Source organism: Maniola jurtina, chromosome 6, assembly GCF_905333055.1.
Source record: "Maniola jurtina chromosome 6, ilManJurt1.1, whole genome shotgun sequence".
In the NCBI taxonomy this organism is placed as follows: domain Eukaryota; kingdom Metazoa; phylum Arthropoda; class Insecta; order Lepidoptera; family Nymphalidae; genus Maniola; species Maniola jurtina.
In genome coordinates, this window is record NC_060034.1 from 12,671,172 (window position 1) to 12,742,411 (window position 71,240).

General features: G+C 36.5%; 2 protein-coding genes across 2 annotated transcripts in view; one reads left to right on the forward strand and one right to left on the reverse strand.

Annotated features, from left to right (window-relative positions):
• LOC123866063 (membrane-associated progesterone receptor component 1-like) overlaps positions 1-11,447 on the reverse strand; it is a 15,049-nt gene extending 3,602 nt beyond the window's left edge. Inside the window, exons 1-2 of the mRNA XM_045907386.1 lie at positions 11,106-11,447; positions 1,011-1,160 (exon numbers count right to left, since the gene is read on the reverse strand). Of these exons, the coding sequence (XP_045763342.1) occupies positions 1,011-1,160; positions 11,106-11,388 (433 nt within the window). The 5' untranslated portion in view covers positions 11,389-11,447. The remainder of the gene's footprint in view (positions 1-1,010; positions 1,161-11,105) is intronic.
• A 24,529-nt stretch (positions 11,448-35,976) lies between these two features.
• On the forward strand, positions 35,977-40,032 carry LOC123865934 (phenoloxidase subunit 1). The gene is made up of 2 exons (XM_045907154.1): positions 35,977-36,098; positions 37,374-40,032. Exon 2 carries the CDS (start codon positions 37,383-37,385, stop codon positions 39,435-39,437), a length of 2,055 nt encoding a protein of 684 aa, XP_045763110.1. The 5' UTR covers positions 35,977-36,098; positions 37,374-37,382; the 3' UTR covers positions 39,438-40,032.
• The last annotated feature ends 31,208 nt before the right edge of the window (positions 40,033-71,240 follow it).

The window sequence follows — 71,240 nt, forward strand, 5'->3', positions numbered from 1 at the left end:
TTTTGTTTGAGAATCGCTGAATACAGGCATTCACGGATTTATTTGCCGAGCGATGTGGAATATGAATAGATGGTACCTACTCCTATATCTATCGCCAGAATCTATTGAATATGGGTTTTTAGAAACCTTTACTAACATATTCTAAAGTAAAAGTTCTTTAGACGGGTACAGAGATAGCTAGAGACGGGCATATACGTTTTTTATGTTGGAAAATCAAAAAGTTCCCACGGGATTTTCAAGAACTCACGTCCACCCGGAATAAGTCCAGTAACCAATCTGATTAAGGCATAATCAAAAAGTGATTTCCTGTTTTCATTTATCATCAGTCAATTATAAGTTTTTCATCTGTACTAAATTCTAGATAAGGGATTAGCGCAATAAAGTTAACAACAATGATAATAATATTATTATGCTCTAGTAAGTAAGAACATATACCTAGGTACATATAGTCACATAACTAATAAAATGTATACTAAGTATATACTATATTTTGTGTGTATTGTTGTATGTATGTGTACTTTATAGATTTCTAAATAAATAAAATAAATGTAAAAGCACACCTGTTGATACCTCCGATCACGAAGGTTGATACTACATAGGAAACTTGTAGACGTATCCACGATGATATGAATGAATTACTATGCTAATAATACGCTAATGTTATAACCTTCCTCGCTATAAACATAATAACATAATATGGCCTTGAACTAGACATTAATTGTATTTATACACATAGTACGATTCAAATTATTGAGTATGAGTCAAAGATATTATAAAACTACAAATAGGCAAAGCGAATACAATTATGGTATTTTAAAAAGTAAAGACAAATTAAAATAATCCGGTGTTTGTTAACTAGTCAAATCAGTACATTTTTATTAAACGTCGAAACGCGCGCTTACTATGCGAGTATGCGAGCTCCTATGAAATACTGGCATGTGACGTCACAAATCAAACGTGAAAGACATCTATTATCTTTACGTAGCTTTATTTGCGTAGTAAAACTGTACCTTTAAATTGGTCTTCCCATTCTTTGGCCGACGCAACTTCATCTGGACTGAGATCGCTGACGTCATCGTACTCAGTGTCTGAAGCGGCTACTTGTCCTGTAGCGAGCCCTCGCGTGGCGTCTTTGCCCGCAAACGCTGAATACGGACCTCCTGGAAATTATATAATACTCTTTTAGACAAAGTTTATGGGATTCATAGACAAAAAGTACCTATAGATAGTTGGACCCACTATTGAACATGGATCTCTTCTCAGAATGAGAAGGGGTTAGGGCCATAGTCCGTCATGCTGGTCAAGTGTGGGTTCAAGATCAAGAATTTTTGAATGGAATTTCAATTTTTTTTAAAGAAGACCTTCATAAAGTAAAGAAACCATCGTGTGCGAGTGACGTCTTGAATGTTTTTTTAGTTTAGTATTTGTATAAAATCATCATCATCATCATCATGATCAACCCATCACCGCGCCGGCCCACTACAGAGCACGGGTCTTCTTCTACCACGCTGGCCCAGTGCGGATAATACAAAATGAAGATCAATAGTTATCAGGAAGTTATGCCTAACTGAAGCCCAATTAGGCAAACCTAGCTAATAAGCACGTGCAACCGCAAATGTACAATAGATTCGAAATCACGATTAGGTCAGCTCAATTGTGGTCTGCGTAGGCAGACTAAATAATAATGGACTTCCTTTAACTACATAGTGCAGGCATATAATAATAGTATTTCCACACATTCTCTTAAATTCATACTAATATTATAAATGCGAAAGTATGTCTGTCTGTCTGTCTGTCTGCTACGTTTTCACGGCCCAACTGCTGAACCGATTTTAATTAAAGGTACAGACTTGGGATACCTCCCGGGGAAGGACAAAGGCCACTTTTTATCCCGGAAAATCAAAGAGTTCCTACGGGATTTTAAAAAAAAACGAAATCCACGCGGGCGAAGCCGCGTTCATCCCCTGGTTAATAATAAACGGCAAACATACCTATAGTAGGTACACGACAAGTTGAAATAACAATCGGGGAGAGAACGCCCCACACACCCGCACCTCCCCCGCGCTAACCCAATGCTGGCAAGCGCGGGTGACGTGCGGGTGTGCGCAGCGTCCCCCGCCTCATACTTCGATTGCCATCTTAACCTGTCGCGGACTATACATAACAATAAAACTTGAATCTTAAATATAATATCTACCTAGGTAAATAAATAAATGAATTTTATTTAAGGCAATAAAATTATTAGGTACTCATAACAATATAATATTGTGACAAAAAGTTAAAGGAAGTGATATTTAATTACTTAAAACACACATAATTCCGAAAAGTAAGAGGTGCCCGGAATCGAACCCCCGACCTCCGATAAGGAAGCGGACGTCCTAACCACTAGGTATTCACAGCTTTGTATCACAGCATAATAGGCATATAATGTTTTAGGTATAAACAGCTTTGATTTCTTACAAAATTTCTATCAACAAGTCGCGTGTATTACATTTAATTATTTGTTACAGCTATTAGGTACACAGATTGACGTTTATTTCTATTGCTAATAGGTAGTTACTAGTTGTCGTTGATAACGAAAATCAATCAACATAAAAAACAGGAATTGAGCAAAACAGAAAAATATACCAGTGTAACTATGAAACTGTTTTACTTTTTAAACTATGTAATGTATATTTTGTTTATCTCTTGAAGTTAAAAATATTACAGTCGACCGGGTTTACGAATGTTTGTCCGACTCGTACCCACTATCAGTCGTATTTAGATAACAAAGTTTATTTTGCTATCAATCGATGTCGTAAATATGATTATTCATTTATCATTGATAGAGACTCACAAGTTTCTGGCATATTCCTACATTTATGAATAGTTAATATATGTCAAGAAAAAACTTAAATGAAATCCTAAATAGCGAGAAGTAAAATAAATTGTACAAGACAAAGTCCAATTGCGTAAAGCCGGATACTCACGTTAGGTCTTAATTCAATATTTAATTCTTGAACCTGTCGTTACTTGTAAGAGGGCAATGTCAATATTCAATCTATCATAAGTCTATCGATAACTTACTTTGCAACGTTGTTATTTGGCAAAAATATTAAACAAGTTCGGATACAAGTTTGTTAAGTAAACTTATCGACAGATTAGAGATAAACTGAATATAGAAACTGGACGTTAAAGTGAAACATCTTAAGTATTATAAATCATAATGTATGTATTATGAAGCAAGGATATTATTTATGTCAAGTGAATTATACGTTGACAGTTTTCCACTATCCACCATCCATCACCATCCACCATCCATCGCCATCCACTATTCATCATGTCTATGTGTTCGATCCACCAACGCGAGATCGGAGTCGGGAGTCAGTAGTTTTCTTGCGAGAGCATAAAGGTCCTCACATTGTAAATTCGGAGGCTCATAACAGCTGGATATGCGGTGACATGGGGCGAGGTGTACCTTTTTACCCAACTGTGGCAAAGCCAAAAGGAAAGGTTATGATTTTACTTGACTATATATGTATGTATGTATGCACGTATGTATGTTTGTATCCAAATTGTGTGTGTTCCACCGTAGTGCCTAAACTACTGGGCGATTTTGATTAATGAGGTGTCAATCGATTTATTGTAAAGGTCCGGGTGACATAGGCTATACATATTTTATACGAAAAAAATTGAACACAGACAGAAAAACAATTTTACTCTAATATTTCAGCGTTTATCAAGACGATCACAGTCGGGTTTTAGTTTTTAACTTGTCACTTGTAGGTTTTTACTGTACCAGATACCACACGCTTCACCTCCAAGTGAGTACCTGGCTTTAAAAAATCGTTTCAAGGCGACGAACGAGTCGATTCATCTCAGTCATTATTATGTCTCGTATGTCTCAAGATATGATTTGTCTGTAAACAAAGATTTATATAATAAAAGACAGTAAAAATAATATCGGTAAAAAAGTAATTTCAAAGAAGAATGAATATTTTTGTAAATTTTCTTTAATAGGTAGAAAATCTCACGGTTCTACCACAGGTTGTATTTTTTGTATTTTTTTTTTTTTTTTTTTTATTTTTTTTACAAAATATATACAAATAAAAGCTTAACTAAAACACCGAAAAAACCACAGAGGTTTGTCCTCGGTGCCTAGCTGCAACGAAGGTACATAAGGGTCAATAGGATTAGCACTAATATAAATAATTATAATATAATCTACATAGACATAAAAGACTCAGCCATCTAACTTTGCTAAAAAATATTCTTTTAATTTATTTTTATTACATCGATTCGTTCGAAGGTGAGTTAGGAGTAATTTAAAAAGGTACGATAGTGTGTGTGACGTACATCCATAGTTATGTCGTACATCACACTAATATTATAAAGGCGAAAGTTTGTATGTGTGTGTATGTTTGTTACTCCTTCACGCAAAAACTACTGGACGGATTTGGCTGTTTGGAATGGAGATAGATAATATCCTGGATTAGCACATAGGCTACTTTTTATCCCGGAAAATCGAAGAGATCCTACGGGGTTTCGAAAAACCTAAATCCACGCGGGCGAAGTCGCGGGCATCGGCTAGTCTACTATAATACCTACATCAAGAGGCAGTGACCCATTTGTGACTCGATCGTTTAATTTAATTAATGAGTTATTAATATGTTTTGATTCTTTTTTGATTATGATGGTCTAGTTTTCTTACATGGCATCTAAGGCTCAAGCCTCAAGACAATCACACTAATATTATATAGGTGAAAGTTTGTATGTGTGTGTGTGTGTGTGTATGTTTGTTACTCCTTCACGCAAAAACTACGGAACGGATTTGGCTGGAGGTAGACATTATTCTGGATTAGCACATAGGCTACTTTTTATCCCGGAAAATCAAAGAGTTCCCACGGCATTTTGGAAAACTTAAATCCACGCGGACGAAGTCGCGGGCATAAGCTAGTTTAAACTGAATTTTATTTGAATAATGTAATTTTAATATTAATATTATGCCTCTGTGCAGGTCAACTTTACGGTTACCGTTTCTATTTTTAAAATAGCTGTGACACACAGATAGACGGACAGAAGGACAAACCGATAGACGGTTAGATGGACGGATTGATAGATGGACAGACGGGCTGTACAAAATTATAAGAGTTCCTTGTTTCACTAACTACAGAACGCTTCAAAAGACGCATCGCATCGCTTTGCTTCTACTTTGTGCAAATATACCTACTTACTTCAATCTAATATAACTCCCATAATTGTTATTGTTCATTTATTTAATTACATATTTGATCAATAATTAATGTCTATTTTTAACCCCCGACCCAAAAAGAGGGGTGTTATAAGTTTGACGTGTGTATCTGTGTATCTGTGTGTCTGTGTATCTGTGTATCTGTGTATCTGTCTGTGGCATCGTAGCGCCTAAACGAATGAACCGATTTTAATTTAGTTTTTTTTGTTTGAAAGGTGGCTTGATCGAGAGTGTTCTTAGCTATAATATAAAAAAATTGGTTCAGCCGTTTAAGAGTTATCAGCTCTTTTCTAGTTTTCTTGTAGAAAAGAAGGTTAGATAACCGTTAGGTTCATAATATTATGTCAATAGACAAATATCAAGCTGTCAAGATAGACGTTGCCTAAATACATAATTATTTATTTAAATATGATGTTTTGGAAAACTCAGATACTTTGGATCGTCGGGGGTGTTATAAATTTTTAATTTACACTTGTTCTTACATAGACTAGGTACAGCCACGCGCAGTCGTTCGATCGTTTAGTTGGGTACCCCATTTAGATCAAGGGTTCTCCACCAATGAAATCGTTTGACATTCGCAGTTGAAACTGGAACGCAGACCCCTTAATGGGTCAGCCCGTAAAGTATTTATCCAACGATCCCTATGTACTCTACTAAGCACTAGATAGGCCATTCTGAACAAGAATTTTTCGATGTCAGCTTCTGTTGTAACATTTGCTTATAATAATAAATAATTTAATGGCCGATGTCTGTATCTCTGCATTTAATTTGACAGTTTGTGAAACACGATTTTTATTCGGAAAATTAAGTAGGACCAGGTGATGCCCGTAACTTCGTCCGCGTGGATTTAGTTTTTTAAAAATCCCACGGGTGCCTACTCTCTGATTTTCCGGTATAAAATGCAGCCTATGTGTTAATTCAGGGTATAAGTTATTTCCATTTCCAGCCAAATAGGTTCAGTCATTGTGACGTGAAGGAGTTATCTGTAATACACATCCAAACATTCAAACTATCATATGTATTTATAAAAAAAGATGACATTTATTTTAATGATGATAATTGAAACGGCAGGGTGGACGCATCAGAATGTGGAGCATATTGTCAACTCACGTACAAATCTTATCAGTTTGATTGACATAATAACAAGCATTCCATAAATAGGTTCTTAAATCCTATTTAAGCCTATAAAATCGTGTCCAAATAACTTTGCGTGGTTTTAAAGAAGTTACTAAAGTTACTCATAACATGTAAACAAATATTATGGCGACGTTTCAAAACAAGTTTTGATACTTAATTGTTTTACATAATTATGACAGAATTTTATATACCAGTAAGTGAGTCATGAAACCAATCGAATAAATTTTTATGAATTTTGCTGGCATGCTTAGATAGAGAAAGAAAGAAAAGAAAAGAAAAGAAACAAAAAAACTATTAAGTTCCATCATCAACCCATCGCCGCGAAGGGATTCCTCTCAGAATGAGAAGGGTTTGGCCATAGCCACGCTGGAAAAGTGCGGATTGGCAGACTCCACATTCCTTTGAGAATATTATGGAGAACTCTCAGGTATGCAGGTTTCCTCACGATGTTTTCCTTCAGCATTAAACCCAAGTGATATTTATTTCCTTAAAGCGAACATAACTTCGAAATGTTCTTAACCACTAGCCACTTGGGTCTCTAGGATATCAAGGTAGAGGTATTATCAAAGAATTCTCAAAAGTAGATAACTATACTTACCTATTATATTATTATATTCGAAGAATAATGATATAATATTTGTTCGTCATTATTCTAGTAGGTATTTGCAAACACATGCATTGAAACGTTTCAAACGCCTAATGTGAGAAAATGGTATTTATTCCGGCAAGCAAATTAACATACAAAAGGGGCCTTCAAAATATTCAGGGTATTGTTGTATTATTTAGAATTACAACGATATTTGTATTTAATCAAGTAATAAATGAACTTGGAATAAACGTAATTACGTTAATTAAGAATGCTTTTTAAATACTTGTAAACAAATAGGATTTCTATTTTTTTTTTATTTACTGATTAATCCGTCCTGAATTTGAAAGAAAGAAAAAATTGGTTGTCTGTAAAGTCGGTTTACTGACGATAGTTGAACGTGACAACAAAGGCCGATTGTGCTTCTTTGTCGCTCGTTCCGCGCTCTCGCTTGCACTTCAAGCCTTACATGGAACGCCTCAGAGCGAGGTAACGCCGCATGAGTCATGTTTTTTCGTGCGTGCAGCCGGCTCTATCGAATTATAAGACGTTTTCACGTCAAAAATCGTCTAAGTATAATAGTGTTCATTTATATATAGGTGGAATATAGGTGTACATGCATGGGTATAGACATTGGTCTTAAAGATGGGGTAAAATCGCATATCCTGCCAAGCATGGCGTGCAAGTTTTTTGAATCCAGTTCAGCATCTCATCTCACCTTCATAACATAAGTCACCATGCAAAAATTATTAACTATTTATGCATTATTTACAATTTGTCATTAGGCAATCACATCCTGCCAAGCATGGCGTGCATTGAACCCAGCATCTCAAGTTATATTACATTGATCGCCATTGACTTGCTGTTTGTTACCCGTTGACGAGAAGAAAGTATTGTCAAAATCTGTTAAAATTTAATGGAATTATGGAGTTACAAACGTAATAGGACTCCATGAAATTCATGTACCTACTTAAATATGATAAATACATTTTCATTTCATTTCAATAGAAAATAACATTTTCACTATGATACGGCTACTGTTACCAAATCAGATCTATTTATGATGCATAAATAACTAGATTCTAAAATATTACAAAAAAGATCACCGATCTGCTACGATAACGGACTGGACAATTGATATTTTAAAATTGTACTCTTTGAATAATAAAAGGCAAAAGAAATTACTTATATGAAACAGGTGGATCGTTATACAAAAGGAATACGCAATATAAACAGATTAGGTACTAATTAGCTCACAGCTCTGTTGTTTAGATAAATAGACGCACCGCAGCATCCTCATTTCCCCTCACAGACCTCCGGCGAGGGCTACCTCAGGTACAGTTATATTATACCCCTAATAACGATCATACATTAGCTTTTATTCCTATTATATCGTAGTTATGAGTTCTGATTACATTAATATGCCTAATATTCTACAAATGTATAAAAAAAAATTGTTTATTTGTTTATCTCTTACACGTTCCTATACAATTCATCCAATTGCGATTAAACTTTGTACAGTTGTTGTTGAGAGTCGCGGAAAGGTTTCTTTTACTTACCATTAATGTAAAATAGATAGCGTGCGAGGATTTCCTGTGCGAAAAAATCATGTCGATCCATTGTTACGTTGCGATCAAACAGACATACTTTCCCATTCTTTTCATATGTACCAACCTAACTACGATTTATTTCGAAGAAACAAAGGGTTTCTAATGTAGTTTAACAATAAAAGTTAAAATATTTGGTTTCAAAGTTACGTGGTCCTTAAAATTTCCATACAAATCTTTGAGCCCCTATAATTTTAAAACTACATATTTTATAAAAATCTAAAACACCACAGGCGTAGATATTAGTTTCTAGAATATGTCTACAAAATTTCATGGACTTTGGTTGCTTAATATTCAAATGAAATTGGAACTACGATTGTATGGAGTAAGTGACGGAGAGAGCCCTATTAATGCGAAATATAGGAAAAAGCTAGTGATTATGCAAGTGTGCAAACATTTTTGCATTCTTTATGTTACGAGTAAGTATGGGTAAAAATAAAAACTTCATTAAACATATTACTGTACAACACTATCGCGATAATTACAATATTATTACCTACTCATAAAAAATGAACGTCGTATAATAAAACAACAAACCTGAGCCAAGGTTGGAGGTCTAACTAACATGACCTTTATTTCAACTATGAGAACATAAGAACTAAAGTTGCAACTATATAATATCGTTAGTAATGAATATAACTGGTTATTTTAATAATTGCAATCAAGATCGTCACAGTGTTTAGCTACGTATATTTTGTATGTACTTGTAAAGTATCTACAGTACAACCAAATTAATAATGCGCATAGAAATCTTCGTCACTGTTCGGCAACGGTCGTATGATACACATGATATTGACTCCTATTTGTTCATAGCAAGGTGCAAAATGCAAGTGCATTGTTTAGGGCTCTTACGATTCAATGATTCGGAATATCTGATCGGATCGGATCTGCATGCGCATTATTAATTTGGTTGTACTGTACATGTAATTTTTTAGTGGACTGCAATAACGCTGCAATGAAGTTGCAACATTGTGTATTAATTAAGTAAAATAATGGAATTTTTCGCATTAATTGTGGTTAACGCTTGATCAGACTTAGAATCGACAAAGAAAACATTTTTTGAACAAAAAACTGTATAAAAACTTACCTATGTCGAGGCTATACAATAATTTGATGAAATCCCAAAGTTGCTTGAAAGCAACGGGTTTCGATTCAACTGTCCACGTGATAATTTAACGAATGTTAGTAAAACTTTGAAGATATTGTTGTAAGTTTTTATAATTTGAAAAGAACAACTGCTAAGTTTCTTGCCGGCTCTTCTCAGAAGAATCTGCTTTCTGAACGGGTGGTAGAGTCGTAACTCACAGCGGTACCTAGCGTAAGAGACATTACATTTTGTACGAAAAACTCTTTTTTTGTTTTGATTTTAAAAATGGAAGTCTAGCAGATAACAAGATCCCGTCTATAGAGGCAAAGAGGTTGGTGCTAAGCTCTGGTCAAAATAACGCGCGACGATAGTGACGTGCGATGGTAGTATTGATATTGAACATGTGTATCACAACAAGTGTAAATTAAAAATTTTCAACACCCCCGACCAGTGAAGGTTACAGTAACTAGAAAAGAGCTGATAACTTTCAAATGGCTGAACCGATTTTCTTTGACTATTCCGCGCCTACGATCCAAAGTATCTGAGTTTTCCAAAACATTATTTTCAAATAAATTATTATGTATATCTAGGCAACGTCCATCTTGACAGCTTGACATTTGTCAATTGACACTTGAATATTATGACCCTAAGGGTTATCTAACCTTCTTTTCTACAAGAAAACTAGAAAAGAGCTGATAACTCTTAAACGGCTGAACCAATTTTTTTGGATTATAGCTAAGAACACTCTCGATCAAGCCACCTTTCAAACAAAAAAAACTAAATTAAAATCGGTTCATTCGTTTAGGCGCTACGATGCCACAGACAGATACACAGATACACAGATACACAGATACACAGATACACAGACACACAGATACACAGATACACACGTCAAACTTATAACACCCCTCTTTTTGGGTCGGGGGTTAAAAAGTAGGTAAGTGCCGAAATCTCTGTGGTAGCATAGAGAAAATTAACTTAATAGAAGTGATAAGTATAACAAAATGTAAAATGTAGAAGATAAATGAGAGAAGAAATATAATCAAAACTGTAGAATAATTAAAAGAAAAGGAAAGATACTAGATCATGTACTGGAGCATGACGAATCTATCAAAAATATTAATGAAAGATGGAAAGTGTAGAAAGAGAAAACCAAGGATCATGGAGCAGGTCAATAAAAAAGTTGGAGTTGGATCATATAAATACTAACGTGAAAGATAAATCAAAGATAATAATCAATAGATTGACAGTTACAATGTAACGATTGCATTTCGTTATTGGTCAAAATATATTGTCACAGCAACAATAACACAAATTCAGCCAATCATATAATTGAGATTATAGCAATGATTTACAGCTTTTCTGCAATCGATCAGTGAAAATTTTCATGTCTGATATTGTACTTTGACCACAGAAAACAGTACTTAGGTAAGTATGTGGCTACATTGGTCAACTCACCCGGTCCATAGAACCTCTTCCCTCTCGTCACATCGAATATGATACCATTGACAGCAAGTAACACCCTTCCTTCCGCATCAGTTCCGTCGTACTTTTTCAATTCTGCAACCGTCATATCCTTCCTGAGTTTAGGCATCGGCGGCGGAGGAGGCGCCGCGGGTTCGACACTTTCAAAATGCGACTTTACAATCTTATAAACAAGGTACAAAATAAAAAACACCAGGACTAAATTGATGGGACTAGTCAGTTCATCCCAAAAACTAACGGCGTCAGTTTCCGCCATTTTATAACGCGTCTATATACCGTGAGTAGTTGAATTGGACTGAACACTTGAACGTTATCAAGTACGTCGCATTTTTAAGGTCATGTATCGTATCGTGCATCGCATCGCTGGTAGTTTAGCATAAACTAGTGTTGGTGAATAATTCATCGATGTTTTTATCGATTTCATATTGTTATCGATTTATCACAGTTGTTTGGTAGAACTTCTAATCGGTTCAGATCATAATATTTTTATTTTATTAAATAATCTCGATGGCAATCCAGAAAATACAGTTTCAACTGCATATTTTGTATCTGGAGATATTTTTACCACTGCTGTTTTTCCCATAGTGCATTTTTATTCCTTTCCCGATTCCTGTTTATTAATTTAAAATTTTGCCTCAAATTATTATGAATATCTATCAGTCGAACCTGTAGATCAATATCAATTATATTATCATCAAAGCATTCAGAGTTGCGCAGGCAAAGGGAATTATGAACTCGTTTTCGTGATATTGGAATTCCCAAAATTTTCGTCTAAAAATAGAATAGGACAGATAGTGTCAAAAATAAAACATCGATTATTTTATCGATATTATCGGTAACTCGATAGTCGATTATTATTTTGAAATCCAGAGCGTGTCAACACCGTTTGTGCGAGCTGCGAAGACGGAAATTAGCATTTTGTCGGAAAACATTGCAATAAACATGAGTGAAGTTTGATAAACTTGAACTCGAAAACAGACAGACTGGATTCATGTTATACGTATTTTTGTTACATTTAAACTCGGTATAAATTTTACATTGCAGTTTAAGTATGCATAGCTATGTTTTTCTGGAGATTTTCGGTTGCTTATGTTGAAGTATGAGAGTTTACTATATGACCTAGTTTCGAATGCGCATATCATAGCTAGCTATATGATAGCGCTGGTTAAGCAACGTTAAGCCGAGTCGGTAACTGGATGGGTGAACAACTATCTGAAATTGCCCTTAACCGTTTTGATGTGGCTTGTAGAGCATGTTAGCCATCGTGGGCTTAACTTGCTTTACCACTCATTATATCACACTAATAGGCGATAACACATAACACGTTATAAAGGCGAAAGTTTGTATTTGTGTGTGTGTGTGTGTGTGTTTGTTACTCCTTCACGCAAAAACTACTGGACGGATTTGGCTGAAATTTGAAATGGAGATAGATAATATCCAGGATTAGCACATAGGCTACTTTTTATCCCGGAAAATCAAAGAGTTCCCACAGGATTTAGAAAAACCTAAATCCACGCGGGTGAAGTCGCGGGCATCGGCTAGTATCCAATATGCGGAACAGATATCTAATGCGTTTGCATTGCGATAATGGATTGTATGTATTTACGTACTGTGTGTTTAATGGGTATGCTATACAATATATTCCTTCATAACTAGTAGGTACCACCTATATCCATTTTGATAGTGTTTTGACATTTCATAATGTCATTATTTAAAAACTACTTCAGATGAAGTTCCTAGACGGGTTGCAGTGCGTTTTTGGTGAAAACGACGCCCATTTCAAACGAAAGAACTGGATCGATTATGATGTGGTTATTTTAGTTACTTAATTAGTTAATAGTTTTGTACGTCACCAGAGGGCGCTGCAATCGACAGGTATTGCAAAAATCTAGTTTTTAGGGTTCCTTGCCAGAAAGGTGCCACCGGGACCCTAAATAGGTACTAAGACTCCGCTGTCCACCCGTCCGTCCGTTCGTCCGTCTGTCTGTCCACAGGCAGACAGACGGACGAACGGACGGACGGACGGACGGACTATTATATAGTAGGTAGAGACATGAAATTTTCACAAGATATGTATTTCTATTGCCACTATAACAACAAACGCAAAAAAAATTCAAAATTCTACCATGAAAATAAAAAATAAAATAAAAAGTGTTATTTCTTGTACGATGGTACGGAACCCTTCCTCCAAATCGCACTTGACCGAGTTTTTTAACGCTAGTTTATTTTGCTTTCAGTAATGAGAGAAGTTTCAACGATTATAACTAGACAGTTAGATAAGTTTGAACGATTACAACTAGGTACTTATACCTATTTGTCAGTACCAAAGGACTCTCATACAGCATACCTACTACATATTAAAAAGGTCAAAGAGATCGCTCGCATGAATGTTAAAGTAGGCAGTGACGTCTGTTCTACTAACATAATCGGCTGCTAAAAGTTTAAATACATTTTGAAAGACTAGAGTCTGACATTGTAAGTTGTATGAATGAATAGAATAGAATGGATTTTTTTATTCGTGTTTTCGAATCATCAAGAGAATCCACTCTACACTGGTTAGAACTTTTAATTGACTACACAAAAACAAGATGGCAAAGCGTTTTCACTCACACCACTCAAGTTAACGATTAGTGAAAAACTTTCAGCACAAAACATTTAACAAGTCACAGAAAAGCGACAGACCTGACGACACGCAATTTGAAATTACTGAGATATTAAAGTATCAAGTTCCTGAATTGAAAAGGATTCCTTTGCTTTCGGGTGCCATTTAAAAAATCGCTCGAAATTGCCCGTTAATTACACAGCTGAGACTCCCCGGGTATTAATTAGTCGAGCTGATGTTCCTCTGTAACATTATACTTCAACTTTTGTTCGTTTTCCTGTATAAAACGGTCCTTAGTGCTCGGAGTTTTAAAAATGATTTAGTAGGTACTCGACTCCTCTAGTTTTTCTCGCATCTTCAATAGATTTTATAATTTTTAATGGGTCTCATAAAACCTTCACAAACTTTATTGCATCATAGAAGTAACTAAATAAGTTGTGCTAGTACGCACAACAGACGGAAACGTTTAAGTGCGGAAACCAGCCCAGAAGAGAAGAAGAAGAAGTTGTGCTAGTTAAAGTTTAATACTATACGATGCATGCGACTTTGCTCGTGTGGATTTAAGAATTCAGGATAGAAAGTAGCCTATACCACTCTTGCAGTCGACACATCCTTCTTCAATGCTATGCCTATCCGCTTTCTTATTTCACTATTCTATATTTACATGCAAAAAAATTACGTTGCTCTGTTGCGGCGTAATTGAAGGACAAATCAACAAATTTCATGTAGGTAATGAGTTAGTAGGTTTTAAATATGGTTAAGTACCTGCAAGTCAAATTCAAATTCAAATTATTTTTATTCAATAAATTATTTTTATTTTTAGTCAAGAGTGAATAGGCATCTTCTAGGCAAGCGTCTTCCATCTTAGGCTGCATCATCACTTGCCAGCAGGTCTGATTGCAGCCAAGCGCTAGTCTATTAAAAAAAACTTTAATCCTAACATCAGTCTAAATAAAATATGGAATAGGCAGTGCGGCTTGCAAAACTATTATACAGGACAAAAACCAATCGTATTGATTTTCTGGCGTAAATGCTTTTAATCTAAATCTGGACATGAGTTTTCAATAGCGCTTCTACTAACCTTTTAGTCAATCCTTTGAAGCTCTATGTGGCCTGCTATTACTGATATTAAAAGTCCACGGCCTAAACGATTTCGTGTCAGTATTTGGGTTCCGTACCCGAAGGATGCTAACGGAACCTGATACTGACCCTCCACTGTTCGTCAGTCTGTCTGTCTGCCTGTTTGTCAGCGGGCTGTATCTTGTGAATCGTAATAGGTAGAGAGTTGAAATTTTTATTGCCGCTATAACAATACGGCCGCAGTGCAAATGAAAATAAAAAGAAAAATTGGAATTCCTGTAGGACCACAATATGGAAGTCGGAACCCTTCGTGTTCCAGTCTGACTCGCACTTGCCCGGTTTTTTAGGGCTTCCAAATGAAATGCCAAGTCAATAGATAGATTGCTTTTTCGTGAAACTCTAACACTATTGTACGAATCTAGGTTTAGTAGTTCAGGAAATTATGGTTCTCGTTTAAAAAGTGGTTTCTGTTCTGAATATTACTGACTTCGACCTATGCTTGTTACCTTGAAGTAATTAAATATCACTTGTTTTAACGGTGACGGAAAACATCGTGAGAAAACCTGCTTGCCTGAGAGTCTGATGTTCTCAAAGATGCGTGAAGTATTCCAGGCCAGCGTGGTAGATTATGACCTGACGGAAAATTCCTCACTGGATTTTTAAAAACATAAATCCACTTGGATGAAGGTCGTGAGTATCATTTATTTCGCACAGAGATAGCTTGCACCCTGGAGACGGATACAGTTTACTTTTTATCCCGGAAAATCAAAGAATTCCCACGGGATTGTCAAAAAACCTAAACCCACGCGGACTAAGGTTGAAATCTATAGAGTGCACTTTGACTTTGCTTAGACTTAAGTTTCAGTTAAAACGAGACATATTTATGCCAGCGGTATAACGCTGTCTCGTTTTAACAGTGTCTTAAGTCTGACAAAGTCAAAGTGCGCTCTATAAATCTCAGCCTAAGTCACGGGAATCCTTTAGTTAGTACTTACATAATGATAGCACGATGTACCTACTCCTTTGCGCTGCTAACCACAGATGGTAAAATAGCAAAAAAATCGTAGTGTATTTACACATGTGTAGTAGATTATGTTCTCATTCAAATAACTGCCGAGTAATCGTGCAAGTCTGAAAATTGTTTGCATGCGAGATAGCGCAGGATGTGACGACATCTCGACTCATCTTTAGTCATACGCTCGGTAGTCCTCAACATTACAAACATTGCTCTGATCTAAATGCATTCCGTAATAGTAGGTTTGCGGAGTAATCGCGCAAGTTTGAAAACTATTTGCATGCGAGATAGTGCGACACGTGGCTGTATTTCGATTTTTGACACGTCTCTTGTCATACACGCCGTGATGTTTGTTCAGAAGTGCAAACATTTTTCTGATCTAATTGCATTCCACAATCCGTAGTAGAAGACAAAAAATACTGTTTGCATGCGAGATATGATGCGGTGTTATGATTGCGATTGGATTTCTTTCTCTTCATAATCATATGTTGATAATAAACGCATTCCATAGTAAATACTCTGCGAAGTAATCGCGCAAGTTTGAAGACTATTTGCAAGCGACATAGTGCGAGGCGTGGCTATATCTCGTTTCTCGACACGTTTCTCGTCATACGCACCATGATGTTTGTTCAGCACTGCAAATATTGCTCTGATCTAATTGCATTCCGTAATCCTTAGTAGGAGACAAAGAAGACTGTTTGCATGCGAGATATGATGCGGTGTTATCATAGCGCTTCCATTTCTTTAATTATTACGTTTCGTAGTATACAGAACAGCAAACATGACTCCGATTTAAATGCATTCCATAGTACATCTGCAGAGTAATCGCGCAAGTTTGAAGACTATTTGCATGCGAGATATAGCGTAGTGTGTTATGATTGCGTCCCGATTCGTCTCTCCTCCTGCAAGGATTGGTTTGATCTTAAATGCATGTCGGAGTAAATACGTCTACAGTATAGTGGTGCAAGTTTGAAGACTGCATGTGAGATAGTGCAGGGTGCATGTTGACTCAGCTCTCATTATAATCATACTAGATGATAACCGCGACTTTGTCCGCGTGGAAACCTAAAGCTTTATAAAATTCCGTGGGAACTCTTAGATTTTACGGGATTAATCGGTATTGTATCCGATTTTCAACGGGAACAAATCTCTTTATAGGATAGTAGCCCATAGTCAATTTAGAGTTGGAGCCTAGGATAAATATTTGACAGGCAGTAGGGTTTTTGGTTTACGCCTACAGTTATTATAATATTACACAAACTATTAATATTGCTCTTAATGTAATGCTTTGAAAGGGAAACGTTAGAAGTAGGTATTGTTGTATCAGATTGTAACTTATAAGAAGAGGTGCGACAATATTAAAGCCAGATCTGTTCTCAGTTTTTACGGGGCATCATACCTTAATGTCTAATCGCATGGCGGCACGTTTTAGCTCGTAAAGTAGCTACAGCCGAAACCTCCCACGAGAACAGACTGGAGACCATCTAGATATTATAAAATTCCAAAATATAAAAAAATAAATCACCTAATCAATTCAAAATCTTTCAAAATGTGGTAACTACTTTTGTACACTTTTCGAAAGTTAAATGTGTGAAATTATGCAAGTGAGGTAAGTAATGGTGATATTTTAAGGTCAATTTAAAACTAAAGCAACGAGGGTTCCAAACGCGCCCTGGCCTGTGAAGAAGCCTATAATAAACTCAGCTGGATTTTTTTTATCACCCCTAACCTGCCGAGAATCGAACCAGCAAACTTTCAATATACTCGTAAGTTCACGGCGCTCATCACTATGCCAGCGAAGTCTTAAAATAATAATGTGAAATTGAGCCAAATACAATTTTACCTGCAGAAGAAGCTCATTTAATTAAAAACTCGGAAGGAAGCCGCGGAGTCCCGAAGTAACACTGAAAAGGAATTAATTAAGTGTATTAAATGAACTGGAGAGAATGTTAAAATATATAGAACCTAGCATCGAATAACTTTGCAAATTAAATCTTGCAGGTAGGTACCTACTACAATTTAGCATTTAATAATTATTACGAGTACTTTCTCATCTTTATTAAACTACGATTGCTACGCCCTGAAATAAAATCTTACCTTAGGACCGGGGTTAAAAAAAAGTTTAAAAATAACCCAAAATAATTTTTTAAAACGGAATTAAAAACGTGTTAATACCGTTTACAGATTTTTTTTATTATTTAAAACACTTGTTTTATATATTTTTGTTAAACAATGACGACCCAGGTTATATGATCAATGCAGACCGAGTAAGGTGAGTGGAGACGATGCGCGGCGAGTGGCAGCGAATAGTGTACAGTTGCAGCGCGCCGAGTGGTGGCTAAGGGTGCGTTTCCACTGAAGCAAAGCGGAGCGGAGACGAGAGTTTTCAACCGATTAGGTTATTGACACCACGTCATTTAACAGGAATCTGATTGGTCCAAAACACATGGGATAGGGTTATGTGGTAGGGGCGGGAAGTGGAGGAGGCGGAAGGTGCATAATTTTGTTTTTTGGCATTATCTCAAAAATATTACAAAACTAAAAGTAGATCTGAATCTATATGAAATAAAAATCAGTCAAGTGTGTGTCGTGACTGTATATTTATTACGGTTCACGAGATAGGTACAGCCCGTTCACAAACAGACGGACGGGCGGACGGACAGCGAAGTCTTAGTAAAAAGGTTCCGTTAGCACCCTTCGGGTACGGAACCCTAAAAATGTGGGTACCAAATATGATATTAATGTAAGTACAAAATTAATTCATATCCAGTAGCCCCTACATCTCGGTCAGTAAGCTCGCCGGTGTACTTTATTACGGGTGAACGCAAAAGAGAGCTACGAGAATATTCACTCAATTAATTTATCGAATAATAATATATTATTCCATATTTCTGATGTATCGATATTAAGCCCCGTGTGTATTCATTGCATTCGATTACGCAAATTGGATTTCGAGTAGGTATCAGTTAATAGAATGTTTTTAATATTAATAAAATAATTAATTTATAACCCGGTAACGATGCAAGGTATCTCTGTACGAAATACTATTATATAATGCTCGCTACACGTGGATTTAGGATGTTAAAAGTCACGGAAAAAAGCTTGTTCGTTCTCAGGATGCAACCTATCTCTGTACCAAACCTCAAAGGCGGTTAAACAGATCACAAAGAATTTCGAGTGAAAGGTAAGTACATCAAATGATACATTTCTCAAAAAATATGTATTGTATATTTTATACTTTTTATTTTTATTGTATAGTTATATATTTACATATTGTTACGTTTTGTTTTTTTTTAATACGAGTAGCAACTGTTGAGTATCTTGCCGGCTTTCCTGAAAAGCTTGAAGACAAACAGTTAACAGACAGACAGACACACTTTTCATTTATAATATTATAGTATGGATATGGATTTAAATTAGCTCTTGTGCCAGAGAGTCATCAAAACCACCAAAACTATTCATTATGTTAATCCATAGAGGTTTGCAATAGCAATTACATTCTAGTAATTATGTGTTTGTATGCAATAGTAATTGCCTACCTGTGATTGCAAATTAGGATAATAGAGTTCATCTATATTAAGTCTGTATAAGACATTAATAGTTGCCTATTGTTTAATATTGAACTAGTTATTATAATAAATACATTATTATTATTATTATACCTATCACAAACTATGGCTAATTCTGTTGTACAATGTAAAATAATAATTAGCAACAATGAATTTACATAATTCTTTGGACTATAAGTATTACAACTATTTATTTTTCTTTTTAATTTATAGACTAGCGCTTGGCTAGGTGATTCACTAACTCAGTATATAACCCTAAATGATTGCCACCGAGGTTGGTTCTACATTGCTGCTTCACAGGGTAGTATCAATATATTTTTTCGTAGAAAACCTTCAATGGATTACAAAATAAGCTCGAAGGCTATCATAGTGTTAGACACTGAGTAAGCGAATCATCTCACTGCTGGTGGCAAGTGATGATACAGCCTAAGATGGAGCGCGCTTGCCTATTCACTCTTGACTCTAAGGAACCTACCTATATAACAGTGAAGGGAAACATTGTGAGGAATCCTGCATGCCCGAAAGTTCCCCATAATGTTCTCAAAGGTATCTGAAGACTGCCAATCCGCACTCGACCAGCGTGGCAGACTATGGCCTAAACCCTTCTCATTCTTGATCATGATGACGATGAAAATATTAAGTAAGTATGTCTATTTGAATATACGTTGAAAACAACAGAACTTATAAAATGAAACGTTAAAAATTTCAAGCAACTTCGGAAACATTTACCCAACTTTCAACTTTGCGCGGAGCTTATGTATTTTTTAGCAACTTTTTTTAGCTTCCATTGACTATAATGCAGTCAAGTTTCCTGCCCAACTTCCAAGTATTAACGATGTGTAAAACAAAAGTTTTCGAACTTTTAATTTTTGTAAAGAACATTTTCAGGGGACCGTAGTCAACAAGGAACCCTTATAGTTTAACCATGTTCATCTGTCCGTCCGTTCAGGGTTTAACTTGGAGGCTCTTAGTAGTTTTAAAGAAAGCTGTATTTTATCATGGGTGCACGTACATATTATATATTCAATTTCAATTTCATTTATTTGCAGATACACAAAGGTGTAAGTAAATGTATTCATTATAAAATATTTCACCCCAACAAACTGGTAAAAAAAACCTATGTAAAGCGGGGACATTTTTTCTCGTGTACCTCACGGAATGGGATTTCTTTGGATAGGTAGATGTTTCAAAAATATTGTGGGTCTATTTTTCAGCGATCCGTTTGCGAAATCAATGCGAATGCAAATTTTTATTAGAGTCAAATATCCCTCCTCTTTTGCCAGCTGAATGGTTCATCATCATCGTCAGTATCAACTCATTACCGACTCACTACGGAGTACATACAGTTTGGCCATAGTCTGCCACGCTGACCAAGTGTGGATTGGCCGACTTGGACCACAGCCACACATGACACTGTTTATTCTGGCTCTTCTTCTGCTTGGGGCCTTAGCTTAAATACCCAAGTCACATGAGTACTTACTCTACTTTGTGCCCAAGTGGCGAAGGCACCGGAATAACTAACCCTTATGTAAAACTAGTTTTGTGAAGCCTAATGATTAATTATACGTTTTTTCTTTCATTTCTAAAGAACTTTCTTGCGATTTTTGTGATTTGTCGCAGTCCACTTTTGACAAGTTGGGTTGATTGAGTTGAAATTCCCACGGGAGTCTGAAGCCGTTCAATACAGGCATACGCTTGAATTTGCGACCGGCTCTTAAAAATACATGCATTTTTCGACGGAAGCTTTTAACTTAATTCGGGAAGAGCAGTTCAAAAAAATTAAAACTTGTCGGATTTTTATCGACATAAATTTTGCATTCTCATCCGCGTAAACTCAGTTGCCGCTTTGTGGTAATAAAGCATGGTCCTTTCCTTACAGGCCAGGAGTCTTCCAGGAGTTTAATTCTTCGCTTATTATCTTTAGAGTAGGCCCGCACTGCAAACACCACGCGATTTCACCCACAGAGTTCATTACATAATATTATAAATTATAGCCTCGATAGCTCAATGGTTAAGGGAGTGGACTGAATACCGAAAGGTCGCCGGTTCAAACCCCACCCGTTGCACTATTGTCGTACCCACTTCTAGCACTAGCTTTACGCTTAGTTGGAGGGGAAAGGGGAATATTAGTCAGCATAATAAAGGCTAATATTCTTTTAAAAAAAAATTATAAAAATTATATGAAACCGTACGCACTCGCGATAAAACGCACGACACAGATTTCATATAGTATAATCACACTATCACACTAATATTATAAAGGCGAAAGTTTGTATGTGTGTGTGTGTGTGTGTGTATGTTTGTTACTCCTTCACGCAAAAACTACTAGACGGATTTGGCTGAAATTGAGAATGGAGATAGATAATATCCTGGATTAGCACATAGGCTACTTTTTATCCCGGAAAATCAAAGAGTTCCCGCGGGATTTCAAAAAACCTAAATCCACGCGGGCGAAGTCGCGGGCATCGGCTAGTATCTAATAAAAAAAATTGCGCTCTGAAATTTCGCAGATTAGGTATATGGGTAACCCATGGGCAGGTATACCTAGGTATTAAGGTATGTATTTAACTAAATAAGTACTAGTATGTCTATGATTGCTATTTGGAGTGCAGTAAAGATGCAGTGTTGAAGGAGAAAATTGATCTTACTCGTATGAAAAAAGAGATAAATACGATGGGCATCTGAAATGACTAGGACGACCAATAATAATATTATTGGTAAGTACCTAAACCATTTAAGGTACATAAATATTACTAGTTCCCTAAATACCTACTAGGTATATTACATCTAAAGTTGTTGTATACTAACAAGTAACACCGCAGTTTTTTTGCAATTTCAACGGAAAATATAACATCAAAGGCCCCAGGCGGACACATTTATCTTCGGAAGTGACAATGGTATGTCGAAAATGCGACCCAAACTACCTATGAGATAACTTTATTGCATTATCTCTAAGCACTTCTAATATCATCCAATAAAATTGTACATTGGCTTACATTTTACCGTTTTCAGTTTACATCAAGATTTTAGTTAATGAACCGGGATTGAAGTGGTGATAATCTAGTAGTAAAGACGTTAGCCTCGTCGGACGGTCGTGGGTTCAATCCCGAGTACGCACTTCTAGAATTTTTCCGTGCTATGTATGTGGTGAAAGAAAACATGTGAGGAAACCTTAAGGTTGGGAGTTCTCTATTAGGTGTGTGAAGTCTGTATCTGATCTTGGCTAGCGTGGTGGACTATGGCTGAAACCCTTCTCATTCTGAAAGGAGACTTGTCTTCAGTAGTGGGCGGGCAATCTGTTGACAACGACGATGATGATGGTGATTCTAATTAAATAAAAGAAAATACAACGAATTTCAGCTCTCACTAACAGATTTTTCAGTTCTGGAAAGTGGAAATACGAATGACGTCATTTGTGTTTCCCTGTAAAGCCTGATGATGTATGTAGCGCATATTGATGACTTCATGTAAATTTTTTCCGCTAAAATGCGTAAAATTTACCTGTATTGTGCAATCAGCTTTGTAACATGATATTCTTTTGATACTTACTCTTCTGGATTTTTTCGAACACGATAATATCGGACCTCTGTCATCATGATTATTATTATTACAACCTATTGCTGGTCCCCTACTAAGTACGGATCTCCTTTCAGAATAAGATTGTGGACCTCTGTATCTAGCTATAATAAAATGAGCTATACCTACCAGGTATTGATGGCGAAAATGTCTTATTCCGTTTATCCAGCTACCTTAGGGTGTATTCTCGGAAACAACCTCTCTCTTTTAATAATTTTATTCGAATTCCGTTGTCCCGGCTAGCGGGGACAACGGAACTACATCTTCTCAGACTTTTGAAAATTAGAACCCTTTTAGTTTAAGTTTATGTAATTAATTATTATCAGCATTACATTATTATCTTCCAAATCCAACAATTATTGACAATCGAAAACTGTACAATATTACCTATTTTTAACCCCCGACCAAAAAAGGGGTATTATAAGTTTGACGTGTGTATCTGTCTGTGGCATCGTAGCCCCTAAACTAATGAACCGATTTTAATTTAGTTTTTTTTGTTTGAAAGGTGGCTTGATTGAGAGTGTTCTTAGCTATAATTCAAGAAAATCGGTTCAGCCGTTTGAAAGTTATCAGCTCTTTTCTAGTTATTACTGTAACCTTCACTTGTCGGGGGTGTTATAAATTTTTAATTTATACTTGTAACTAAATGATTTGACTTCAGAAACGTGTCCACCTCGGACAGTGAATTTGTTTTTAACTTTGTAATCTAGGGTGGATACGGACTGACTTTTTCGAGAATTTAATCCTAACGTTTATTCCTCTATTTTAGGGTGGTTAATCAGCATAATCCGCGAAAATTAGATGCGTTCCCCATGTTAAAGCTTTTAAACTTATCCTTTAGAATGTGTAATGGTTTATACGAAGCTCAAACAACAATCGTGATTCGTGACCTACGAAGAACTCGTCAGAACTTTAGACCACGAAGCCGCGTATGTTACGTTTAATTTTCAAACAACTTCGGTTTATGTAAGTTGATCGTAATAATTTCTTGAGGCAAATTACAGGGGAGATGTCGACCGTGCCAACTTAACTTTGCCTTGCATGAAAATTTTGTATCGTCTGTATTTTAAGAGTCGATGGTTGAAATTACTTTGGCAATCAGTTTCGTGGATGTATAAACTATGCTACATTTGTATAAAGTTGGATTAACTCTTTCGTCGGGACTCGCGTATCACGTCTGACATTTTGCCTGTGAGTGTTATCACATTTAACATTATAAATGGCTCAAGGGTGAAGATAAAGGCACACGCTTTGTGAGGGGATCCGTATTTCGGTAAAATCTAAACCACATAAGCGGCTAAGAATAACTCGGATGTCTGAAGATACTTTAAGTTATCTACTCGTACCTACCAAGTTTTGCGAAAGTTAGGGTTAAGTTAAAGTTTGAATAAAGTAGGTTCTTATGGGTTTTTATTTTAAGAAATAACACTGGTTTGTGATGATAAAATAAATAGCACAAAAATAATTACCTAAAAATAGATCAGTCAGACAAACAAATATTAATTTTCATGTTTTAAGTGGGTAAAAGATTGAATTGATATGGAAATCCCAAGATTCCTAAAGAAAGCCGTTGATTATATGGTTTTCATTCACTAAACTTTAGCACCAAAACAAATAAAACTGTCTTTGACGTCGTATTTTCAGACAGTGAGAGCTGCTTCGGGCATCTCCGTGACGTAGATATATTTTACAAGAGAGCTGAAAACTGTGCTTCAGTGCACTTTTCTTGCGTCAAAAACTTGATAAATTGTTGTTCTTTTTTGAAGCTGCAACACTATTTTAGAAATTGTTAGAAAAACCAGTTGGATCGCGCCCCAAGGGTTCCGTACGTACCTTAGAAGGATAAGTGCAACTATTTGGTTGCTTAAATTATCCCCAAATGCAAATATAAGTTTGTAATGGCAAATTTATGGTATTTTTTTTTCGTTTGGATAGCTATCTGCATGCCAAACAGCCCGACCCATCCAGTAATTTGAGCTGGAAGTTGATAGGTCAGTCAGTCAGTCAATCACCTTTTCCTTTTATATATTTAGATAGGTGAGATGCCCAACGAGTCAGACCCAGGGTGGTATTGGAAAAGATTGGTTCTTACCTGATTGCGGTGAAGCCAAAAGAAAAGGTTCTGATTTTTATATAAAGCAACACGGCTAATGCGTTAACTCTTTAAAGTTGAAGATGATCGCAATAGATTAGCGAAGAAATGCAGAAATAGTTTATAAACTTTCAGCTTCTAATTAGCAGCTTCCCTATTTACCAAGGCCTCTCGGAACATACAAACTTAACTTCATTATAAGGAAACTTTAAATACTCAAAACACCTTTGTCAAGAAGATCTGGTGTGAAAGACAAAGCCACTAATTTTAAAAGAACTAAGTAAACTAAGTAAAACTCTGCAAGGCGACAATTAACAGCGGGAAATTCATAACTCAAAATACAATTTGAAACTTGCGCCATACATTGTTAATACGTCCAACTTTTCCAAGTAAAAGCAAAAAGAAATCTCGATTGCATTTAGTCAATGGAAACTCAGTGAAAACTGCTATGAAAAACTGTGGAATTCGCACAAAACTTGGGACGTTAAATGTTTCAGCGCTTGCTAAGAATTTTTTATTCGTACATTTCATGTCTGTGTTCTGCATTGACTAATAGAGAAATATAGACGGAGCTCTGGCCGAAAAAATCCAAACTATCACACTCCTTACTAATATTATAAAGGTGAAAGTTCGTGTGTAGGTATGTATCCGTGTGTGTGTTACTTCTTCACGCAAGAACTACCAAACAGATTTGGCTGAAATTTGGAATGGAGATAGATAATAATATCTTGAAGCACAAGCTACTTTTTATCCCAAAAAATTTCCCACGGGATTTCCCAAGGGATTTCCGAAAACCTAAATCCACGCTGATGAACTCGTGGGCATAAGCTAGTAAAGTAGGTAGGCTTGTCAGTTATGAATAAAGTCAGTCGTCATGAAATAGTGGTTTGATTTGGACCCATGTACTATTACATCTCTATCTGTTCACGGCTCATCCGCTTAACCGATTTCGATGATATAAGTTAATAAAGTAAGATATTCGTAACAAAAGGTAGGTAAGATAACCCATCTTTTCCTCTGCGTTCACCTTGTTGCGACCTAACAATATAACTCGCGTGTCAATTGTTTTTAGACTACAGAAAACATTGTTTTAACGTGAATAAAGGTGATGGTGAATAAAACAACTCCAAATTGGGATGCCAATCACGTTTCACGTAACTTTTCCATTCCACCTTAATTTATTCGGGATAATGTTCGAGAGGAAATTAGGCGAACGGCCTTTGTATCGAAAAGTTTCATTTACTCCTAACTCATCATAAGGTATGGCGTACCAACCTACCTACTAAAGAATTGAGATTCACGAAATGATATAACTTTTACCTTATTTCATTTACACTATTACTACACCTTCAACACTTCGTACAAACGACCTTTGATCATATACTTTTGACAGGGACGGCGCTATGTGTTATTTCAGCGGGACAAGGACAGCGCTTTACATAACTAGGCGTACCTACCCTTATGCTGCGGGCACGGGAGAAGTGAGTGTCGCTTTTTTACGTTATCCTCGATCCTCAATAACATAATTAGCTATTTTTCCTATTTGATATTTTTTTTTGATAGCAAGATAACTCAATTTGTGATATCATGCACTAGTAAATTATTAAGTTTAAGACAGACACATTAATTAACAATTACCTTTTATTATTTCTCCTTGGTCAAAAAAATTTCAACAAAAGTTTTAAAAAAAGTATGGAATGAAAAGCAAATGAAATTTGTATCCAAATTGCCTCTGTATGCAGGAAAATAAAACGTTGGAACAAAATTTTGGGTAGATAACAAAGGCAGATTTGTCCGCTGGAAATTGAGTTAATCCGTGATTAATCTGACCGCACACGTGATGAGGGTCGTCCACTGTGACAGCGCGATAATTGCGATTATTGCTATATTATATCGCACTCTCGCTGCGAGGTGCGCGCGTTTATGTTCAAATTACTGGCGATATTTAAATATGAGATAGAGACATATCACGCCGCGACGCCAACATATATTTGTTGGTGTCGTAATTTAATAGCAGAGAGAATTTAAATGGAGTTGCATCCGTGGCTAAAGTATTTCATACAATTTCGTATTAGATATAAGGAATTTTTGGACAAGGACATTACCACGGATCTGTTTTGCGATAACCTAGCTAAATTTAAAGCCAAGTTGTTAAAATCATTCGATTCCTCAATAGGATAACGATAATTAGTGTCAGTCCCTAGCCGTAAGTATATTGTATTTTAGATGATTTAGATAATTTAGCTTAGTTTAACTTAACTTTACTTTAACTTAATTTCCATCTTATTATATTCTTTTAAAATTTATAACTTAGGTATTTTTTCATAGTCCTTAGGTTAGCTATTATATTATTATATTTTATATTTTACTGTACGACTTATGTTTATGTTAATGCACGCCGTGACTGCCCGTAAGTGGAGTTGCATAAGAGCCCTAGAATTTAAGGAACAACATGTATAATTTAAATGTATAACTCTGTGGGCGGTACTATAGTAAATAAATAAATTAGATTAGTAGATATTTAGTTTTTAAAAAATCCTGAGAATTTTTTGAATCGTTTGGATAATAAGTAGCGTATGTTATTCGTTTTAGAGATGGAAACGATTTCTGAACCAAGTACATAGATGATGAGTGCAACTCCTTCGATGTGGATTTAGATTTGTTTAGTGAAATTGAGTTAATCCGTGATTAATCTGACCGCACACGTGATGAGGGTCGTCCACTGTGGCAGCGCGATAATTGCGATTATTGCTATATTATATCGCAGTCTAGCTGCAAGGTGCATGCGTGTGTGTTCAAATAACTTTCGATACTTATTTAAATATGAGATAGACAATTCGCTCAGCAAAAATATGCTTAATGATATGTTTTTCATACATGAAATACATTTTTGTTCCGGAAAATCAAAAATTCGCTAAGGGATTTTTAAACATTGAATGGATTTGTATAGAAATTTGTTTATAATGAATTACTCGTAGAAGTGATAATAATAACAATTTTGCATGCCAGAACCGGCCGATTACATTGATGACCTACCTATAAGATTGTTAACACATTTTTCATGTTTTCTGGCAAAATAAAAGATTTGTGATGATGATTTATGAAAACTCTTTGCTTTTCCAGCATAAAAATATAATAAATATGTTGTAAGTTCGAAAAGAACAAAATTTTAGGACAGAAAAAGATACCGACGAATTGAGAACCTCCTCCTTTTTTCGAAGTCGGTTAAAAATGGTGGGTTGTGACTTGTGATAATAATTTGAGGTCTATTCTTTTTTTTTTTTAAGAATTCTTGTACCTATACTTTTATTTTTATTATGGAAGCCCTTGTTATATTTTGCAAAGTATGTTCCAGCATATTTAGCACTGTTTAAGTTATTAATAATAATTGTAGGTACGCAATACCTACTATATTATATACCTATTATTTACTTACCCATAGCACGATTAAAGACTGGTGTGGAAAATGTTTAAAAGGTTTTCCTTTATTATTGCAGAATATTTTCGCTTGGCGTTCCTCCAGATTATGAACGGGAGATACATTTTTCAACTCCATAGTTTCAGTGTTTTATTTTCAGCTGAACTACATTTCGCAACTATGAAATTTAATTTATTAAATTTTATTTTTGTTTTTCATCCTACTGTAATACTATACCGACTACTTTAAACGAATATAATATCCAACATCTTGAATATAATATCTACCTACTATAAATAATAATAAAACGCAAGAATTTGAATACTATCATTTTTACAGTGCTTATCAAATGCTTTTAACCTATAGGTAAAGTTCTATAATATTTGAATGAAACTAATAATTGATGCCTGTAACTTCATTCGCGTGGATTTAGGTATTTCAAAATGCCATGGGAAAAAAATTAAAATTAAAATCGGTTCATTAGTTTAGGAGCTACGATGCCATAGACAGATACACAGATACACACGTCAAACTCACACCTCTCTTAACACCTCTATAAACACCTCTCTTTTTGGGTCGGGGGTTAAAAAGTAGTGTCAACGTCCATCTCCGAAATACAATAAGCTATCTCTGTACCTTTTATGAAAATCAGTTAAGGTATAGAGACCCAAAAAAAAACACCAAACCCAGTACATAGCCGTTACAAAGCTACACAATTTCCATTTTCCGATATAATCATTCAATTTATCAAACGGAAAAACAAAAACGGGAATATAAAAACAAATCCGAGTTACTTACGTACTACAAAAGGTCACCTCCCCAGAATAACTCGTAAAAGAGATTTGTTTCCCGAACATTCTATTCATCACGACAAGGATCTCGAGTGGAGTCCAGCTTTAGAGAAAATTGGATGTCTCATCCTACCATTGCCGGATTTCAACATGTTTCATCGCTGCGGATTCAACCTATTTTTTAATTAAAGAATATTAGCCATGCTAATCATGACTAAGACTCCCCTTTCCCCTCCAACTAAGCGTAAAGCTTGTGCCAGGAGTGGGTACGACAATAGTGCAACGGGTAGGGTTTGAACCGCCGACCTTCCGGAATTCAGTCCGCTCCTCAACCGTTGAGCTATGGAGGCTCTAGTGGAAGTACCTATATGACGACCTCCAGGTAGATTTATATTATCGACTAGCTGGTGCCTGTGACTTCCTCCACGTGGACTATACAAGTTTCAAACCATACCTAGGGGTTTTACATCCTTATAGATTGAATTTCCAAAAATTCTTTCTTAGCGGATATATACGTCGACGTGCGTGCCAAATTACAGCCCAATCCGTCCAATATTTTGAGCTGTGCGTTGATAGATCAGTCAGTCAGTTAGTCAGTAGTCAGTCAAGCTTTTTCCTGCAACTTCACTCGCATGAAATAAGATTTTTCATAGATCGCGTAGGAAATTTTCAAATTTTTGTGCCATGGGCATTTACGATATTGAAAAAAATCCTTAGACAAAGTAAAAACGTCTAGAAAGACCCGGTTTAAGATGTACCTTCATAGATACCTAAATAATTATTATGTCAGTGGGTTAACCTATACCTCAGAATATATTGTAATGGTTGCCTATACTTTTATACGTAGTCTTTCATTTTGGTTGAATACTCAAGGGTCGAAGGTTCGTTGGTTATTGTTATTCGTACGCGTAAACCGATATTCCTCCTATATCAATGGCGTAAACAATTTGTTAAGCAATATTGATTGACAAACTTCGTGATTTGACATCTGCATTAACTGTGGCAGATTACACTGGTAGGTAGATTACTCTAGTAATAACACTCTAGTAATAGTAGTACCATACTACTTTACTTTTAGTTGTAAGTATAATAAATAATCTAAGCAAGTTTTCACTTGGTAAGTATTTTACATCGCATCGACTTACCCAAACAAAGCCCTTTGAAGATTATGTAAACGTAACCCTTTTACCATTTTTTCTCCTCGCCTGAGTACCAAAAAGCAAATTCAGGCTAATATCCGTTGTATAAACACGTATTAGGGAAGATAAATTTGAGTCAGACTTGCCCATAGAGCTGAGAATCGCTTAGACAGACACAACATGGTAACGGCCTCAACGTACATAGAGACTCGTATAGAAGCGTATTTCCAAATGCTTGCGATGGCATTTACTAATCCGTAAACTTAATATTATAAATGTGAAAGTGTGTCTGTCTGTCTGTCTGCAACCTTTTCACGGCCCAACAGTTTATCCGATTCTGACAAATTTCGGTATAGAGTTATCTTATATCCCGGGTATGGACATAGGCTTTTTGACCCATCCGTTTAACCGATTTGTATGAAATTTGGTACCGTGGTAGCTTGCGTCCCTGTAATTGGCATAGACAAACAGTTCCCACGGAATCCTTAAAAACCTAAATCCACGCGGACGAAGTCGCGGGCATCCTCTATTTAATAATAATAATAATTTACGTAATATAAACTTACGTTACGTAAATTAATAGTTATTATAAACGTGCGTCAAGTGTGTTCTGGTGGATTTTTGTGGTGTTGCGTGGTTGTACTTGGGGCTTGCTTACTTTTCCTGCATGCTTAGAAGTGGGAGGGCGGGTGGTGCATACAGATTTCCCTTTTTTAGTGGATTATAGCAAATTAAGCTTTTGATACTTTGTATATAATGGATTTCCGCAAAGTAATGCCTGCTTCTATACAATATTTCCAGATTTCCGTGAAAATAATCAGTTTGAAATTTACACGATCTCAAGAATTTACATACAAATATTTAAGACCGCTTATTATTAAAATTATTTATTTTTACGCAAATCTGTCAATTTTTATTCGCTTTGATTCGCTTTCAATGTGAATCAACCCTTAGTCTAGGTAAATAATCCACAAAAGCGTTTTCTACCAATATTTGTGCCAAGTGATTGATGACAAAAAATATTATAAAGGTGGTTTACATTGCCTATTTTTATGTGACTACCTCTAGACGACAAATAAGTAGATTTTGGTACTGATTCTAAGCGTAACTAAAATTTCAGCGTACCTATTCGCATCTTTTTCTTACGAATGTAATAAAAAAAGGAATGACAAACAATTTTACTCTTTATTCTTTTTTCAAAAATCTATTTTTCGAACCATTAAAATGACACTGTTCATTTTATTTTACACAGTGAAACAAAAACCTACATCATTCTGGCTATCGCAGTCGGAATATTTTCCATAAACGTTATCAAGTTGCTCTACAACCGCAGGTTTGATAATTTATTTCCTTTTTTTAATGGGAATCGCGTTACATTTTTATGGGAAAATAAATATTTTTTATTAAAAAAAAATATCTTTAATCAATGACATTTTACATAAGTCATATTACGTTTAAATTACATGGCATATAAATAATTATTATTATAGAGTAAATATACTTATTAAATAAAAATGCAATGCGAACAGTTCTTTGATTTTGTTTCTTCTTTTGATAAAAAGTAGCCTATGTCTCGGGAATTCGTGAACCGAATTTCAATAAAATCAATTAAACAGATGAACCGTGATAAGCTAGTAGACAGACAGACAGACTTACACATTTATAGTATTATACTGATATAAGTAGTATAGATGTAAAGGTTTTAGTGATAATGACGACTAACAAAAAATAGTAGATTGTAAAACAAGGGCTTAAAACAACCCATTTTATCCGAGACGTTTATCTACCCGAGCCGAAGACGAGTGCAGATACTAAATTCGATGGTAAAATGGGTTTTATGACCGAGTTATAAAATCTTCTTTTCACTTTGATTGCGAGGAAATGAAACAGTGATATACGCTACGGCGACATAATAATATTATGGGTGAGCTCACTCTCATACTTTTACCTCGTCTGGTCATTGCATCGATAAATCCCCTACAGCGCAGGTACAAAGTCTTAGGACAGATGCCTTTTAATGAAACATCAATTAATATGTAGAGCGATAAATCATCCACTGCGCAATCCAAGGTATTTTATATCTTATAGGTATTCGTATTATATACGTGACACCAACTTACATTAAGTACCAAGAGAGCAAAGGAGCTTAGGAGGCTAGGCTCCAAAGAAATTTTACGCACGAGAGCATAAAAAGCAGTTTAGTCCGCTTGCACCCAATATTAACTTAACGAGCATGAGAAGTGAAAAAGATTTTTTTTAGAATATTGAATAGTATCGCCAGATCAGTCTATTTTATGGCAATTACATCAGATTCATGGGTCTGTGGATTTTGTAGCGGAAATGACAGGCAAGGCGAAGGGTCAGGCCGTCCATACATCACGGCTACAACTAACCTGCACTAACTTCACAGGCTCTAGTTATGATACATCATGTTTATTACATTTTGGTGTTAGGCGCGCTTTTGTGCTGAATATGAGCTAACCTAGATTTATTATGTTTGTGATTATAGTATTGTACATATAAAAACGTTAAAAGGAACGAGTATTTTATCCAAAAATCGTAGTAGATACTTACAATCTCTATACATAATATGTATAAAACAAAGTTGCTTCCCGCCGTCTATCCCACTGTACGCTTGGATCTTTTAAACTACGCAACGGATTTTGATGCGATTTTCATCAATAGATAGAGTGATTGAAAAAGAAATATGACGATAATTATTTTTCGAGGTGCCGAAAGAAATTGGAAGGGTTTTTGGGTCAAATCCGCATTCAAATAGAAAACATTTTTCCCGGCTTTCATTGAAAATTCTGTCTTATTCATTTGAACATAACAAAAGAACAACACTGATACCACATTAGTATCTAGAACCACTAATGGACCAATAATAATAATTAATAGTGCATCAAGTGTCACACGTCAAAATAGGTTAATTCGAATTTTAAACATCTAGTGAAACAAACTCGTCCAGCAGTTGTTAGCATGCACCAGATTCATCGTCAAAATATTGTTCGAGTACAAACACCTACATACAAGTTAAAACCTTTTGTCGAAAAATCACTCTGTTTTTGTGAGCGGTTTGCAAATGCAATCTCCTGCACTGCAGTACCTACTTGATTCCATTCCAATACTCGGTGATAGCCTAGTGGTTAAAACGCGTCGATAGACTATGGCCCAACCCCTACTCATTCTGAGAGGAGATGGCTTGAAGATGAATGATGATGAACGAAACAAACTCGTCCAGCTGCTGAACAATTCAGCCTGCTGGACCAGTTTCTTCGTCAAGTTTTTAAATTCAGATATAAGTTAGCCCTTGACTGCAATTTTACTGGGTGGTAAGTGATGGTGCAGTCTAAGATGGAAACGGGCTAACTTGGAAGGGGTACTTATAGCAAGCAGTTTTTATTAAACCTATACCCCTTTGGTTTCAACACGGCATCGTACCGGAACGCTAAACCGCTTGACGGCACGGCTTTACCGGTAGGGTGGTAACTAGCCACGGCCGAAGCCTCCCACCAGACCAGACCAGAATAAATAACATTAGCCATGTTAATCATGAGAATTATTCCCGCTTCCCCTAGTAAGAGTAAAACTTGTGGTAGGAATGGGTACCACCACTGCTGCCCCGTGGCCGGTGGTATCCATGATGCATTTTTCTCACGGAAAAAGTAGGCAGTTACAACAATAGTGCAACGGGTGGGGTGTGAAATATTGTTCGAGTATAAGCACCTACATACAAGTTAAAAGTTTTTGTTGAAAAAATCACACAGTTTTTAAGAGCGGTGTGCAAATTAATGCAAGCGCTTGCACTGAGCAGTATTTGACGAGTTCCGGCTTCGGCAAATATTTTCTGCCATTCCATCGCCCGGTAGGTAATAATCTCGCGGTTAAAACGTCAGTAGACTATGACCAAACCTTTCTCTTTTTGAGAGGAGACCCGTGCTCAGTAGTGAGCCGACGATGGGTTGAAGATGAATGATGATGAAAGAAACAAACTGTGACTAACAAACTGAACAATGCAAGGTTCATCGTCAAGTTTTTTTTAATATTATTCGAGTGTAAGCATACATACATACAAGTTAAAAGCTTTTGTCGAAAAAATCACAGTTTTTAAGAGCGGTTTGCAAATGCAAACGCCTGCACTGAGCAGTATTTGACTCCCGCGAGAGTTCCGGCTTCGGAAAATATTTACTGCAATGGCTCCATTCCAAGCCCCATGCGGGAATTTGTTTGTAAAGATAAAATGAAGGCATTATTCAGTTTATTTACACTGTACTAGTATCGAGCGAGGCTATTTATGGAACTACAAGCTGATGCTCGCGAGTTCGTCCGTGTGGATTTATTTAGGTTTTTAGAATTCCGTAACACACAGGAAAAATGGAACCCTTATAGGATCAATTTGTTGTCTGTCTGTCTGTCCGTCTGGCTTTCTGTCTGTCCGTTTGTCGTGTCTGTCATGAAAACCTATATACTTAGGGTACTTAGGAACTTCCCGTTGACTTGTGTCTTATAGCATAAGTAAAGGAAAAAATTATTCTAATTAATAGTACCTACTTGATCGATTTGCTCAGCCGAAACGATATCTTTGGTAAGATTGGTCTCGTTCTGTTGAACGATAGCGTCGGTTTATGTAAGTTTATTTTAGAGATTACAAGTTGGTATGATTGTAGCTTAGGGAATAACCTTTTCCCGCATGAGTGAACTGTAAACACGATCTGACTTATAAAATATTATATCCATACCATAATATTATTAGGGGATTAGATGGGCTCAATAAGAATTGGGATTTCGAGCATATTCCGTAAGCACATATTATTTTAAATTGTTTCGATGACGTCACGGGCAAAGTAAGTTGTTACTTAAATCACTAATTACGTTTATTTGTTTTGTATACGTTAATTTAGAAGGGTATTTACAGATTAGGGTAAATTAATGAGTAGGTAATGAATCAGTCACTTCGATGAAGAATTCTATATCGATGCTCACTCATAATAGTTTTTGCACGTATTTTCAGTCAATTTTGCTAAACTTCAGTTAGTTCAATACCTGGAGGGTGACATTAGGCTACTCTTTATCCTGGAAAATCAAAGAGTTTCCATGGAAATTTTAAGAACCTAAATCCACGCGGACGAAGTCGCGGGCATCAGCTACTTAGTATCTAAATAATAAACACGTAAATATGGTAGGTATGCGACAGGTCGAGATGGCTATCAGGGTATGAGGCTGGGGACGTCCCGCTCATTCGCACGTCACACGCGCTATCCCGCATCGGGTAAACGTGGGAGCTGTGCGGGCATGCGAACGTCCACACCCCGATCGCCATCTCGCCCTGTCGCGTACTATATATGTACTTTGATAGGTGTCTCCCTAGAGACACTGTCGTTATCAGAATCACATAATATTTCGGTGATATCAGCAGATGCCGAACAGTCACCACAAAACATCCTGACGATAAACTTAAACCACAACTTCCCTGTAACTGTATATTCTTGCACACGTTCAGTACTACTACAATAATATTATAATGCATTAGTAAATACTCTGGTTCGTCTGAAATACTAGTCGGTATAAAAAGAGCCAGTGTAAGATAGGTCGGTACAGTCAGCCGTGAGTGTCACGGCTAATTGGAAGTCTTTAATACTTTCCGGTTAATTGTTTTTAGTTTTTTTTTTTCTCCAAAACTGGTAAGTTACTTTTTGTTTACTATTTCGAATTTTTATATCATGCAAATCTGTTAATAACCCCCAACCCAAAAAGAGTAGTGTTATAAGTTTGACGTGTGTATCTGTGTATCTGTCTGTGGCATCGTAGCTCCTAAACTAATAAAGCGATTTTAATTTAGTTTTTTTTGTTTGAAAGGTGGCTTGATCGAGAGTGTTCTTAGCTATAATCCAAGAAAATCGGTTCAGTCGTTTGAAAGTTATCAGCTCTTTTCTAGTTACTGTAACTGTAACTTGTCGGGGGTGTTATAAATTTTTAATTATGTTTGATTTATTGACTTACTTATTAAGGAAATGTATCCTCGCTATGCTTACAGCAACGCCAAATCGCATTCAAGTCAGAGGTCACATACATAGTTTCCCAAATTGAATATGCCAGTCATAAAGCGCTCAAACGAAAGAAGGTCTAGACTCATTATCATATAATAAAATCGGGGGAAAAACTGTTTGTTTTTTAAAGGTTTTTGTGTTTTGTACATATTATTGATTCAGTTTTACAGCAACAAATTAAGTTACAATGCTGTTACTCAAACAACAATTTTATTTTCATGTATTTTAAATCTTGCGTGTTCAATAAAGTAGTTTCTCGTTCTCTTCTTTTAATGAAGTTTATTGAGTTAGTATTTTTGAATGAAAAATTAAATTTCATGTAAAATGCGTAAAAAATTAGTTCTCACGCGCCGTTTCGTTAAAATGTCATGACAGTACGATTTTACTCCTTATTTAAAAGATAAACCGTACTTTTGACATAACAGTTGACACATAAAGTTAAAATGGCGCGCGAAAACTCATCTTGTACGGACTATACCTACTTTATTGACGAACTCCCTGACGCAATGGTCTTATTAGTGGGAGGTCCCGGGTTCGATTCCGGGCAGGAGTTGGAATTTTATAATTTCTAAATCTATGGTTTGGTCTGTTGGCAGACTTTGGCCATGGCTAGTCACCACCCTATCGGCAAAGTCGTGCCGCCAAGCGATTTAGCATTGCATTACGATGACGTGTAGAAACCAAAGGGGTACCTATGGGTTTCATAAAACCTGCCATACCCCTTCCAGGGTAGCCCGCTACCATCTTAGACTGCATCATCACTTACCACTAATTGAGATTGCAGTCAAGGGCTAACTTGTATCTGAATTAAAAAAAAACCATTTCTTTACTTTATCTCTTGTATTGTAGCAAACCTATAACACTAATTTTAGACGCAAAGAACTTAAATTATTTGTTTTTCAATTGCAGAACCCCATCATGTCGGATCAATCAAAAAAGAATCTCCTGCTGTTCTTCGATCGCCCCACGGAGCCATGCTTCATGCAGAAAGGAGACGATGCCATCTTCCAACTGCCTGACAACTTCTACCCAGATAAATACAAGACCGTTAGCAACACCCTTGCCAACCGCTTTGGTGAAAACGCACAGCGTAGCATCCCTGTGCGCAACATTGCCTTGCCGGACCTGTCCCTGCCTATGGAACTCCCGTACAATGACCAGTTTTCACTATTTGTGCCTAAGCATAGGAAAATGGCTGGCAAGCTCATCGATATCTTCATGAACATGCGTGACGTGGATGATTTGCAGTCCATTTGCTCGTACTGCCAAATGAGAATGAACCCTTACATGTTCAACTACTGCCTGTCTGTAGCTATTCTACACAGAGATGATACAAAAGGATTGAATATTCCTACCTTTGCGGAGACTTTCCCGGACAAGTTCATGGACCCTAAAGTTTTCCGTCGTGCTCGTGAAGTGAGCACTGTTGTGCCCGTTGGCAACAGGCTTCCGATAGTCATTCCTCAAAATTACACAGCGTCAGATACTGAACCAGAACAACGCATTGCGTACTTCCGCGAGGACATCGGCATTAACCTACATCATTGGCACTGGCATCTCGTCTATCCCTTTGACGCCGCTGACCGCGCAATCGTCAACAAGGACCGACGTGGAGAACTATTCTACTACATGCACCAACAGATCATAGCTAGATACAGCGCGGAGAGATTATGTAATGATTTGGGACGCCCTCGGCGATACAACGACTTCCGAAGCCCGATTGAAGAGGGCTACTTCCCTAAGCTGGACTCACAAGTAGCCAGTCGCGCCTGGCCCCCTAGGTTTGCAGGCTCCACCCTCCGAGACCTCGATCGTCCTGTTGACCAGATCAGGAGTGATGTATCAGAACTTGAAACTTGGAGAGACCGCTACCTTCAAGCAATTGAAAATATGGCAATTGTTTTGCCTAATGGCCGTCAAATGGCACTAGACGAGGAGACTGGAATAGATGTTCTCGGAAATCTTATGGAGTCGTCTATTATCAGCCGTAACCGTGGCTACTATGGCGATTTGCACAACATGGGACACGTATTCATCTCCTATTCTCACGACCCTGATCACAGGAACTTGGAACAATTTGGGGTCATGGGTGATTCAGCAACTGCAATGCGTGACCCTATATTTTACCGTTGGCACTCGTACATTGATGATATATTCCAGCTGTATAAGAACAAGCTTCCTCCTTATCCTGCCGAAAGGTTAGACTTCCCGGGCATCCGAGTGTCCTCAATCGGTATTGAAGGTCAAAGTGGAGCAAACCTGTTTACCACCCAGTGGGAGCAGAGTACAGTAGAGCTTGGTCGAGGACTCGATTTCACTCCTCGTGGATCCGTGCTCGCGCGCTTCACGCACTTGCAACACGATGAGTTCAACTATGTCATTGAAGTTAATAACTCAAGCGGTGCGGACATGATGGGTACAGTAAGAATCTTCATGGCACCAATGCTAGACGAGGGTGGCCGTCAATTGTCCTTCGACGATCAACGTAGACTTATGATCGAGCTTGACAAATTCACAGAAGCATTACCAGCTGGTAGCAGAACTATCCGCCGCCGAAGCTTGGACTCTTCAGTCACTATTCCCTATGAGAGAACCTTCCGCAATCAGACCACGCGCCCAGGTGACCCAGGCTCTGCTGAAGCCGCCGAATTTGATTTCTGTGGCTGCGGATGGCCTCACCACATGCTGATACCAAAGGGTACGGAACGAGGATACCCTGTTGTACTCTTCTGCATGATTTCCAACTGGAATGAGGACAGAGTAATTCAAGACTTGGTGGGCAGCTGCAACGACGCGGCTTCATACTGTGGTATTCGTGATCGCAAGTATCCCGACCGACGTTCTATGGGTTATCCGTTCGATCGCCCCACTCCAGCTACCAGCATAGCTGACTTTATGACCCCAAATATGGCTATTCAAGAATGTGCCATTCGGTTCACTAATGCTACCAGACAGCGCGGTCAACAGCGGTAAGGGACAGGAGTTACACATAAGAGATAGGGTCAGTATTCAAAAACGTAAACGCTTATTCAAAATTTTGTTGAAATAGAAAAAAATTGTGTTATTTCAAAATTTAATCATATTGGTAAGGTTATTATGTATTGATGTATAGATGCCTAAAAACAACTAACATACCTACTTACGACCCTGTCTCTTGGGATTTGTGAAATAAAAGACCAATAGCTAAGATTAACTAAAAACAATTGACTTGCAGTATAGCTAATGAAGGGGTAAAATCAAGTTCCCGCAACACGAGATCCTGTGGATGTCTTGAACAATATAGCCCAGAAGATATTGATGCCCTTATTAGGAAACCCTATTACTATTCTAAGTGTTCTCATACAAAACATCACATATTTTAAAAGCTGGCTACAAAACCCTGGAATTTAATGTTGCCTTAAGTTCTCTTTTGGCAAAAACGACATGGCAAGAAAAATGGACTTTGATTTTTCATTTCATTATTTTTTAGGTTTAAGTTTTGGGTCACTTATTATAGCTTAGCTCTTTAAGTATATGTACATATGTAAATACTTCGAAATACATTAGACCGAATAAATAAGCCTTTCACAAGTTGTTTCTTTTATTGACACACCTTTGTTTGTATTGCTATTACCTACTATGAGTAACTCGGTAAATAACAGGAAACTTTGAAGGAAAATTATTATTTTAATGCCCAGTTAGTTTATTTTGTAACGCTTAAGATTTACCTAAATATTATTATGAAACAAACATTAAACCTTATACATACCAGATAAAGTATGAAAACTAAAACCCGACTGCGATCGTCTTAATAAATGCTGAAATATTATAGTAAAATTGTTTTTTGTCGCTTGGTATATTTTAATGTTGAAGTACATTTACATTTATGAACTTAGAATTTTTTCCTCTTTCATTTAACATCCCACTTGATACAATAGCAAAAAAAATGTTTGGAGAACCCCACTTTTTTTCATGTAACATCGCGCAAAGTTAAGTGGTTGACGTCTATCGGTTGAAGATGAAAGCCCAATTGATAAAAAAGATGAAAATTAAAATATTCTCCCACTAAATCTGAAAACACGACAAAATTAAATCTTGTCTTCCACGTCATAATTTCCGAGTTACCCTCCTTAATAAAAGAAATGTTGGTAGAAATGCATTTCACGTGGCGCATACAAATCCAACCGAGGAACGACGCGGACGCTAGAAATTGGCTGCAGCTGTGCATCTTCAATCTACTTCGTTCCGTGCCAAAGAGATGAATGAAAGCCTTTGCTCCCACGTTTTTATATTCGTTTAAAAAGTTACACTTAAATTAACAAAGGGATTTAAGAATTCAAGCTTTGTGGTGATAGCTTAGTGGTTAACACGTCGGCCTCTTATTCGGGAGGTCGCAGGTTCGATTGCGGCCACGCTCCTCTATCTTTTCGGAGTTACTTAATATGTGCATTTTAAGCAATTATATATCACTTACTCACTTACTTACGGTGAAGCAAAACATCGTGAAGAAATATGCATGCCTGAGAGTTCTCCATAATTCTCGAAGATATATGCAGCCGTCCAATCCGTACTTGGCCAGCGTAAACCCTTTCTCACTCTGAGAGGAGGCCTGTAATTAGTGGACCAATGACCGACGATGACGCCTTTGAAACTATCCTATGAGATGAACTCAGACTGCATCATCACTTATCGCCAAGAGATCGCAGTCAAGGGCTAACTTTTTATCGGATAAAAATATTCAGAGTATGTAGGTACTAAACTAGAATAACGTACAAAACTAAATAGCTGAAAAACTTCGGTAGCTAAAATAAGCCCGTCCAGCTGAAATCCATTGCCAAAATTGCATACCAGGAACAATATAAAAGTTAAAAGCTTGTTCTAAAAAAAGACAAAAGACGTATAAAACGCACGCAGACCTAAAAGCTGGTCGGGTTAATGCATGCGATTGCACCGAACAGGTGCATTATCCCACGAGATTCGGGGGTCTTTAGTGTTAGTCCACCACACAACTCTCCCCGCGCGTTTTTTTTCCACGCGCTTAACAGGGCTCTCTCCGTCACTTACTCCATACAATCGTAGTCCCAATTTCAATTGAATATTAAGCAACCAAAGTCCACGAAAATTTGAGACATATTCTAGAAACTAATATCTGTGCCTGTGGTGTTTTAGATTTTTCTAAAAATATGTAGTTTTAAAATTACAGGGGCTCCAAGATTTGTATGTGATTTTTTTAAGACCGCGTAACTTTGAAACCGTAAAAGATAGAGCCCATGAAGTGGGCTTGAGAAAAACTTAAAAGTTTAGCTGTTCATTGTTCAATTCGCTAAAGTTCTTGCAGTGTCAACCGCAGAAGTTTTTAGAATCCCCCGATGCCCACTTGCAGCTTTTATCTGTTAATAGAATTGAGGCAACGGTATTGACTCTTGATTCGGTTGATAAACTTTTAAGAGCGGTTCAAAACTTTAGAATAGATATTTGAGTCTTTTTTGAATCAAAACAGTTTTAGTACAAAACTTTAATTGTCTTACCTATCTCGAATTTATATCTGTGCTCTTTAATTCCGGGATAATGTGTTCCAGATTTTTACCTACTCGCAGATCAAAAGTAATTTAGAAGTGGTTAAATTCGGCCTCTTATATTTGGGATTCGGGAGACATATATACAGCAGTGAACGTCAATCGGTTGATAATAACGATGATGATGAAAGATAGATTATTATTGAAGTTTTGATCAAAACTCCTAGCAAAAGTTGGTAAAGGATTTAGGTATAAATTAAAAGAAGAATTTTTTTGAACGAACTCAGGTTACGTAAATACGTATTAGAGAAAAGTAAATAACAGAGTAATGGTAGAAGCACATTTGCGCCTCGCCACCTGACGCGATGTTTCTATGAGCATTTACTACCTACCAGAGAATAGGTGTTCATATTTGTATTGTGTAAAGTTGATAAAATAAGCCATCTATTTAAGAATACCAGCCAGCTATCAGTATACCAAACATAGTTTTCGCGAGATGCGCGTACAAACAGACAGACAGACAGAAATTTAAAAAAAAAATTGTTTTGAGGTATGTATCGATAATAATAATGTTTCTTCCGAGTAAAATTTTCAAAGAGTAACAAATCGGGAATTTCGAAAAATCTAGACTTGTTTCTTACCTATATTATAAAGGGGTTTTAATGCAATATTTCAGTTTTCTACGTTTTCTAGGTCAAAGGGTGTGTGTTAGGCGTTGATAAGTGAATCAGTGAATCTTATGTTTATATATTTAGAAGATAGATAACAGATTTCTGGCGTGCGGTGGCGTGTTACAAATGTGTTTATAACATAAAAATCGTAGACCTTTATTAGACGTTACAAACTTTTAATGAATAGGTAATAAAATCATCGTTTTTGCGTTAAAACGTGGTGCTTTGGTTCACGAGATACGAAACGGGTGTTTTAATTAAATATTTCAAAAAGTCTGTAGTATTTTCAGGCCTCAGGGCGTGCCTTGTAATAGCAGTTTTTAATGATCCCCGAAATAGGATATTTGAAATGATTCTTGTTTTGTTACTTTCAAGTTTCTGGATACTAAAATAATGTTTAGATGGAATTGAAAGACTAACGCTAACTTGGAACGTTTTATTCTAGGTGTAAATATTTTGATAATAATAATTTCCATTCTATTATTATTTTTATTTGCGTGCGCGACAATTATGCCTAACAAGTTTAAATTAAAAAATTATAACACCCCTGACAAGTGAAGGTTTCGGTAACTAGAAAAGAGCTCATAACTTTCAAACGGCTGAACTGATTTTCTTGGATTATAGCTAAGAACACTCTCGATCAAGCCACCTTTCAAACAAAAAAACTAAATTAAGATCGGTTCATTAGTTTAGGAGCTACGATGCCACAGACAGATACACAGATACACACGTCAAACTTATAGCATCCCTCTTTTTGGGTCGGGGGTTAAAAAAAGCAATGACGAGGTTTATGCTGGAGGACGCTTGCCTTAAAGATACCTATTCATTCTTGGCTTGAAGATAATGAAATTTTGTAACACAAAGACCAAACTCAATATCTATACTAATAAATAAAATTGGAGTGTCTGTCTGTAATTTCGAAATAACTACCTCATATAAAGCTCATATGCTTATTTGAACGATACCATAACCGAATCACACGTTTTTAAAATTTTTGTCTGTCTGTCTGTCTGTCTGTCTGTCTGTCTGTCTGTTTGAAAAGGCTAATCTTCGAAACGGCTGACCCGATTTTAACGGGACTTTCACAGACAAGTAGAGGATTCATCAGGGTGTAACATAGGCTACTTTTTTAACCGACTTTCAAAAAAGGAGTTGTGTTTTTCGACCTATGTATACCGAAATCTCCGAGATTTCTGAACCGATTTGCGTAATTTTTTTTTAATCGATAGAGGAGCTTTGCGACATTGCCCTATAAAAAATTTGGATTCCAACTCCTCAATCCTGATGCTGCAGGGGATCTGATCACCAAAGTGGATGGGATTTAGAAACTGTCGTCGGTTATAAATTGATATTGAAGGTACCAAGTAAAGACTTTGTCACGCGGTACGGATAGACTACTTTTGTCCTGGGAACTCAAAAGTTCCCACGGGATTTCTAAAAACCTAAATCCACGCGGGCGAAGCTGCGGGCATCAGCTAGTCAATAATATAATCTCGTATAGGTACGTTATTTCACTGCCTATTGATACGAACTTTTGTCAATTTTGTAAGATTTATTTAAGGACGGACAATTGAATTCCAAAAACTCGTACAATTGGACCTGGGACCAGCGAATAGAATTAATAATTCAAAGAAAACGTAGCACAAAGTCTTGTTTATAAACTTGTATGTAAGCCCACGCATACGAATATTCTCCGCCTAAGCAAATGTTCCGAGAGCACAAGTAAAGGTCAAGTATGGATTTATGATTAGGATTCGGACCCAAATTTCCCTTGTAAGTTCATGTAATATTCTTAACCGGTCAGAAATTCTTTGAGTAGCCGACCCGAACTGTTCCAATTAATATTTATGAGTCCTATTTGAAATGCTCTATGACGAACTTTTTGGTAAAGTTTGTTATGATTCTCACCTTACTAGTAAAAAGTACGTTGTTCAAATATAATGAGAAGCTTCAATAGCTCAACGGTTATAGGAGTGGACTGAATTCCGAAAGGTCGGCGGTTAGAACCCCAGCCGTTGCACTATTGTCGTATCCACTCCTAGCACAAGCTTTACGCTTTGTTGGAGGGGAAAGGGGAATGTTAGTCATGATTAAAATGGCTAATATTCTTTTTAAAAAAATATTACCACTTTCCACGTGCTTTTTAGGGTTCTGTACCTAAAGGGTGACAAAAGGGCCCTGTTAGGTATGAAGCATCCACTGTCCGTCCGTCTGTCTGTCAAGGGGCTGCACTATCTCGTGAACAGTAAGATGTACTCGTAGAGACACAGAATCTGCATTTCTATTGCCGCTATAACAACAAATAATGGACTGAACAGATTATACTCGTACTAGTAATAATAAAAAAAAAGAATAAAATTGATAATATTACTATTTAATAATTTAATAATAATGTTAAATTAAAATTAATATTAATTTATAATGATTATAATTGTCGTAGATAATTTAATGATTGTGTATAATAAATGTTATATATTGTGAATTGCGATGCCCTGACAGGGCGTCATGTACCTATACTTATTTAGCTTTAAGTTAACTAAAAAATGTACATGACAGCAATGAGATAAATAAATGAAATAATAAAAATTTCAAAATAGCTGCCAAGAAAATTAAGAAAAAAATTAAAACGTGTTATTTATTGTACGATGGTACAGAACCCATCGTGTTCGAGTCCTACTCGCACTTAGCTGATTTTTCATATAACTGGAAAACAATTATAGCAGCACATCCCGCATCAGCATTATATAACCCAATCCCGCACGCTGGCACAGCGTGAGAGGCCGACATTATCTTCCCACTCAAGTGTGATATATAGGATTTCCCAGCTTATTGCCACTTGTGTCTTCTAAGTAAGTACATAAATATGTTGACATTTTCTGACGTATGACTGGGACTTGAACCATCATCACGTACGTCAAACTGACGGACGTATGAACTGGGGCAGAAGAGTCTGGTATGGTCTGGTATGGCGCTAAACCTGCAGAGGAGAAACAGGAATACGCCTAATCATCATCTTCATTATCATTTATTGGACGTCGACGGCTGTACATAGGTTTCTTGTAGGGACTTTCAGGCGCCAAAGTCTTGCGCCGCCTGAATCCAGCGGCTCCCTGCGACTCGTCTGATGTCCTCTGCTCACCTAGTGGGCGTCTTCCAACGATGCACTTTCCAATGCAACGTTGCCATTCTAGCTCCTTGAGACACCAACGTCTGTCGGTTTTTTAACCCCCGACCCAAAAAGAGGGGTGTTATAAGTTTGACGTGTGTATCTGTGTATCTGTGTGTCTGTGTATCTGTGTATCTGTCTGTGGCATCGTAGCGCCTAAACGAATGAACTGATTTTAATTTAGTTTTTTTCGTTTGAAAGGTGGCTTGATCGAGAGTGTTCTTAGCTATAATCCAAGAAAATCGGTTCAGCCGTTTAAAAGTTATCAGCTATTTTCTAGTTTTCTTGTAGAAAAGAAGGTTAGATAACCGTTAGGTTCATAATATTATGTCAATAGACAAATGTCAAGCTGTCAAGATGGACGTTGCCTAAATACATAATTATTTATTTGAAAATGATGTTTTGGAAAACTCAAATACTTTGGATCGTCGGGGGTGTTATAAATTTTTAATTTACACTTGTCGAACTATATGTCCTGCCCATTGCAACTTCAGCTTCGCAACCCAATACGCTTAATTTACGAATATTGATATTATTTGGGGTTTTAACGTATTGATTTGATTTTCTCTGAACAGAAATTTCCTGTTTCTCTTAAACTTTATGAGTTTCCAAAACTGCCCAACGTAAATAAAACACACTTCGCCTATATTATTAAGCTGTAAAAACGTCCCACCTGAGTCCCTCTCAAAGTATATGATTACGAGCTGTAGAGTACTGAAACTTGAGTGGCAGTTGAAAACAAATTAGAGGCACGTCATAACCAGTTGAAGTACCCAGGATGTTTGATGCCAAAGTTTTTTACGGCTCACAGATAATTTGCGAATTATGAAGGCTCTGCCCCTGCGAAGTTTTCAAGTTCTGACCCATTTTAAGTTGTTTAAACGTACACACAAAATGTACAGGATGTAAGGGATCAGAGCCGTGATAGCCTAGTGGTTAAGGCGTCCACGTCCTGTTTGGGAGGTCGGGGCTATGATCCCGGCTGCGCACCTCTAAACCTCCGTTTTTCCTTTTGAGATACGTAACCCTAAAAATAGACAATATAAATATTCCTTTCAATATTGCTTTGTCTGTCATATGTTTAATATTTAACGTCTATATCCTGTAAAATAATGTACCTACACTAAAATTATTATAAAGTAAGTAGGTACTAGGTATATAATGTAATGGGTCTAGGTATAAATGTAAAATATTTCATTATTTATACAGTAATTTAATAATAAATTAATAATTCTAATAAAAATTAAATTTTTGTTTTTAACTCCTGGCCAAAAAAGAGGGGTGTTATAAGTTTGACGTGTGTATCTGTGTATCTGTCTGTGGCATCGTAGCTCCTAAACTAATGAACCGATTTTAATTTAGTCTTTTTTGTTTGAAAGGTGGCTTGATCGAGAGTGTTCTTAGCTATAATCCAAGAAAATCGGTTCAGCCGTTTGAAAGTTGTCAGCTCTTTTCTAGTTATTACTGTAACCTTCACTGGTCGGGGGTGTTATAAATTTTTAATTTACATTTGTGTCAAGAAGGAGCTGACAAGGCACTATTTTCTTTTCATTATTTACCTACTAGGCTCTCTCAAAAGTCAAGCAAAATGATTTTTTTTTATCCAATTTGGGTTGGCTTTTCACAGATAATATCACCGCAAGACCTTCGAAATAAAGTAAGTCAATATTTATTATGGATAAAAAAAACCGACGCAAAATATTATTAAAAGTGGCACGTCAACCGTTGTCCCTAAAAGATATTTTCTTTTCAAAATGTCTTCTATGAAAGCTTATTGAAGGCTAGAGTCAAGGTTGTGTAGGAACCTAGGCTTTTATTGAAATTGATACACCTACGCAATTTACGAGTGTTGTATAATATGGTTTTTAGGGTTCCGTCGTAAACAAGGAACCCCTTATAGTTTCGCCATGTCCGCCGGTCTGATTGTCCGTCCATCCATCCACGGCTTAGCTTAGAGATTATTATTAGGTACTAGAAATCTGTAATTGGTATGAGCATAGATATTATTCACGTGGATAAAGTGGTAAAATAAAATCTTGAAAAAAGTTTGAGGTGCCTACTTACAAACTTTTTTTTTTTTTTTTTTTTTTTTTTTTTTTTTTTTTTTTTTTTTTTTTTTTTTTTTTTTTTTTTTTTTTTTTTCAAGATTTTATTTGATTTTTGATGAAGATTTTTTTAAAAAAAGTTTGAGGTGCCTACTTACGGGGCGCCAGCCAGGTAACCTCCCAGTGTGCCTGGATGCTGCTGGTCCCTTTTGGATGCGTCCGAGGGGAAGAGCAGTGTTCGGGCCGGTGCGCCCCGGTAACATGGCTAATAATTTCTCTTCGGAGATATTGTTGGCTATGGCTAATGACCTGGCAGGGGGGGAGGTTTCTCCGCGTGTCCCTCTGACTAGCAGAGGGCACAGTGGATGAAGCGGAGGATGGGACGCGGGCGACGTGCGCGTCCCAAGGTCGGGGGACGCACTTCGTTGGTGCGTCCCGGAGGTGCGTCGATGGGGACCGAGCAGGTCCCCGGTGGAGGGTCTGCCTTGGCAGACGTCGCTGGCTGGGTCGCGGTTGTTTGCTTCGGCCGTTCCCGTGACCCAGTCGCCAGGCGACGCGCAGTAGCGCCGCTGGGGTTTAGTGGGTATTCCGGTCGCCTCTCGGCCGGCGAGTCCCACATACCCTCCCTCCGGGGGGGATGCGTAAATGCATTCCCCAGCGTCAACAAAAAAAAAAAAAAAAAAAAAAAAAAAAAAAAAAAAAAAAAAAAAAAAAAAAAAAAAAAAAAAAAAAAAAAAAGGTGCCTACTTACACGTAACGTGGGTTAATTTTTATTCTGGTCTATCTCATAGGATGTCGTTGGATAATAGTGGGTCGTATAGTGGGTTATTTATAATTGAATAGGTATTTCAAAAATCAAGTCAAGATCAGCTGGTTGTTTCATTTAGCTTTAAAGTGTTAATTTTTGTTACAGTCCAGTGTCAACTAAATTGTTGTTTTTAGCTAAATGGTTAGTTTTAGCTAAATGGTTGCTGTTAGCTAAATGGTTGTTGTTAGCTTTAGCTAAATGGTTGTTTATAGCTATATGGTTGTTTTAGCTAAAGGGTTGTTTTAGCTAAATGGTTGCTGCTAGCTAAACTTTTTTGGAATTTGCTTATTTTACTGTACCTACCTGGTATTATTTGGAACGAAGTTACAAGGAAAATTGTCGCTACCTAATAGTCGACTAACTTATAAAACTTATACTACTTAAACTTAAACTTAGAGTCATTTAATTTCATTGAAAATTACTAAGATAAAGTTAGTTGTGTAAAACAGTTAGTTTATTACTGGTTTTGTTTTAGTATTTTTTAATGTTTTAAAAAGAAGAATATTAGCCAAGTTTATCATGATGACTAATATTCCCCTTTCCCGTTCAACTAAGCGTTGAGCTTATGCTACCACTATGCTCCACATGGCCGATGCTATCCATGACGGATTTTCCTCACGAAAAAAAGTAGTAGGTAGGTACGACGATAGTGCAACGGGTGGGGTTTGAACCGGCATTCTTTCGGATTTAAGTCCACTCCCTTAACCATTGAGCTATCAAGGCTCAATGTTCAAATACGGCTCAAGTATTGTGACGGGCACCCATAGAACCCTACGCTGCGCGTGGCCCGACGCACACTTGACCGGTTTGTGTAGAACACATTAGATATTCATTACTTTTCATCACATCTCGAAAGCAAATTCTAAACATCACTATTTATTCCTAAAAGCTTTTAAGTAATTAATCTTTCTACGTAACCTAAAATATCTTCTTTCAGAATTACGTACTTAAGGGCTACCTGAAATATTCGTATTAAGTTTAATAGGGTGCCCAATTACTGGTCTGTCTAGTCGTATCGATTACTGAAAAGGTACTTTGATATCGTACATAGAGCCACTCAGACGGACCACAACACAGAAGCCAGAAATATTGGCAGGTATTGGTCTTGTGTGAATCTTCAAGCCAGAATTTAGTGTAGCTGAGATTTGAGAGAAAAATCTCTATATAGCCTAAAAATCAGCCTAAAATTTTCAGCCTAAAAATGGTACGGTGACCACATGTGATCGTCAGCTGCTTGGGTGCGAGGTTGCATTTGTGCGAGTCGTAGGTACCACAAAGGCACTGCAGGTTGTGCTAGGTGCGAATGGAAAACTTCTAAGCTTTTATTAAATCGGACCCATTTCCCTTACTGATTGATATGCTTTATGGTACCATAACGTTAAATTATTAGGTGGCATATGGCTTTGCGGATACGATTGTAACTAGCCACGACCGTAGCCTCCCATCAGATCATACCAGCAATTAAACCTGAAACCTACCATTTAAAATATCACAGTGCTCAGCGCTGACAGAGACGTCAGTGTCGCTGCGCTCGAACAATGTTCCCTACATTTGCATGCATGGTACATTAATTTGCCGCTCTGTCACGCATCACTGATGCGGCGCCACTGAAACTAAACCTTCAGGAATTTCATTAAAAATGTGGCACGTCTGACAAAACCTTTAGCCCTGTACATAATATGTCATCTGAAAAGGAAATATCTCCGAGGGACATCCGCTTGACATGCCCCTCGAATATTTCACGTCGCGTTGGCGCTCGCGACCCCAATAAATCTTGACACTTTATAAAATGTTTTACTTGATTTTGATCTATTTGACTAATATTGTGGCCCAATCTTCTACAGACTTTATTACCTCACTATTACCACAGAATACTTTATAGTATCTGCCAGGTTTAGAAGGATCACTCCGCAGACGTTTGAATAAAAGTGATAATGTAAGCTGAGGCATAGTTCCATGAAATAATTAGCTATTATTTTACGACGAATTAAAGTGTAATATGCTTGCACAGCGCTGTAGCCTAAAATTTAATAAACACCTTTCTTTCTATAGCATAACTCTTGTCTCTTATCTCTCTCTTTCATAAGATATAATAGTTACAGGAATGCCCTCAAAGAGGGATTCTGCATTAGGTAGTAGCTCGGGTCACGTGGCCAAGTGTGACCTGTTATTTTATTACCACAGCGTAATTAGATACTTCATACAGTCGGTCTACGAAGACGAATAGAAAGATCTATATTATAGCACAGCTTTAACTGATGAAGTTTTGTAATGTAGTCACTTTTTGTCAAGTTTATTCCAGAGTTGACAAGAAAAGGACAGGGATAGAAATTCCAAGTCGACCAGTAACTAAACAACTCTTTACCAGTTTCATTTATTTAAGTAACGAGTATACGCTGCAAGGAACATACGCGTGGGTAGATGTGAAATGGGTGTGTTACAACCTTTGATCTAAAATTCAGCCTTTCACACACCTATGCTATTATTACTCGCTATGTCTAAGGCAAGTGAGCCATCTTCTAGGCAAGCATATCCCATCTTAGATTGCATCGCCATTTTCTGTGTCATACACGGCTTATGTTACTTACTCTAATATACGAGTAGGTACGTATAGTACTACCACTTTTATAAGTTACGTTGATGTACGGTTGGCCTCAAAATTTGAGTAGCAGTTCCGCGAAACTATTGCATCAAAAGCCCGTCGCACTTATAAACACTACATTTTTCTATAAACACGACACATACATCTAACGCATGTGCATAACCGTGCCACGCGAATATGATCATTAAGGTGCTAAACAGCTTACGTCCTTTGACTGTACCTGCGCAGAAATCTTATTTTTAAATGGCGGGAAATAATCTCAGCCAATCATGGCGCACATGAGTCCACTATTGGTTGTTGCATGTGCGTCATGTTATGTACGCGCGAATTATGGGCGAGATAGCACGAGACTCTGTTTTTCTGGTGTTTAAAATCTTATCGTCAAGCAATAAAGGTCTGAATTTCATTCGGTTGTATATAGTTGGCGTTAGGTTGCGCTTCCCTGTACACACGAATTTTGCCGACGCAATCAATAAAAGTGGTGGTACCAGAGATGGGTACTATTATCCATACTCCATACTAATATTAAACGCAAAAGTGTGTCTGTCTCTCTGTCGGTCAGTCTACTAGCTTTTCTCTCTTCATCTGTTCAACTGATTTTGACTAAGTTTCGTACAGAGATCAAAATCAAAAAGTTCCCACGGGATTCTTGAAATCTAAATCCATACGACGAATTCAAGTCAACACCTACCCCATTCCAGGAGCAATTTCATTTTATCTAAAAGCAAATTGCTTAAAATCTCCTTAAAAGTTCTAGCTAGTATCAATAGCAATGAAACCAAAACAAATTACATTGCAGCCCTCAGCAATATTTATAAGATATCGAAAAGGGACATCTCTTAAGGAAAGCGTCGGTTGACGGGATCCTTGAATATTTTACGTAGGATTTTCCCTTCCCTAATAAATCTTGACACCTTATAAAATGTCCTGCTTGGCTTTTATGCGTTTGACTGTGGGCGTTTTGAAGATTAACTTTCGTTGCTTTTTAACCCCCGACCCAAAAAGAGGGGTGTTATAAGTTTGACGTGTGTATCTGTGTACCTGTCTGTGGCATCGTAGCTCCTAAACTAATGAACCGATTTTAATTTTTTTTTTGTTTGAAAGGTGGCTTGATCGAGAGAGTTCTTAGCTATAATAATCCAAAAAAATCGGTTCAGCCGTTTGAAAGTTATCAGCTCTTTTCTAGTTACTGTAACCTTCACTTGTCGGAGGTGTTATTTTTTAATTTACACTTGTTTATACAACTAATATCGCTCAAAAATGTGTCCAAAATTAATAAAGGCCGGCTTACGAAGGAGCAACAACATACCCCAATTCGACATGCTACAAATATAAAACTTTAATTTTTTGGACCTTCAGAAGCATGCGGCAATCTATTAAATACTTACCGGGATATTTGTGTTCAGTGGCATACAGTTCTATGGAATGCCTGAATGTATTCTTGTAGTAAGATTAGTGCAGGTGGTCAAAAAAGAAAATATTGCATTTAATATAACAACAAAAAACAAACAAGTAAAACGCAGTTTTCGTAAAGAATAAACAAACTCATAAAGTGCTCGCCCTCTTATGTTAGTTTTATTTTCACTTCACTGACCGTGCAGAGCGTTTTCCACAGGCCACGGCACGACATTATTTGAAACACACGACACGACACAGTGCTCATGACCTGTCGTTCGTACCTTATTTATTTTTATTCAGTGACTAATTAGTTCTCCAGTGCGATCTCACCTGGTTGTGCCTGGTAAAGATTTAGGACAACCTCCCGGGCGCAGTGCTTAGATTGTTAATACCTTTTGTGACCGTAACAATATAACAACACCGTGGGTGCAGCTAGTAGTCTTCAACCGTACCGTTTTTGATGAAAGGGTACTTTTTATTTATGAAAATATCTATGCTCAATGACTTCTATGTATTACAAGCTGGAATAACAATATTTTTTGCGAGCTGCAACTCACTTTTGCTTATCACTTATGATATCCAGTGTCAATCTAATTTTGACAGTTTCATATGACACGGTTTTTGTTTGGAATAGCTCTTATATAGGAACTAATTAACTTCAGTGACTATAAATAGTTCACAAAAAAAGAGGAAATCATAAGAACAAGTTTCAGGTGGATGATATTGCGAGCATCAGCTAGTCCCAATATAATAATACTAACTTAAACCTGTGACTTGGTCTACGTGGACTACACAAATTTCAAATCTTTATTATATCTCCTTAGGGGTTGAATTTTCAAAAATCCTTTCTTAGCGGATGTCTAAGTCATAACATCTGCATGCCAAACAGCTCAATCCGATCAGTAGTTTGAGCTGTGCGTTCTAAGATCATTCAATCGGTGCTGTATGTTTTCGTGTCGTGTGACAGTCCATGGAGAAACGCTCAACTTAGTTTACTTTTCTTGTTGCGCCGACAGAGGGTTGTAAATTTTTGAATTATTCAACTAAACGAGTGTTCTAGTTAGCTCTACTAATAGAGCAGCGAAACTAACATGCCCGCCAGCGCGAAATCTTTTTAGGCATAATGACGTTGTAAACTTGGACTGTATGTATTTTTAACCCCCGACCCAAAAAGAGGGGTGTTATAAGTTTGACGTGTGTATCTGTGTGTCTGTGTATCTGTGTATCTGTCTGTGGCATCGTAGCTCCTAAACTAATGAACCGATTTTAATTTAGTTTTTTTTTTTGTTTGAAAGGTTGATCGAGAGTGTTCTTAGCTATAATCCAAGAAAATCGGTACAGCCGTTTAAAAGTTATCAGCTCTTTTCTAGTTACTATAACCTTCACTTGTCGGGGGTGTTATAAATTTTTAATTTACACTTGTTACTATTAAGACAGACAGGCCCCAAAGGCACACGTGGTAGAGGAAGGCCGCATTATCGTTGGGACGATGTCATAAAAAAAGTGGCGGGACGAAACTGGATGCTCAAAGCCAAAGACAGAGCAAAATGGAGTTCTCTGGAGGAGGCCTTGACCTGAAAAGGGGTTCTTCATAAAAATATTATTGTACCTACTAAAGTTAAGATATTTAAATTATTTACTTTAATTCATCTAGTTAGTACTCTAAGTTATATTTAATAATCTCTATTGTAAAAATATTTGTGGAGAAATAAAAGGCTTTTTTATTTTTATTTTTATTTTATTTACTATTAAGACTTAATCACAAGCGAAACTATGTTTTCGAATCGAATTACGAATGTTTTTTGAAAACGTGTTTGTGATTAGTTGGTGACTCAAATTGGTTAATGCACACTGAGTTTTATGTCTCTGTTATTTTTAATGGGATTACGTCTTCCCCTTTTTTTGATTGTTGATTGTGGTTGATTAGTAAGTATTTTAAAAGTTTTCAAAAAATCCTATTAAGGTTGGCACTGCATACGATTTGGTGTCTATTAAGCGAAAAAAAATGAGTATTTTTTGATAAAATATTTATACATTAAATGTATGTAACATCTTTAGTGTTAGTCGCAAGATTGACAAATCTGTTGGTGGAAGAATCACTACTAATGTTTTGAATGTTAGTGTTGTTGTATATTATGTTAGTTTGTCTTTTAGTCACGTCGCAACGGAGCAACGGGTTGACGTGACGTTTGTATGGGTACAGTTAAAGAGAGTACAGAGAGTGACATAGGCTACTTTTTATCCCGGTAAAACAATGAGTACCCACGGGATTTTTAAAACCTAAATCCATGCGAAGTCGCGAGTAGTACAACATGGAACAAACAAACTTAATGTGACATTATATATTATAATTGTATAGACTGATGATCACATAACCACTCCTTTACGTTGCGCGGTTGCTGGTAAAATATACTTAAACAAGTAGAGGATGCCCGCGACTTCGTCCGCGTGGATTTAGGTTTTTAAAGATCCCGTGGGAATTGTTTGATTTTCCGGGACAAAAAATTGCCTACGTTAATTATAGGGACGCAAGCTAATTCGGTACCAAATTTCATACAAATCGGGTTAGCAGATGGGTTTTTGGGAATCCCGTGGGAACTCCTTGATTTTCCGGGATGAAATATCCCCGGGATATAAGCCAACCCTGTTCCAAATTTCGTCAGAATCGGTTAAACTGTTGGGCCGTGAAAAGGTAGCAGACAGACAGACACACTTTCGCATTTATAATATTATTGTATGGAAGTATGGATAAAGGAGGAAATCGCGACGATATTACAATAAAACTACAAGTTTACTAGTTTAATTTTGCTAGCAGGTAGGTACTGAGAAAACACAATCGGCCAGAGGTAAGCCCGTAAGCTATATTTATTCTGTGATAATTCACAGTATCACACTGGATGACCCCCATCACGTGCGGTTGGATTAATCTCGGATTAACACAATACCCAACGAACCAATCTGCCTTTGTTACCAACAACCCGGTCAAGCGTTTTATCTACATATGCTACAAATAATAATAATTATTATAAAACTGTACAAGTGAAAACCAGTGTAGGTATAAACGTGTTGTAAACGTATTATGAAAGGTATTTCTAACCCCCGACCCAAAAAGAGGGGTGTTACAAGTTTGACGTGTGTATCTGTGTATCTGGCTGTGGCATCGTAGCTCCTAAACGAATTAACCGATTTTAATTTAGTTTTTTGTTTGAAAGGTGGCTTGATCGAAAGTGTTCTTAGCTATAATTGAAGAAAATCGGTTCAGCGTTTGAAAGTTATCAGCTCTTTTCTAGTTATCTTAAAGAGGTTTGTGTGTCGGGGGTTTTTTAAATTTTGAGTTATATAGCTTCTGTTGATACTTTTAATTAGCAGTTTAAAATAAAAATAGGTACTTACTTATCCTTTTAGAAGAGAAAATTTCTTGGATGTTGATCGATTATTGGATGGCTAAAAACCGACATGCTAATGTTAATAGTACTCGGAGTACGGATAGATATAAAAATTAAACTATTTAGGCACCTAAACCCGGGTTCTATACGACATAAAATAACCACAAACGAGGAGCGTTTACGTACTAGAGTAAGCCAGCAATTTCGCCCGGTTGGATTTCAGTTTTTTTAAATCCCGTAGGAGCTCTTTGATTTTCCGGGATAAAAAGTAGCCTGTCCTTCCCCAGGATGTGTCCCATGTCTGTACCAAATTTCATTAAAATCGTAGCAGACAGACAGACAGACACACTTTCCCATTTATAATATTAGTATTGGACAATAATATCATTGGTTATTTTGAATATTCAGACCTCATATTTGTCATGTGAGTCAGCATGTTTGTGTGTGTTTTTGTATATGCTTGAAAAATGCAACCCATCTTTTACGACCCTTGTCGTCAGTTTTTGGTTTTTAGGCTCATTTTAGTACCTATCTACTTCAACATTAGAAACGGAGATCTTAGCAGATTAAATTCCGAAGAATAGATGTTATTTTGAGTTTTATAAGATGAAAGTCATTGAAAATAATAAGCAAGCGAGGTACGTAGACCCTGAAGACGTTTAATTAAAATGTTATTTATATATCAAACACAATACGAAATGCTGAGTTGAATTGATTTCGAGTGAAATCCGATAATTGCGGCGAAATGGTATAAATAATATAATATTTGTATACGACGGCGAGCAATTTACAATTAATAGGAGCTTGGTACGTCGGTTAATACTGGAGCTTAAATTGATTTATTGTGATAATAAATTACAAATACGTATAATACTTACTTACCTATTTACTTATTAAATTTTTACGCATGATTTATAAAATCATCAACAAGAAATATATACAATTAACGTTATCATCATTCCTGAAAACCTGCCATGAAAATATAACCACATCAATTTTGTAATTGATTTGAAGGCTGGCGATTGTTTTACAAAAAAAAAGATAAAAATACCGATATAGAGAACCGTCCGCAGCTTAGAAGCATTAAAAAAAAATCAAAATTATAATATGCCTCTGTGTAGCGCTCAGATTTTTATAACTGTGCTAAATTATATCAATTTTGCAGCTCTCATAGTTTATTTTTAAAAAGGCTGTGATACAATGACAGACAGATTGACAGGAGGATTGGGATCTTCTACTGATTGCCGAAGGTTTATGCTGCGGGAAGTAAAGGTTGTTTCATACGTATCGTACATGCGTATGCTATAAGACTTTATCGGTGTGATCGGTAACTCAGCTAAAAACGACCAAATTCCAGATCTAACCTATTTAAAAAAATCCGGGCGAATCAGACTCGCGCACCGAGGGTTCCCTACTCGGGTATTTTTTCCGACATTATGCACGATAAATCAAAAACTATTGTAAGCTTGGCCCATATTAATTATCTATAAACGTGTAGAAGTTACTGATTAGATAGTTGGCGCCACTCAAATCATAACAAATCATAACATCATATTAGAAGGCGTCATTGATTGGCTGAAGTTGTTCAACATCTGATCGATAAACGTACTGTATATAAAATTCTTATAGTTTCTAGTTGATGAATTGTAGCATAATAAAGGATAATATTTGTAATCAATATATAAGATGAAAACATCTTTATTACTTAGATGATTTGTTAAACGAGCTTGATGATTTGTATATTAGTCACTAAGTTTATTCATTGTACAATTTGGATTGGCCGATAACGATAAGATAAAAAGGGGAGTGGCTAATAAACGTGGAGAGGTTACCTGTAAGAGGGGTTTTAAAACGACGACATTCGAAAATATACTAACGTAAGAGGAACAACATTTATTTGACACAAATGTAAAAGTTAATAAATTTAAATATGAAATAAAAGTGTAATAATTTATCATAAAGATTGTGTTTGTGATTTCGTCAGACCTTACCCAAAAGGTCAGAAGTGGGACATCAAGAAAATATAATATTTTCTTGTCACGCTCACGACTCAGAGAAACAAGTGGAAATATACAGAGGAACGAGAAAGAAGTGGAGGTCTAGTAGACCACAGACATTTTGGAGCACAAGGCCAATATTTGGGCCTCAATATATCAAAGTACCTAGTCATGGCATCAAAGGATTTCTGGATAAACGGGTAGGATCTTTCCATGATTTTATTTTTATTGATACCTATTAATGGTAAATTTTTTTTTATTTTTTTATTTGTGTGGGTTTTCGTTTTGTTTGTTCTACATTTAGTTATCATTTTGTTAAAAAGCTTTGCTCCGAGTTGGAATGGAAATTATATAACGTTATGATACCTAGAATTACCCACATTTTTATAATTCATCTTGTATATTGGTTATACAAATGCGATCGACCTTCAAATTGTGGTTTAAATAACGTTGAGGTATTTAGAAGGCTTATTTTACAATGAAAAATGAAAAATGTTTATTTACAAAATACAGTCTTGTACAATTTTCCTGTGTCTGGTGGTACCCGCACTAGGTTATCCTGTATCGTGGGTACAATGGAATAGATAGTGAACATAGTGTTAAACAATATAAAAAGTGTGGTTTACTTAATGATGGGTGTTATTGTTACTTTTAAATAGTTTTCAGGATGTATCTACTATGTCCTGCCGGGGTTTTATTTCTCATTAAATGATTTCACAGGTGAATATCTCACGGAACGTGGTATTTCAATCTTCACACTTGTAATCGTGTGCCGAATTAGTTTGGTTAAGAGTTACGATAGGGATTTATTTTCACATAGTGGTTTTGTTTTACGGAAGGTGAATTTCTGGATTTAGGTTCAATCGTTTGCTGCATTCATTGTATAGATAGATGTTTTCCTTTTTCTAGCACACAGTGACGCGATATTATCACACAGCACTCATTGGGCATCTTGAATGTTGTTTTGTGAAATTATTATTTTTTGTAAACCGCTTTAGGATAAGGTAGAAAAAGTTACATGAAATAGCTTTTCGTTTTACGCCTGCCAGTGAAATAATCCGTCTCTACTTGTAATGGTTACTAAATGATTGGGGATATAAAATGTTAATTGATAAAAATGAAGGTGATCCGTTGTAATAAAGTAATAGTGACCAGGGTTAATAAATTGAGCATTTTGAGAAATATGAATCCTAAAATGGGTGTAAAAGTACGTTTATCTTATCTGGTTATTCTTTAACTAAATTTAAAATTATGGTAGGTAGGTAGTCAGATAGTTTTAAATACGGGGTGCATAAATAAGTGTTTTTTTTTACAAAAGTGAGGAGAAATGTTTTCATTTATCTATTTTTACCACTTGAAACGCGTAATGTTTGAGTTTCAAACATAACTTTGTTGACAACAGCTCACCATGAACAACCCATGGCCGGCCCACTACTGAGCAACAAGTGTCTCCTCACAGAATGAGAAGGGTTTAGGCCGTAGTCTACCACGCTAGATAACAGCTAATTTACTTTTAATACTGGCACAATAATTTGAGTACTACGAGTAGAAGGTAGGTATAGTATATGAGCAGCGGGGTTTTTTTTTACCTGTATTCACGCAATTAACTGTGTACTGCCGCATTTAAATGCAATATGATTTTGTTTTTATTGGATTAACATCGCTTGGCGGGTTAAATTCCTGGCAAATGTTCTATTAAAATTAGAGTAAGTTTTTTTTTTAATGGTAATATACCTACAGTACTGCCCTTAGGGCAGGGCGCGATAATAAGTACCTACTACCAAAATACTATTTTCTTTGTTGTACGAAAGAAATTTTAGGCAAATATCTTTGCAACACGCTCGCGTTTGTGGCATGACATTATCCCAGAAATATATTTTAAAAAAAAATTCACGCTCGCTTGACTCGCTTCGCGATAGTTCAGTTTCGATATGCATTTAGTTAACAAAACTCTCAGGAAACCACGTTTGTTGTGCTCTCGAAATTGATCAGTCTGTTTGATAAAATCGAAATGCGGTGCCTTATAAATTTCGCTTAGGAGCGCCGGTAGTATCTCATGATAATAATATGAATATTGATCATAATTTTTTTTTTTAGGCTGATTAAGCATTGAAGGTTTTTCGGCTGGTCTGGCATTTCGCCTGATTTTATGTTTTTGCTTATTTAGCGCGTTCAGGAAAGCTTTGACAACGTTTTATAACATGAGTATATATATTTTTTTGTTTTAGTTACCCAAACAGAAAAAAAAAAGCATTAAAGATGTGGGACCGAGGGATAAATCTAGTGTGATTTTTGGTTGGATTATGAAGTTGTAGTTAGGGTATTTAAAATAGAAAGATTTCAATTGTAGGAAATGATGTAAAACATGTTGAGGATAAGTTGTGTAATAAAGTCGATAATTCACTTGTTAGATGTCACGCGATCTATTGCGAGGAGGAATCTTTTTCTTGTCTTTTTTTTATAAATACGGTGTTCTGATGGGTTTTTATTTACGTCTCGGATTATTGAATACTTTCGGTGTTTGATTGGACGGTTAGAGGTTGCAAAAGCAATCGCCCTCTAATTAAATTGTTTATTTAGGCATTAGTTCAATTTGGATTAAATCTCGCGAAAAGCCACGGTGGCTGTCTCTCGCGCGTCTTGGAAAGACATTCCTAATGCCTGTTTTTCTGAGGGAGGGATGCATTATCAAGTGAGATGAGCTGCAATGTTTGCGGCCGATTATTTTGGAGGCACAGTGGTTTAAACTGGTTGGTTTGAAAATTTGCAATCGTGGCAAGTGGAATAAAGTTTGACTAAACTATTTAATGAACTAAGTATATAATGGATTTGGTGAATGGTTATATTATATAACATTTTGATAAATGGATGAATTTGAAGAGTGTATGTATGTGGTTGATGCACATTTGTTTCATATTTTTACTTAAGTTATAAAGTATTACATTTGGTGAGTAGTTATTTATATTTGGTAGGGTAGGTTTGATAAACAGGTAGTTATCTTGATTAATAAATGAGTTATCATTTTATAAATGCGTACTTTAATGTTTGATGAACTGGTATACTTGATAAATGTGCATATTTTCATACTTCAAAGACAAGTTGTACCTATTAGTTTCTTCAAGCTTTTAGTTGCTGATAATTATATTAACATTCTTTAGAGCGCATGTCCTATGGACGAAATCGTTTATACATACTTTCACTGTTTGAAATGTTACAATCATAAAGATAGTTATGACTAGAGGGGGTCATAGCTTGTTGCCGCTCTTGTACATCCATGTGTCAACTAGGTATTGTTATCTCAGTATATTTCAGGGAACCTCCGTTCGGGTGAAAGCGATAGCTGTTGGATAAATGCTTGTTGGGTTATCAGAAGACCGTGTAGTCTTCGATGAGGTTACTTGTAAATATTATAGCGAAATAGTAAGTTTAAAAATAGAATGAGGCTAAACTAAAAAAAAAAATGAGACAAAGATAAAAATAATAACTTAAAGCATTGAAACAGCATAAAGTGAAATAGTAACTTACAAACTATACATACATATTTACGAATTATGTAGATAGATATAGTATTACTGGATTACGTATATCAAATAAGAATACTGTCAGCTCATGTTTTGTTTTCGGCGTGGTAATTTTACGCTTAAAACTCATAAGAGATATCATGAGGTTCGCTTTCTGTAAAAGTTATTAGCTTTAACAGTTAATTGATTTATTACATTATTTATTTATTATACACTCAACAAGTAAAAGTATTTTGTTTTGACAAAATCCAAAGAAGTACCTATTGGATTAATAAAGCAAGGTACGAAGCATTGGCTGGATTTTACAACATTTAAAGTTTCCTGTTCATTTTTATCATTGAGTTAATTTGAGGCGGAAGGATCCTCTTGAAAATTTTTAAGATTAAGTTATTAGTAAGAAAGTATATTTTGCTTAGGTTAGTTTAAAATGTACAGCCGGTAATTAAAAAAAAATATATATACATTTAATTTTACATAATAGGTGAAGCTGGTTGATGCACCAAAAATCGAATTATCATAGGAATTTAATTAAGCTAACATTTTTATTTATTATCAACTTCAAATATACAGTAGCAAACTGATTAGTTGGAATGCATGCAGTGATTGGAATATTTAAGTTCCGTTAGAAGAATCTATATCGTGGCTTGTTCCTTTATGGACAAGAATATTTTTTTTTGACTCGTGGGACCACTTACACAAAATATCAACGTTCGGTTTGGAGGTCTTCCATGGCTATTCCTACAGTTCCATGACGTATTGAAGAGGTTAACGGTTAATGAGCGACAAAGGCTCATCACATCAACCAGCACGGCATTTGGGTATGATGGATGGATGTAGATAGGTACACATTTGATGGGGGGGGGGGGTTTAGTGGTTTGTATCAATAGGAACCAGGGGTTGAATGAGGAAGGCTGAGGACAGTACGTGTGGTGCTTACTAGGGAAGGTTTATGTTCAACAGTGACCTTATGATGATGACGATGTAGATGACGATGATGATGATGATGGACGTACGAGGATGAATCTTTTACGAAACGAATAAAGGGAAATCGAACAGATGCGGGTCATTACGATTAACATATAAAATAATGTATAAGGTACCTACTTTCTTCTAATCTTTATGATCGATCAGCTTGTGATAAAGATCTTGATGTCGTAGAGAATAGAGATGTATCGAACGGAATATTTATTTCATTTTTTTTCCTGCTATTATGTTGATATCGCTTTTCTCTATGAAAAGGAATTAATGATAAACTAATAGGTATCATTCGGCGGCGAGTCGCGACTGTGTCGTTCCCAGGGTCGAATTTGGTAGTTCTGCTTATGTTACTCGAAACGACAAAGTACGCCATATGGTGCATATTATGGCTAAAATAAAATATATAAGTATCATGTGAAATTATAAATCAAAGATTCTTTTTGCATGTAGATATTATATGGTTAAGAGGCACAAGTGACGCAACTACTGTACCCTGGCGTTTGTTTAACATTGTCCATTAGTACTTCAGAATGTGGATTTTGCTAGAAAAAAAAAAACAATAGGTAATTGTAAGAAATATGGGAAGCGTAATCTGCATTAAAAGAAAAAGTTTGAATTGGAAGCAACCAGGCATAGGATTTTCATACATCCGTAATCACGTTCCTTTCAACTCTCTATCTATCACGGTTCACGATACGCCGTTCGCGGTTCGGGCCGTGACGCACGTGCAGACGGACAGACGGACGGAGAGCAGAGGTTTAGAAAATAGGGTCTCGTAGGCACCCTTCGAGGGGTACGGAACTGGAGAAAACTAAATTATAATAATGATAATAGGTTTTCTAGGTTACCAAGTAAAATTACTTCTCTTAGGTCGGATTATATTATGATGGATGCTTATGAAACAAAATTAAATGAACGGTCTACTCAAAGTGTTTTATGTTTGCAGGATCCAAGGATGTTGGAAATGAACAAATGAGGGAAAGGAAGACCCAAAACTAGGTATGGGTCAGGGACACAAAGTCCCAAGGAAGGAAAGGATGGAAAAGCCCCGAGGTTACGGGCTATGGACAAAAAGTCCTATAGGAGGAAGGAGGTGGACCCTAGGATAAGGGTCATTAAAAATTTGGATCTGGAGGGAAAGGACCCTAGGATAAGGGTCATTAAAAATTTGGATCTGGAGGGAAATAAGGACAATCATATATGTATCCCGGTAGAAGAGAGACGCGCCAAGGCTCGGAATCCGCGATTTTCCAATAAGAAGGGAAGAAGAAAATATGTGCGTAAAACTATTGTGTTGAAAGTGTATGAAAATGTTTTGTGATTTAAATCGAGAACTGGCGGCGATTAACTTTAAGTTTAGAGAGTTTATTTTATCAAAAGGACAAGAAGTTCACTTACACATATTCATATTAAGAATCGCTCCCGATTCTAAATATAGATATAGAAGAAAACATAATCTTTAAAGGTATGGTGACTATACAATAATATAAAAAGTCAAAACACGTTATATTCGTTAACAAACTATACCTACATCTAGCTAAGATATCTATGGTGTTTGACACTGTTTGATTAAACTTTAAACTTTGTAAAAGATTTTTCCTCCAGTATGAGTTTCGGCAAGTACATTATGTAGTAGAGCTAGGTAGTTTACATACCATAATTAGTCCTAGCTTTATGTAATTGTAGCATAATAGGTATGTTCGTTTTGTGTACCATATTTATGAGATTTAGCTTTAAAGTGATGCGTGTATGTACGGACTTTAATAGTATTTTCCTAACAAATAGACATATTTTGAATTTGTATAATTGACTTATATAATATAGTTCATCAGTTTTCTTTCATAATTCTTTAGTGGGAAGGAGAGTCTAGTCGGAACAGAACTTTTAACAATTTATTTTGAGATACTTGAAACCCTTTAAAGTAGTTTTTAGTAATTAGTTTTACATGCTCATCCCCAAATCTCTATTGAGTGTTCCTGTAAAATATTGGCTTGTGAGTTATAATTGATACTTCGGACTTTATGCATGTACCTACCTTCTTTGATTAAATGGAGGCCTCCTTTAGTTGCTACTGGTCTCGCAATTTTTGATATCTTTATGATTTTTGAAAAAATATTTATAAATTTAGAGTGTCTGCATCTTTTTATTTTAATATTAGCGGAAGAGAACAGAAAAATGAATTTTAGATTAAAGGCTAAATTAGAGTGCTACTGTAGACTGGCAGGTAAAGTTGCGAGGGTAAATAGTTTGGAATTGAATTGAGTTTATCTGCTATTTTCTAATTATATCGGATGGAAGGGTTGCTGCGAGTGCTCTAAAATTAAGTTGCAATCATAATCAATACCAATGTATCAATAAAACTGTATATTCCTTCTAGTTAAGGTTAGCAAGAATATTAATTTAATTAATTACTATCTTAATTTTTTTTTTGTTTTGTTGAACTAAGTCTTTGTCATTTTGGTTGTGAAGTTTACATGTTACTTAAGTTTTAATTATTTTTTTTTTATTTTTTTTAAAAGCGATGAGACTCGCTTAAAACAGGATGGCCGAGCTGTAAGCTTGGCCCATATTAATTATCTATAAACGTGTAGAAGTTACTGATTAGATAGTTGGCGCCACTCAAATCATAACAAATCATAACATCATATTAGAAGGCGTCATTGATTGGCTGAAGTTGTTCAACATCTGATCGATAAACGTACTGTATATAAAATTCTTATAGTTTCTAGTTGATGAATTGTAGCATAATAAAGGATAATATTTGTAATCAATATATAAGATGAAAACATCTTTATTACTTAGATGATTTGTTAAACGAGCTTGATGATTTGTATATTAGTCACTAAGTTTATTCATTGTACAATTTGGATTGGCCGATAACGATAAGATAAAAAGGGGAGTGGCTAATAAACGTGGAGAGGTTACCTGTAAGAGGGGTTTTAAAACGACGACATTCGAAAATATACTAACGTAAGAGGAACAACATTTATTTGACACAAATGTAAAAGTTAATAAATTTAAATATGAAATAAAAGTGTAATAATTTATCATAAAGATTGTGTTTGTGATTTCGTCAGACCTTACCCAAAACTATTAAGCATAAAAATAGATAAAAATCTTTTTAGAATATACTGGAAAAGCCCTTTCATATAATACCCCACTTAGTGTAGATCTTACTTTGAAAACTGAAAATACTAACTAACTATTTGTTCATGAACACATTTTTTTGTGATGTAACCATAAATTACATACATTACATTGTAAAATAAATTCACGGTTTTCGGATTTTTACCTTTACTTGTGCTATTAGACTTACCTACCTACCAAACATGATTCTAGGTCAACGGGAAGTATCCTATAGGTTTTCTTGACAGATACGACAGACGTACAGACAGACAAATAACGAAGTGATCCTATAAGGGTTCCGTTTTTCCTTTTGAGGTACGGAAGCCTAATCATAAATTACGCCTATGAACCCATGACCGCCTATAACAGTATCCCATTGCATCAAAAAGGCAGTCAAAATGTGATATAAGAAGCAAAATGGGAACTATATTTGTATTTCGTACACAAGCGAGCGCGATGTGCGATCATTAAGAGCTATGTCTACATTAAGCGGCGGGTTCCGGGAGTTAAACCGGTTATTGCACTGGAATCCAAATAAAGCTATGTACAAGCACTTATAGATACGTGTACAAGTACCTCAATAATTTCTCGAACGAAGTTGCTCGGAAATTGTGCAAAGAGTATATATATCTGTCTGTGGCATCGTAGCTCCTAAACTAATGAACCGATTTTAATTTAGTTTTTTTGTTTGAAAAGTGGCTTGATCGAGAGTGTTCTTAGCTATAATTCAAGAAAATCGGTTCAGCCATTTGAAAGTTATCAGCTCTTTTCTAGTTACTGTAACCTACACTGGTCGGGGGTGTTATAAATTTTTAATTTACACTTGTCATAAGCTTGTTTGATTGTGTTGTTGGGAGAAAATAAATAATATGAGGAAATGTAAACAAAATGTATCAATTATTTTAATTATCGTGAAATGTTCAACAGAATGTTGCCATATCTTATAAGTGCAGAGCGGGAAGCGACGTGTGATCATTAAGAGTAATGTCTACATTACTTGCAGGGTACCGAAGCTTTAAAATGATTATTGCATTGGATTCAATTAACAGCAACTCGTATTAAATAGGAAATGTACGAGTACGTGTACTGAAATACCAGAGTTCCATGAAAGCAATCAACCTAGCATTCAGCGCCCACAGGATACTTTTTATTTAATTTATTACAGCTATTGGTACATTTTCCCGTTTGAAAACTTGGGTCTTCTCTGTAGAATACGCTTGCTGAAACACTTGATAGAGTCTAGTGATAGCTTAATTTATTACTTTGTTCTTAAAAAAAAAATAACTAAATTGATTTTAATGGAGTTTTTGGGATTAAACGTGCATAAGTTTTTGGGGCTCGCTTCACCTGCAAGCTAATGTTAATGGTAAATTATTATGTATGGCGTTTTGCGTGCATGATAATATGCGCGTTCTATAAATAAATAATAGATACAATGAGTTTTGTTATCTATTTCCTGAAAACTCTTTAACTGATTTTGATTTAGTTATCTAAGCAGGGTGTTTCATCACCCATCCAATCACTGGCTGCCCCACCGGTTTCTCGTCTGCCCAGTTTGGTGATAGGCGAAGGAGATGTTGAGAATGGAACGTGGAAAGGGAATTACCCTGTTTTAGCCCTCAAGAGGACCTGTGGGTGATTGACACGGCGCGGTCCGTCGCGCGTCGTTCACAGTGTGGTCCTCGGGTTGGTTTGCGTGCTGTGGTTCCGGTATTTGGGTGTTTGGGGCCACGTAGTGCCCCAGTGATGGGTCTGCTGCGGCAGACATCCGCTGGCAGAGTAACGAGGCGTTTTCGGTCCCTTGTGCTCCGTCATCAGCGGTGGGATGGAACTTTGTGAGGATTTTAGTCGGTAGGAGTCCGACATAGCAACTGTGAAAAAAAAGTACTGTATCAGAAAGGATATTCCAGGAAATTTTTCGATTTTACAAATACGTTAAAAAAGTTAAAGAGTTCAATTTAAACTAACCCTTTTTTTCCTGAAGATACTCGTATAAAACAAACACTATTAAAATATCTTATTTCGAGTTCATTAAAAATTGTTATTAAATACCTCGAGCCCAGAAAACACTACAGACCTTTTGAAATATTTAATTAAAAGGCCCGGCCGTGTCTTGTGAACTAAAGAGCGATGTTTTAAGCTAGCGCGACGATTGTTTGCTGCCTATTCATTAAAAAGATTCTCACTGTTATTACTTAACATTGGAGAGCTTTAAGTTGTACGGTAATAATTTTATTTTTATATTTATCTAGGTATACATATATCAACTCTCAACTCTCAACTCTCTACTTATTACGGTTCATGAGATAAGCCCACTGACAGACAGACGGACGAATAGCGGAGGCTTAGTAATAGGATCCCGTTTGTACCCTTTTGTTATGGAATCCTAATAACAGTATTAAAAGCCCCAAGGTCATGTGTGACGCAACGACAAATTCATTAACTTTTAAACTTCACAGGGACGAAAATATTTATAAGGTCGACCTTTGAAAAACCTGCTGAGTAAGGCAGCGCGGTGTCTTTGCTATAATTAAACAGTTCAGTGGATCGGAGAAATGGTGTTGTTAAGGTCCTCTTTTGTCTGAAACTTAATTTTTAGGGTTCCATACATCAAAAGGAAAAAGAAACCCTTATAGGATCATTTCGTTTTCTGTCTGTCTGTCAAGAAACCTACAGGGCACTTTCCGTTGACCTAGAATCATAAAATTTAAAATACGTAGGTCTTCAAACTCAAACTCAAACTCAAATTATTTTTATTCAATTAAACTTTTACAAGTGCTTTTGAATCGTCAAAATAATCTACCACTGGTTCGGAATGCTGTTCCTACCGAGAAGAACCAGCAAGAAACTCGGCTCTTATAGCACAAGTAAAGGGAAAAATCCAAAAACCATGAATTTGTGGTTGCATAGCAAAAAAATGTGTTCATGAACAAATAAATTAGTATTTTCAATTTTCAATGTAAGATAACTATACTAAATGGCGTATCATATAAAAGGGGTTTACCTGTAAATTCTAACACAGATTTTTATTGATTTCTATGCATAATACTTTTTGATTTATCGTGCAAAGTGTCGAAAAAAATACCCGAGTACGGAACCCTCGGTCGCAGAGTCTACCTCGCACTTGGCCAGTTTTTACTTTTCAGGACTCCTGATAAGTAAAAACTGACGGGAGTCCTATAAAGTCGGGCCAAAAAAGGTTTTTGCTTGAGAGAGTTGGATTAAAAATTTGGTCCTGACAACACCCAAATCAATTCGACGCTACGGCCTAATGTGAAGCATGTTATATGTTTAAGCCTACGGTTTCGGCCTAAATACCACATCACACACACAAACTACACAATACGTAGATAAGACGCATGTTATCACTCGCCGGCCCCTCATCGCGGCTAAGTCCCATAGGTGCGGTAACTCGCACCCGACTCAACATCAAACAACTCACTGCCGACCGCGGATAAGAATATGGCGAGAGATAGGGATTGTTTCCGAAAAACAACCGAAATTGTTTTGCGTTATTACCCTTTAGGAAAACTCAAATTATTTGCTACCAAGAATAGCTCACTCCATTGCATCGCCCGCTCAGTGAGCTTTCATAATATGAGGTCTTTAGTTGGCTATGCTTGGAGTTTTTCTGCCTATCAAACCTTTCTTGATAAAATCAGAAATGAGGAGAACCAGAGAAACATCGTTAAACGGGTCGCGAAGGTGATATTGCAATGGGCAGGGCACATAGTCCGAAAACACGATAGACGTTGGGTTTCCGAGGTGCTACAGCCATAACGCATAATTGAGTAGGCTCCTAGCTTATCTAGTGTGATGACGTGACCCGAGAGCTTAGTGATTCTTAAACTTGTGAAAACTGTACCCCTCCCGCAGTGCTCCACGACCGCTATGCTCTGTTATGCGCAGTTCAGTTATGCTCTATACCTGTCTATAGAGTGGCAAGCCCGCACCGTAAAGCATGTCGTTGAAAGACCCTCCCACCTACGATAGACGACATCAAATGAATTGCAGGGAGTCACTGGATTCAAGCGGAGCAAGACTGTGGCATGTGGAAGCCGCTACAGAGACCTATGTCCAGTGGACGTCCGTTGGTTGACGACAATGATGATGATGATTATTCAACACGAGATAATATTCAAAATTCTTTAGAGAAACCATACATTTCAACTTCTTGAAACGCCAGCGGGTAAATCAATTTATCGGAAGATAAAAAAGAGTTTTTAAAAAACACACCAATTGGAATAAAACGAAAGCGGAACGTAGTAAAGTGGTCTAAAAAGTTTCCCATCAATATTCATACTCTTTATTAATTTGTCTCTTTTTGCGTGCCATTGCATATTGAACGGCTCTGAGCAATTACTGAAGAATGCTCGCGAAAATCTCTCGTCCATTTCATTTGAATCGCAGGGGCAATTTTATTAATGTACCTACCTGTGTTTTTAGGGTCCCTTAGTAAAAGAAGAAACCCTTATTTAGGAACTATAAAAGATGTAAAGTTGTTCGGTTATATTTAGAACTTTTTACCGCCGCCGTACTGCAAGACGCTGGGCGATTTTCCACCCTTATATCGTGTCGTCATTACATCTACACGCACGAAACATTTTGCGTCATCAATCTTCATACGCATGGCTAAGGCTTGGAAGTTTCCCACCAAGTTTGTTAGTCGAAGTGGGAGGGTGATAAGTATTTGCTTCAAGTAGATTATGAGAAGTGCTCGATCCACCTTTACTATAAATTCATGCTTGACATTTTCCAGTGTCTCCCAATGCTACGTTTTTCAGTACTGGGTCAGTTTTTAGGTAGGTACCTTGAGTACCCAGCATTTATCGGTTCTTTACATTGCCTTTTCTATTTCCACTTAGCTATGTTGATTACTCGGTACTTCTAAAGATTTCAGTACGTCATTTGATTCGAGCATAGTTCTCTCGCTCACCCTTTGAGTGACTCTGATTTTCTTTATGAGCCCCATAGTAAGCGCAATTTTCTTTGCATCCATACTGTACTACTACCATACTAATGCTAGCTTTTTTAGTTTAACCGAGGTACACAGTTAGCTTGCATCCCGGGGACGGACATAGGCTACCTTTTATCCCGGAAAATCAAAGAGTTTCTACGTGCTTCTAAGAGGCCTATCCGTTTTATCAATTAATATAAAAGGTACAGAGGTAACTTGCGTCCAGCAAATTGGCATAGGAGACCTTTTATCCCGGAAAATTAAAGAGTTCTCACGGGGTTTTTAAAAATCTGAATTCACGCGGACGAAATCGCGGGTATCGTCTAGTTTTTCAATAAATAAATGAAGGCAAATTATGTATAGCTGTGTGAGCAAGCGTGTAAGCTGCATTATCTATTGAAGAACACTGAGCATGCAAAGTGTGTATTAAAGGAAGCGCTCAGCCTCGCTTGTGACTGTGATAAAACTGCAACAGTTGCTCGTAATTTCCACATTTTATTTCAAAACATTTTGCAAGAGTGTTTATTCTACGCTGCAATATGACTGGGATAAGCTTTTGAAAAATTTCACCGAACTAATAGCACAGTTTATAGAAGACTATATTCTCTAATCTGTGCTAGTGCATT

What these genes read in the sequence shown, in the direction of transcription:
- LOC123865934 (XM_045907154.1), top strand. Translation starts at nt 37,383, where the DNA reads ATGTCGGATCAATCAAAAAAGAATCTCCTGCTGTTCTTCGATCGCCCC.